This window comes from Triticum aestivum, chromosome 2B, assembly GCF_018294505.1.
Source record: "Triticum aestivum cultivar Chinese Spring chromosome 2B, IWGSC CS RefSeq v2.1, whole genome shotgun sequence".
Taxonomy (NCBI): domain Eukaryota; kingdom Viridiplantae; phylum Streptophyta; class Magnoliopsida; order Poales; family Poaceae; genus Triticum; species Triticum aestivum.
In genome coordinates, this window is record NC_057798.1 from 112384578 (window position 1) to 112456487 (window position 71910).

Consider the following 71910-nt stretch of genomic DNA (forward strand, 5'->3'; position numbering starts at 1 on the left):
CGAGCCACTGGAGCGTTCGGCCGGATACTGGATCGATGAGCTGCCAGCCATCCTCTGGAGACTGCGTACCACTCCAAACAAGTCCACCGGCTTCACTCCTTTCTTCCTTGTATAGGGTGCCGAGGCCGTCATCCCAACTGACATCGAGTTCGACTCACCTCGCGTCACCATGAATGTGGAGGCGAAGGCTAAGGAAGCGCGAGAAGACGGTGTCGATCTGCTGGAAGAGGGCCGGTTGTTAGCACTCAGCCGATCCACCATCTACCAGCAGAGTCTGCACCGCTACCACAGTCAGAAGGTCAAGCCAAGATCCTTCCAAGAGGGAGACCTTGTGCTCTGGCTGATCCAGCGAACAGCCGGCCAGCACAAGCTCTCGGCCCCTTGGGAAGGCCCCTTCGTCATCAGCAAGGCCCTGTTCAACGACTCCTACTACCTGATCGATGCACAGAAGCCCAGGGCGCGCAAGAGGGACAACTCCTGCAAGGAGTCGGAACGTCCATGGAATGCGAAAATACTTCGAAGATTTTATAGTTAATGCATTATGTACCACGCTATCTTTTCTATTAAGTACAAGACATCGGGTCCCCCGAGGAGCACTCAGGGACTACCATCTTTTATCTATATGATAAGTTCTATGCCTATAAATGTGTTATTACATTTTTACCGCCTTGCACCGGGTTCGACCAATCGGCCCGGAGGCTCGCCGCGTTGTATTATGTTAGTGCTACCTGCAGTCGGACAAGTAGTGTACCGGCATCTAAGACCTCTCTTGCCGCAAGCCGCAGCTCACAGAGCGACTGCTCAGCTGGCAAGAGTTAAAGGCAGGAAACGGTGCCCCACACGAAAAATGGATAAGGACCAATGCACCTACATAACATAAGTTGGCTCCTCGCCTTGACGACCGGCTGCTGAGCAGCCGACCGACCGGCTTCCCACTCGCCTTGCTATGTCCCAAGAAAAGCCGAAGTACTTACCCCCCCCCCTCCCCAAGGCAAAGCACTAGTCCCGGCCATAGTCCACAGAGCGGCTGGCCGGTTGGCAAGGTGGCAGCCAAGGGAGGGCGGCAAAGGAAAAAGCCAAGAAGGACCGAAAAGCAAGCAAAGACAGAGTCAAGCACAAGCATAGAACATGCAGAATAATATTTACATATGCAAAGCTTTCCAACAGAATTCAAACAAAGTTTTGAATAACACCCCCAGCGGGTGGAACTACGCGAGTTTAACAAGTATTGTTCAAAAGACCACTAAGCAGGAAGAAGCTAAAGATAAATTGGCCGCCTAGGCCAAGGGAGCAACAGGAGAGCCTGGCAGGTTGTTGGAGTCGGCGGCGCCGGCTGGAGGAGTGGATGGCCGGCGAGTCTCGGCCGTGTCGGCTCCAGCGGCAGTCGGCGTGCTTGCACGCGGCTTGTTGCTTGAGGCACGGTCAAGTGGAGGCTGGCCGTCCGCTTCGCCTTCTGGTGTGACGTATTCATCATCCTCACTCTCCTTGTCTTCGCCTTCGTTGCTCGAGGCGATCTCTTCTGCCGAATCCTCGCCATCCACCGGGTTCAGCCCGAACATGTCCGACGGCAGCTTGGCGCCCTCTTCATTCATTTCAGGGACAAAGATACTGGTGTCGGTGTAGTCGGAGATTGCCGCGGCGCGATGGATAATCGCAGGGCTCACCGCCACCAGCTCTGCATGGGCCTCCTGGGGGAATGTGGCCAACTGGGCTAGATTTAGCCCAGGGTACCACGCCCTAACAAACTCCAAGGCCTGCCTGGCGCCTGCCCGGGCCGAAGAGGCCTTCCATGCCTCGAAGCGGTCGACCGCCGTGTCCAGCCAGTCGGCAGTCCAACTGGGGGTGCATAGAGCCTCGATGCCTGGCCAGAGGGCGAAGACCACCTCGACCCGGATGCGCTGCAGCCGGCGGAGCATTCGGTGTGCTGGCTGGAGACGGGCCAGAATGACGAGGAGCTGCTCGTCGAGCGTCCGGTGGGCGTTCGTCGCGATCTCCACGCCAGCCAGCCTCCACTCTTCGCGACTGGCTTCAATGGCTTGGCTGGCAACGACGGCGTAGCCAGGGAAGTACTCTGCACAAAAAATTTCAACCTGATAAGCTCGAACCCAAATCGAAGAAGTGCGTCTTCATAGGATACCCAAAGGAAATTGTTGGGTACACCTTCTATCACAGATCCGAAAGAAAGATTCGTTGCTACCAATGGATCCTTTCTAGAGAAGAAGTTTATCTCAAAAGAAGTGAGTGGGAGGAAAGTAGAACTTGATGAGGTAATTGTACCTTCTCCCTTATTGGAAAGTAGTTCATCACAGAAATCAGTTCCAGTGATTCCTACACCAATTAGTGAGGAAGTTAATGATGATGATCATGAAACTTCAGATCAAGTTACTACCAAACCTCGTAGGTCTTCCAGAGTAAGATCCGCACCATAGTGGTACGGTAATCTAGTTCTGGAAGTCATGTTACTAGACCATGATGAACCTACGAACTATGAGGAAGCAATGATCAGCCCAGATTCCGCGAAATGGCTTGAGGCCATAAAATCTGAGATAGGATCCATGTATGAGAACAAAGTATGGACTTTGGTTGACTTGCTCAATGATCAGCAAGCCATGTTAAATAAATGGATCTTCAAGAGGAAGACGGACACTGATAGTAGTGTTACTATCTACTAAGCTCGACTTATTGCGAAAGGTTTTCGACAAGTTCAAGGTGTTGAATACGATGAGATTATCTCACTCGCAACGATGCTTAAGTCTGTCAGAATCATGTTAGCAATTGCCACATTTTATGAAATCTAGCAAATGGATGACAAAATTGCATTCCTTAAATGGATATTTCTTAAAGAAGTGTTGTATATGATACAACCAGAAGGTTTTGTAAATCCTAAAGGTGCTAACAAAATGTGCAAGCTCCAGCGATCCAACAATGGACTGGTGCAAGCATCTCGGAGTTGGAATATACGCTTTGATGAGTTGATCAAAGCATATGGTTTTATACAGACTTTTGGAAAGGCCTGTATTTACAAGAAAGTGAGTGGGAGCACTACAGCCTTTCTGATAAGTATATGTGAATGACATATTATTGATCAGAAATGATGTAGAATTTTCTGGAAAGCATAAAGGAGTGTTTAAAAGGAGTTTTTCAAAGAAAGACCTCGATGAAGCTATTTACATATTGAGCATCAAGATCTATAGAGATAGATCAAGACGCCTAATAAGATTTTTCAATGAGTACATACCTTGACAAGATTTCGAAAGAGTTCAAAATAGATCAGTCAAAGAAGGAGTTCTTGCTTGTATTACAAGGTGTAAAGTTGAGTAAGACTCAAAGCCCGACCACGGCAGAAAATAGAAACAGAATGAAAAGGCATTCCCTATGCCTCAGTCATAGGTTCTATAAAGTATGCTATGTTGTGTACCAGACCTATTATATACCTTGCTCTGAGTTTGGCAAGGGAGTACAATTTTGATCTAAGAGTAGATCACTGGACAGCAGTCAAGAATATCCTTAGTGAGGACTAAGGAGATGTTTCTCGATTATGGAAGTGATAAAAGAGTTCGTCGTAAAGAGTTACATTGATACAAGCTTTTACACTAATCCAGATGACTCTAAGTCTCAATCTGGGTACATATTGAAAGTGGGAACAATTAGCTAGAGTAGCTCCGTGCAGAGCATTGTAGACATAGAATATTTGCAAAATACATACGGCTCTGAATGTGATGGACCCGTTGACTAAACTTCTCTCATGAGCAAAACATGATCATAGCTTAGTACTCTTTGGGTGTTAATCACATAGCGATGTGAACTAGATTATTGACTCTAGTAAACCCTATGGGTGTTGATCACATGACGATGTGAACTATGGGTATTAATCACATACAAATGTGAATATTGGTGTCACATCACATGGTGATGTGAACTAGATTATTGACTCTAGTGCAAGTGGGAGACTGAAGGAAATATGCCCTAGAGGCAATAATAAAGTTATTATTTATTTCCTTATTTCATGATAAATGTTTATTATTCATGCTATAATTGTATTAACCGGAAACTTAGTACATGTGTGAATACATAGACAAACATAATGTCACTAGTATGCCTCTACTTGACTAGCCTGTTGAATCAAAGATGGTTAAGTTTCCTAGCCATAGACATGAGTTGTCATTTGATTAACGGGATCACATCATTAGGAGAATGATGTGATTGACTTCACCCATTCCGTTAGCTTAGCACTTGATCGTTTAGCATGTTGCTATTGCTTTCTTCATGACTTATACATGTTCCTACAACTATGAGATTATGCAACTCCCGTTTACCGAAGGAACACTTTGTGTGCTACCAAACATCACAACGTAACTGGGTGATTATAAAGGAGCTCTATAGGTGTCTCCGAAGGTACATGTTGAGTTGGGTATTTCGAGATTAGGATTTGTCACCCCGATCGTCAAAGAGGTATCTCTGGGCCCTCTCGGTAATGTACATCACTATAAGCCTTGCAAGCAATGTAGCTAATGAGTTAGTTGCGGGATGATGCATTACATAACGAGTAAAGAGACTTGCCAGTAACGAGATTGAACTAGGTATTGAGATACCGACGATCGAATCTCGGGAAGTAACATACCGATGACAAAGGGAACAACGTATGTTGTTATGCGGTTTGACCGATAAAGATCTTCGTAGAATATGTAGGAGCCAATATGAGCATCCAGGTTCCGCTATTGGTTATTGACCGGAGACGTGTCTCGGTCATGTCTACATAGTTCTCGAACCTGTAGGGTCCGCACGCTTAAAGTTAGATGACGGTTATATTATGAGTTTATATGTTTTGATGTACCGAAGGTAGTTCGGAGTCCCAGATGTGATCACGGACATGACGAGGAGTCTCGAAATGGTCGAGACATGAAGATTGATATATTGGACGACTATATTCGGACACCAAAATGGTTCCGAGGGTTATCGGATATATACCGGAGTACCAGGGGGTTACCGACCCCCCCCCCCGGAGGTTATTGGGCCTTATGGGCCCAAGTGGTGGAAGAGGAGAGGCGGCCAAGGGGCAGCCGTGCGCCCCTCCCCCCAAGTTCGAATTGGACAAGGAGGGGCGGCGCCCCCCTTTTCCTTTCTCCCTCTCTCTCCTTCCCTCTCCCCTCATACTCCAACATGGAAAGGGGGGAGTCCTACTCCCGATGGGAGTAGGACTCCTCCCTAGCGTGCCCTCTCTTGGCCGGCCGCCCCCTCCCCCTTGATCCTTTATATATGGGGGCAGGGGGGCACCTCTAGACACAACAATTGATCCTTGAGATCTATTAGCCGTGTGCGGTGCCCCCCTCCACCATATTCCACCTCGATAATATCGTAGCGGTGCTTAGGCGAAGCTCTGCATCGGTAGAACATCATCATCGTCACCACGCCGTCGTGCTGACGGAGCTCTCCCTCGAAGCTCGGCTGGATCGGAGTTCGAGGGACGTCATCGAGCTGAACATGTGCTGAACTTGGAGGTGCCGTGCGTTCGGTACTTGATCGGTCGGATCGTGAAGACATACGACTACATCAACCGTGTTGTGCTAACGCTTCCACTTTCGGTCTACGAGGGTACGTGGACAACACTCTCCCCTCTTGTTGCTATGCGTCACCATGATCTTGCGTGTGCGTAGGAAAATTTTGAAGTTACTATGTTCCCCAACATTGCAGGCGCAGCTCCGTCGCGGAGTGTGGTTCGTCTTGATCCAGTGGATGGGCCTTCTAGCAGAGGAGGCTACTTGGGAGCAGCGTGACAACTTCCGCCAACACTACCCAGACTTCCAGCTCGAGGACGAGCTGTTTGCCCAGTAGTTAGGGGCTTGGCCCACAAGTTATCTTAGGCTATTCGTATTGAGGTTATAAATATTAGATGTAAAACACTTTTGAGAACAAGCAATAAGAATATTATTATTCCTGTTGCCCGGCTCCCAGAGGAGCCGGAACCCTATCCGCCTCCAACACTAGTCGCCGCTGCCATCTCCCTCCAACGCGACGGCGCCCAGCCGCCGGCGCGCCCGCTCGTCACCTCACCCCGCTCCATCCTTCCCCTACAACCTCCGGAGCAGGTCCGGTAGGACCCTTGGTTCTACCAAACTGCAATTTTTAGAAACACGAGGTGAATCGCTACATGGTTTGTTGAGTGGGGAGAACAGTGATTAATTTGAAACTATCAATGTATTTTGGATCACCTGAAGAAGCACCACTGATGTAACATGCTACGGCCACATGTTGATGTTCGTGAATATGAGGTATGCACCAACCCTATTTTTAATTTAGACCAGTCTTTTGATTTTCAATTGTCATATGAAGTGTTGTTATGTTGTCTAAATGAGGCATTCATGCTAAGGAGATTATTGAAAAGGGTGAAGGTTTAGTCATTAGTTGTCATGAAGCCTTAACTACAAATTCTACCTTCAACAAAGATATATCCATTATGCTTTTGATAAAAGTTGAGGCTCCTGATGTGCCTATTTGATATCCGAACACACCCGGACGAATGAGGGAGAAATGAGCTTCGACTTTGAAGACAACCTTAATCATTTGTTTAATTCCTTTATACACACTGTAGCCCGTAACATCGCACGGGCATTCTACTAGTCTGGATTTAAAAGCTAACGAGAGGTTATGGGGGCGTGGTGAGATAAGCGGTCTCCTTTGAAAACGGGAGATGGATTTGGAAGCACTCCAGCCGTGAGATTTGCAACGTATCGACGTCCTCGACCAGTCTGGTAGATGTCGGGGAAAACTTGTATAGGATCTGTCCTTAGGTGAGATCAATGAGATCCATTTTTTTGAATATACAAAACATGTGTAAAAATTCTGAAAAAAATTAGAGGCACACATTCATGTGTGATGTACAAGCTCAAAAAGTTGCATCTCCTAATTCGAACTACACTTAGAGGACCAAAAAAGACAAAATCAGATGTGAATAGTGTCAAATACTATTCATGCTAAAGCTGACACTATTCATAGTTGAATTTGTTTTTTTAATCTCTAACTGTAGATCGAGTGAGCTGATTTTTTTTGAAGTGGTAGACATATCCCGTAGGTATGTTATACTTTTTTCAGATTTTTTTTGAATTTTTTAAATATGAAAAGTTCGGGTTGATTCTACAATCTCACCTAAAGGGATGATCCTATACTAGACTCTCCCGGCAAATGCCTCCTATCAGATGATAGGAAGCCTTTTCCATTACTAACTCAGGCCTCGGTCGTAGAATTTCGGACCTTGCGGCGCACGGCCGGTGTACTAATACTGGCGGTTGCCTAGTGAAACCAGAAACACCACTCATCTCTAACTGCCTCGAAAAAAAAAATCACTCGTCTCTGTCGCGGCAGCAAACCACCCACGACATGAACCAGATGCGTTTTTCTTGTCCGAGATGCATTTGGATGATGCTAGGGCAGAGGTTTTGATGAAAAGGTTGCGGATGGACCATAGAATTGTGGTTCCTAGTTTAGATGGAAGGAAGGGTGGCTTGCTTTTAGTGTGGAAGAAGGAGGTGAGGATCTACTCCCGGGCTGCCACCCTTGATTTCATCGATGTTTCTGTGGAAGAGGACAATGGGGATGTGTGGAGGTTAACTGGGATTTATGGCGAACCAAACTGGGATTACAAGACTCGCACATACCAGTTACTTCGAGATCTGCACGCCCAATCCAGATTGCCATGGGTTGTAATCGGTGACTTTAATGAGATCCTTCTCTCCTCAGAGAAGGACGGAGGTGCGCCTCGACAACAATCACGTCTTAAAGTCTTTCAGGATGCATTGTCTGATTGCTCGCTAGAAGACTTGGGGTATGAGGGTGATGTTTTCACGTGGTTCTATGGTGGACTGCGGGAAAGGCTAGACCGTGCAGTATCAAATGCAGAATGGATGAGGCTCCATCCGCTGGCAGGCTTATGTAACTTGGAGCTGGGGAAATCAGATCATAGGCCGATCTGTTTGGACACTAATCACCTTGTTGGAGTGGCAGAACAAACACCATCTTATGGAAGGAAATTTGAGGCAAGGTGGCTAGCTGAGGAGACTGTGGAGGAGATTGTAAAAACAGCGTGGCAAAAGGCTGCCGCTCGTAACATAGGACCGGGCGTGGGCATAAAACTATCTGCAGTACACCAGGATCTGCACGCCTGGGACAGAAAGGTGCTGAAGGAGCCTCACTCGAGACTCATGAAGGCACAGAGAGAGCTAGAATCGCTCTCAAGGGCTACCCCGACTCCTGACGTGCGTATGCAGCAGAAGGAGTTGTCTCTATTTATAGAAAATTTGCTTGAGCAAGATGAAATATATTGGATGCAAAGAGGTAAAGTTAGTTGGCTCCGGCGAGGAGACCGTAACACTGCCTACTTCCATCAATCTGCTTTGTCTCGTCGATGGAAGAATTTAATTAAAAAGTTGAAAAGCAATAGTAATACTTGGGATGAAGGAAACGACAATTTGAAGCCGTTGATCCGGGATTACTTCCAGGGTCTCTTTACATCAGATATGGGGAAGGTAGATCAGGGCTTGTTAAATGCTGTAAAACCTGTGGTGACCAATGATATGAATAATATGCTTTTGGCCGAGTATACCAGGGAGGAGGTTCACAAGGATTTGTTCCAAATAGGTGATCTGAAGGCCCCGGGCCCGGATGGACTTCACGCTATTTTCTTTAAAAGATTCTGGCACATTGTGGGAGAGGAGCTGACAGATGAGGTGTTGAATGCTATACGTCATAGAAAGATCCCTACAGGTTGGAACTCAATGAATGTGACTCTTATACCGAAGGTAAATTCCCCCGAGGTGATAACACAGTACATACCAATAAGCCTATGTAACATAATCTATAAAATCATTTCAAAAATGATTGCAAATAGACTTAAGCGGATTCTCCCTGAAATTATTTCTCCAACACAAAGTGCCTTCGTTCCGGAAAGATTAATCACTGATAACGTGTTGGTAGCTTATGAATGTTTTCATGCAATCAAGAAAAAAACACATGGATCAAATGGGCTCTGTGCGGTGAAATTGGATATGAATAAAGCCTATGACCGTGTTGAATGGGGATTTTTGGAGAAGATAATGTTGCAGATGGGGTTTCATGCACAATGGGTGGAGCTCATCATGGAGTGTGTGTCCTCGGTAACCTACAGAGTCAAATTTAATAACACCGAAACTGATGAGTTTTCTCCTACCAGAGGCTTGAGGCAGGGTGAACCCATATCACCTTATTTATTTTTATTGTGTTCTGAGGGTCTCTCAAGTCTGCTTGCTCATGAACAGGAAATGGGGGGTTTGGATGGTGTGTGAGTTTGCAGGAATGCCCCTTCAATCTCACACCTATTATTTGCAGACGACTCTTTGATTCTTATGAAGGCGGATACTCATAATGCAGATACTTTAAAAAGAGTGCTGGAGACCTACTGCTCTAGTTCGGGACAAATGACCAGTAATGCAAAGTCAAGTATATATTTCAGTCCGAATACTAATGTCCAAACCAGGGAAAATATTTGCAGAGAATTGAATATCATGACAGAAGCTTTATCTGATACATATTTGGGCCTACCGACTATGGTAGGGGTGGACAGAAGCGATTGTTTTCAACACTTGATTGACAGGGTTTGTCAGAGGCTGAAGGGGTGGAAAGAGAAAACACTCTCGATGCAAGGTAAATAGATTTTGGTAAAATCGGTTGCCCAAGCGATTCCTTCCTACGCAATGTCAGTTTTCAAACTGCCAAAAGGAATCTGCAAATCTATTACTGATGAAATTGCTGGCTTTTGGCGGGGAGATGATGAAGAGAAAAAGAAAATGCATTGGTTTTCCTGGTGGAGGTTGTGCATTCCGAAGAAGGAAGGGGGATTGGGGTTTAGAGACTTGCACAATTTTAATCTTGCTTTATTAGCAAAACAGTGCTGGCGCCTACTCCAGAACCCGGACTCTTTATGTGCTCAAGTTCTGAAGGCTAAGTATTACCCATATGGTGACATTTTGAAGGCTGGTCCCAAGAAGGGCTCTTCTTACACTTGGCAGAGCATTGTGGCTGGTATTCAGACTTTCAAGAGAGTCTGCATTTGGCATGTTGGATCTGGAGCTAATATTGATATTTGGAATGACCCTTGGATACCATCTAGTGTTACTAGAAAATTGATTACACATAGAGGTGCAACAATGCTATCAAAGGTCGATGAGTTGGTAAATCCACATATGGGACAATGGGACGAAGAACTAATCCAGGATGTATTTTCACCGGTTGGCGTCCATAGGATACTACAGATCAAGTTAAACCCTCACCTGGTGGAAGATTTTGTAGCATGGAATTATACACGGTCGGGAACATTCTCCGTGCGATCGGCTTACCATAAAGAATTTGAGCATCAATATGGTTCGCTGTGGAGGCGAAGTGACGGGCAAGGTTCGGAAAATATCAACTCTGTGTGGAAGGACATGTGGAATCTGAAGATACCTGGGAAGATAAAACATTTTGGTTGGAAAGTCCTGCATGGTACCTTACCCTGTTTAGGTGTATTGGCAAATCGCCATATCCCATGCACTGGACAATGCCCAGTTTGCTCAGTTGGAGTAGAGGATATACAACACTGTTTGTTTAACTGCTCGCGAGCAATATCGGTTTGGGAACAGCTCGGCTTGGCGCAGAGCGTAGAAGAGGCGATGGCTGAGGACAGATCAGGCTCTATCACAATGGAAATCCTGTCGAAACTTCAGGGTAATGACCATGAATTACCAAGAGCGGAACTTGCACTTGTTGCGGCATGGTACATTTGGTGGCAGCGACGGCAAATCGCCATGGGGGTGGAGGTCCAAGATCCAAAGAATACGGCTCTAGCGATTAGAGTTTTGACAACGAATTACTTGCGATCGGCGTCTTCCAAGGGTCCAACAAGGACAGTTGATCATATTTGGAAGAAGCCAAGCCATGGGATAGTGAAGATTAATGTTGATGCTTCGTTCCAATATGAAACACTCTCGGGTGCGAGTGGTGCAGTGGCCCGGGATGATCGTGGTGATTTTATTGCTGCAGCAAATTGGTACATTCCAGTAGTAACCAGGGTGGACAGCGCTGAACTAATGGCTATCAGGAATGGAATCTACCTTGCAGCCAATATTGGGTGTAACAATGTTGTTCTGGAATGAGACTCTTCATTTGTGGTGGACTCGATGAACCAAATTCAAGATTATATGGGGCCGGATACAGCTATCATCATGGAGTGCAAGCAACTAATGATGGACTTTGCATCAGTATCCTTTAAGCACTGCTATAGAGAAGCTAACTAAGTGGCTGATGAACTAGCAAAGAACTCCTTCATGAATAGGGTTTCTGGGTTTTGGATGTGATCCCTGACTATCTCATTGTAAACGACTTGTCTATTCTTTGAGAAATAAAGTCTTAATTGTGGTAAAAAAAAACACCCGCAATGCCGCTTTCCGGCGCGCGGCGCCGCGAGCTCGCTCCTCCGGATCCATCTCCGGCGCATCGTCCTCCTGTCGATCCATCGCCGGCACGTCGATGAAAGACGATTCCCGGTACTTTCGGGGAGATAGCCATCAGAATAGGTAAGCCGTCATCCCGCGGTCCCCATCATCCTCTATCACAGTCTCACCCAATTTGGTATGGGAGATTGGAAACCGTGGCGAGCAACTTAGATCTGCCAAGAAGATTTTCACGTTCAGGAAAGGATCCGTTCCATTAGATCTGGTCACCGTGCTCCTTTTCCCCGTCGGCGTGTTAGGGCTCGGGGAAGGGTAGAGTGTTGTTACGGGTACGCACTGCTGCGGTGGATCTGTCGGAGGGGAGGGAATTTGCCTCGGATCAGTGCTTCACGCTTTTGATATCTGATAAGCTACGTACGTTTTTTTACAGCTTCCTTAATTCTGGTTGAATCTGTGTTTGTAGGTGATGACTTTGTGAAGAATAATGGGGTTCTGTTGGTGCTGTTAGAGACGCCATCTGGCTTCGCAGTTTTCAATTTTTCTGGGATCCACCTGTACTTACCAGATGCAATAGAAGTAATGTGATCTTCCTTCCTTTGGTTAATGATGTGCTCGCTTCGTCTTGCTATCGATACTAACTATATTTCATCATTGTCTCCAGAATATGTGGGCAAACTTCGGTAATTTTAATAGGGCAAAACGTGTGAGTGGTCCCCTTTTCTTTCCTTCTTTTCTCACTGTCACGGCTTTTCTCTTTGTTTCTTCATATGCTTATTGCCAAATTGATCCAACTAGTGACTTTGCATCGTTTATGATCGACATTCTATTCCAGTTTGTGTTGAGGGAGTCAGGTAAACAGGGTATGTGGGCAAACTTCGGTAATTTTTATAGGGCAAAACGTGCGAGTGGTCCCCCTTTCTTTCCTTCTCTTCTCACTGTCACGGCCTTTCTCTTTGTTTCTTCATATGCTTATTGCCAGATTGATCCAACTAGTGACTTTGCATCGTTTATGATTGACATTTTATTCCAGTTTGTGTTGAGGGAGTCAGGTAACTACCCCCCCCCCCCCCCCCCCCCCCCCCGGGTTCTCAATCCATGGTTTTGGTCACGACACGATGGGTGCAAGGTGATTTGTAAAGAATCGATGTGTGCTCTGGAACCTGGTGGAATGATTGATGCCCAGTTCTTTTGGTGGCTCATTCTTTAAGCTGCCAAAAGAACCAATCCTTCATCTGGTGCTACTACTGAACAAGTGAAAAAAGCCACTGAGTTCTATTTCCAAAATTACATAGCCTCACCTTCGCACATGAAACTTTTCTGAATTGCACTGCAAAGATTTGATAAACAAGGGTATATATTTACAGATGAGATGTACCTACTGAATTAGAATACTTTAGATTCACCTGATTGAAACATTGCACGATATTTGATTAATTGTTTCTTCTCTCCTGAACTTGCTCATCTTTGTTTATTTCATTTACCAGCTTGTTTGGCTGAAGGAATTTCAAACTTTTGATGACAAGTCCAGCGCCATTAATGTTGATACTGGTGTTAACAAACAACTCACTGAGATGATCACGAAGTGGCACCGCCCTGGGCAGAAACTTCTTGTTGGAAAACATGAATATAAATCAATTATTGAAACAAGCTTGGTGAGTGTAAGCTCCTTGTTTCCTTATATTTGACATTTGAGAACAACTTTGAGCGCCATTTTTTATGTTACGCTTTTCAGAGAATACCCTGCTTGCATGATGAAATTGTGATGGAGCTAATGTGGGGCATGAAGCATCACATGCATAGTTTGGTAGAGCTGCCTAAAGAGGATCGCCTCCCTGTGAGTCAAGGACTACAAAAGCTATTGAGTCATTATGGCTTTGACATCAAACAAGAGATGGTGAGTTACCAGCTGCCATGCTTTTGCTTTATTTGGAACTCCCTGTCATTTAGTGTCACATTTTGCAATATCTTGTGCGAATAGACTTGGTATCCTTCATTTCACAGACCAAACCTTTGGACGCAATATTTTGTAGAATAAAATGGCATTGCATTCTTGTTTCAGTGATGGCAACCTCTTTGTATCCAGGTCAATGAGCAGATTGTTGCGACTGCATCTGTCTTGTTTGATTGTGATGCTTTTGAGAAGAAACAGTATGAAAACTTTCAAGCTATTGGTCGCCACCTTAAGAATGTTTCTGGCATTGACTGTGAGAACTGGGACCTTTTGAAACTTGCAACAGCTTTTAAGATCATATGCAGCCATGAAATTGGTGATTCTGATGAGGTAAACCATGCTATGCAAATGAGTTCTTAACTGCTCGCTGTTCATTTCATGTACACTTGTCGCCACCTATGTAATGGGCTGAGTCTTGTCTCTTGCAGATGTTTACAAAAAACCTGCGAACAAAGTTGCTGGATGATGCCGATAAATATGAAAAAAAGATAAATAAGTTGGTTTGCATGTTGAACTATGAAGACCTAATGTCTAACTATCAAATCAAGACTCGTCACAAAGGCCGTTTTGGTAAAGGAAGCTAAGGGTGTGTTTGGTTTCAGTCACGAAGCGGAACGGCACGGGTCGGTTCCATTCCCAGAGCCCGTTCTCGTGTTTAGATCGCCGAAGGAACGGGAACCCACCCATTCCAGGGAACGGCATATTCCATGATTATGCCAAACCTGGGCGTTCCTCCAAATCGGCTGGACCACGCGGAACGCCTCACTCGTGACTCTTCCCTTCCTCCACGACTCACCCACCCCGCGCCCCAGCCACCCACGACCTCTCCTCTCCTCTCTCCCTGGATGGCCATACCGGCGGCCGGCGGCCGTAGCACCTTCCCCTCCTGCGGGGCACCATCTTCTGCCCCTGGTCGGAACTGCAGCCTCGCCGGCGTCCCCTGCCCCTTGTCTCTCCTCCTCGAACCCCAAAGATCTGGTGGAAGGAGGCATGCGGCCTGGTGCGACAGGAAGGCCGGCCGAGCTTTCTACCATGGCTACCGAGCTCAAGTGGCTGGACGGCCTCGGTGCCGAAAAGTAACTGAAGGAGCAAGTGCACTTCACCCATAGATGACTTCACCCCACCGTCGGCTGAAAAAGAACAGGAGGAGTATGGCCGAATTTGGGTGGCTGCTGTTGATCCAGATTTTGGTATCTGGGTAGCTGCTCTTGATATTTTGGTATTTGTAGTAGCTCTACCGGATTTTGGTATTTGGGTAGCTGTTGTTGACCGAATTTGGGTGGCTGCTGTTGATTCAGATTCAGACTTTGGTATTTGGGTGGCTGCTGTTGATCTTGTGTTTCAGTCCGATTCTTTTCTTTCTGTTTCTCTACGATTTGTTTTTGACAGAGTGTGCTCAAGCCTTCGATTCAACAACAATATTTATATGCCTTTGTTTGACTGAAATTCAATCCAGTTCATGGTGACATAATAAATCCATTCCATTCCATATGTCTCAAACTGAACACTAGAATGTAACCATTCCATTCCTTCAAATTGTCACTACCAAACACAAGGACGGAATCAACCCATTCTAGTGGAACGGAACCATGACACTCCATTACACTTCGTTCCCGAACCAAACACACCCTAAGGAAGCCCATGAAGGTGGAACTAGGCGGACGTCCCATGCGGTGACTAAATAAAGCTTAATAGATGGCTGAACCTCCTGCAGCTAAATAATTTTGTTTCTCAACTGGGATCTTTTGGTACAAGCATGTAACCTAGTAATAGTCTGGTGGCGGGTGGAGCATCTAGTACTATTCCTAGTGGTGGACGACCCATCTGGCAATCTATTTGGGGTTCCAAGGTACCTTTGAAAATGCGAATATTGGCCTGGAAGGTCGCATCTGGTGCTTTAGCTACTAACTAGTAGAACGCCCGTGCGTTGCCACGGGCCCTTCAATTTTTCCTTTTCAAGTGCACATATATGAATACAATGCACATCTCCTTGTGTCTACCACCCTCCATCTCTCTCTCCCATTCTCTCTCCTGCCTTCTCTGAGTCACACCCTGTCTCTCTTTTCTTTTCCTTTTCAATTGCACATATATGAATACAATGCACATCTCCTTGTGTCTACCACCCTCCATCTCTCTCTCCCATTCTCTCTCCTACCTTCTCTGAGTCTCACCCTGTCTCTCTTTTCTCTCACACACTAAACCCTTTCCCTCGACTCAAAACTTATTTTTTGGCTCAACTCAATTTTGCTCAGTGCTAACGTTCGGCAGCTACAGTAAACATCCTAGAAGGTTAAACATTAAATTGAAATTTTAACCTTTATACAGGCTAAGATAACTTTTAGAACTTCTGGATCACACAAATTAATGATTATAATCTGTACAACAAACAAAAATGATTTGACATTGTAAACTTTTTAATCCATGGCTAGACTTACATGAGCACCATGGCGTTAGTTCTGATACTTATTCTTGCCTATATTATACTTTTGTTATTTCTAGAGAAGATATCCACAACTAATAAGTAAAGATTTTAAGAAAAATTATCAAAATCACCGCATCATGGAAATGACATACACAGATGGACCATGGGAACAATAGTACTAAAAGACATGTACGCAAGAATTTCTTAGAGGTTGATCATTGCATCGTGACAAGAGCTAACCTTGCCTAGACCAGCAAGATTCAAAGCAACAAGCCATAGATGTTTGGTTCACGCCTGACACTTCCCCTGTTGGTGCCGCCACCTAGCGTCCAAGCTTGCTTTCTTCATCTTTACTTTGTTCATGCCACCCCCAATCCAATTAACAGATGAGTTGATTGCCCATCCGGCCACTTCTCTGTTTCCTGTCAAGAAAGCATGGACGGTGTGTTAGAAAAACATCATAGAACATGTAAGCATCACATCACTGACATAGACCCTACAATTCAAGAGTCCAAAAATAAAATAGATGTTATAAGACTGCTTTCAAGATAAAAACTCTTAAATTCATCATAAAAAGGATTGATTGACTGGTTTTAATACTGCACGCGCAACCATTGGACAAAAAACTTATATAGAACATTCCATAGTACATGACTGATAAAAAGGAACAAACAAACAAACCAGCCCTCCTCTCCTCTACTTTCACTCTCTTCATTCTCATTGCTCTAGCACTTCATATCTGATTTATAAATGAAACGGTTTTCACCCCCTACAAGAGATGATGACATATTAAATTTCCTATTTACAAGTTGCATTCAGTGCAATGATAATGTTTGTCTCTCATTCTTTGACAGCAGCAAATATAAAGTTTTTGTGCCTGCAAGAAACATAAGATCATCAAACTGCTGTAAACCTCACTCACAGAATTCGGTGCTCATATGCAGAATTACACATGTTGCACAAATGAGGAAATTAATGCAAAAATTCTCTAACAACCGCATGGAAATCAGGGGGTAATTGGACCTCACTGGTCTGTTTGCGTCAATTGATTTGAGCACCGAACTGTCAGAGGCCCTCGCAGAGATAATGGGAGCGGGCGCGAGGCCAACTTTCTTCATCTCGGCGAACTGGTGCGGGAACGCGTGCGCCTCCATCGCTTACAGCGAGGTCAACTCGTCGTTGGCACCGTCGGTAAACGGAAATGCGAATGCTCTGTTCCTGCACGTACAACAATTTTAGAGCAATCCGTCAGTCCACCTGAAACCTGTTGAGCTCAGCAAAGGCCGTCAGGAGCTCACCTGAAGTCAGTGTTCTTGCGCCTGCATTCAGTTTTTGCGCCTGCAAGAAACATAAGATCATCAAACTGCTTTAAACCTCGCTCACAGAATTCGGTGCTCATATGCAGAATTGCACATGTTGCACAAATGAGGAAATTAATGCAAAAAATTCTCTAACAACCGCATACAGATCAGGGGGTAATTGGACCTCACTGGTCTGTTGGCATCAATTGATTTGAGCACCGAACTGTCAGAGGCCTTTGCAGAGATAATGGCAGCGGGCGCGAGGTCAACTTTCTTCTTCATCTCGGCAAACAGGTGCGGGAACGTGTGCGCCTCCACCGCCTACAGCAAGCTCAGCTCGTCGTTGGCCCCGTCGGCAAACAGGAACGCGAATGCTCTGTTCTTGCATGTACAACAATTTTAGAGCAATCCGCCAGTCCACCTGCGTCAGACAGGAGCTCACCTGAAGTCAGCGTTCTTGCATTGTGTGCATTCACAAACCAGATTGAAATGTTCTCTTTTAGCAATATACAACTGTGCTCAACCAAAAGGAAAAAAATATGTAGCCATGCCCATCGTTGAAATATTATACTGTTGCCTAATTGTTCGTACTTGCTGTACAGGAGGGTTTACCTTGTGGTGGCCTCGCGCTCGCCTTTTGAACAGAAATCTCGTCAGCAAACTCGACATGTGTAACAGTTGCCTGCAATCACGCTCGCCTTGTCGGACCATCTGCTCTTTGCTGCTCAAGATCGCGTCCACCTAGAGGGCCTAGTTGCTAGCCGCGCTCCCTTGAATGGAGCCTTGCCTTCACATTCTTCATGAATGACAGAGTGGTTGCAGCGAAGTGGCACTTGCAGAGGAACAAACGGCATGCGCCAGCAAAACACGAGAGCTTTGTTAAATACATAATTACCAAAAATAATCAGCATAAAGGATGTTTTGTTGCAATCAGGGGGTCTAGTGGTGAACCTTCCCTGATGCACTACTTTCCCATGGTTTTAAAATTTTATAAACAATGTAAACTTTTTAAAGAAACTCACCTCCCTTTAATATTAAGAAAGGAAATAAAGGAAAAGAGGTTGTAAGTTGCAACAGGGGACATATATATATTTTTGGGGTTCAAAAACAACTTATGTATGGCATGTTTATTGATTTGCCAGAAATTGTAGAATAATGAAGCCTAAATAACAAAATATATTTTGCGGTAAGTTATTGTATATGCCCAAACAACTTATATATTTTGTAGAATAATAACAAAATATAAGCCTAAACAACTTATATATTTTGTGGTAATCTGAGTAATCAAAGTAATAAATATATTTTGTAGAATAATGAAGCCTAAATAACAAAACAGGGGACACACACACACACTATATGCGGACCACCCTAGAACTACATCCTTCTCTTGCATTTTTGTTCACATCCTTCCTACTATATGCGGACCACCCTAGAACTACATCCTTCTCTTGCATTTCTTCTAAAACTTCTCCAACATCAATGGGTGCTTCTACCTAAACCAAAAGGCGGTTCAATCTTCCTTCTGCAAAGGACAACTTTATTACAACAAATTTAAGAGGGAAAGAAATATAGGCAATCACTACCTACATGACACATCACAAAAGCCATATGCTTAATTACACCAGGAGCTCGATCGCATAAAGTTTCACAGCTCAAACTTCAACACTCACCGGTCCATCCATCATCCATGGCGGATCCACCACATGCTTGGCTTCAAGTTTGGATGGTTTGCCACCTTCATCTCACACGACATGTCACACTGCATCCATGAATCAATCCAGTTAATGTTCCAGGACAGGAAAAAATTCAGAGTAAATCCATTGCTGCATGCATGGGTCGATCAGAGATGGTCAATCAATTGTTCAATCAGATGGATTACAAGTGAGAAGCAGTTGACTCAGATGGCGCACGACACATAGCTCGACCTTTGGATGTCTAATGGTCGCAAAACATAAAGGTGGGATGATTCCGTAACTATACTGAAGGTTTATGCGATTAAGACCACTGAAATATATACCTGATTGCGAGTATTTCTTCACGCCTTTGCTGGCGTTCCTCGGTGATGCCCAACAAATATCTCAGTAGACTGAAAACAGCAAAGTCTGTTTGTTGTTGCTTGCCTGAAATCAGCAAACTCATGTACATATAATACTGAATTTGACACTGCTTTGTAGTGCTTCCAACTACTGATAGATATATAGAGTTCACCGAGTAGTACATGGTTATGAGTAAGATGATAGTTTAAGAATCGAGGATCAATCATGCAACTTTGTTTCAAGCACAATACCAATTAAAAACCTCACGTTGCTGTCACAAAAATACATAGAACAGTCTTTACAATTATGCCAAGAAAATTCAGTATGGATGTATGTTAACTTGGAGCTGTCGCAAGGTTCCGTCTTGACCTCATGAACAAATTCGATCTCAAATTGACTTGAGTCGCATGATTTATGGACGAAAAAAATTCAAAAACAGTGGCATAGAAATATATCAAAACAGAGATATTTTATCTTCCATGCGCTGCTGTGAAGAAACCAATCAAATATGAACCTGTTATTCGATATGGGATATAAAGAACACAATATGGAGCGTAGCTTGCTTTCTGTTTGAATTTTTGTCTGCTATCCTCAAGTTCAGATGCTATGATCTACATGCATGTATGGAAGTAGCTTATAATGATGTATTTCCCTTCTGGATATGCTAAGTTTTACCTGTCAATGTTCAGTACCAGTAGCAATTCGTACCATTCCATTGGGGGTGCAGATACTCCAGTGCCTAGCTAGAGAGCAGTTGCATTGGCCTTCTTCTTCACCGGATTGATTCTTTCCAAATCAGACACGGGTCTCGCGCGCGAGCACAACGCCGTTCACGGCAGCCCCTGAAGCAAGCTGTTGACGCCCGCATCGTCAAGCTGCAGCCGCCGTTGCTGGCTCTAGGATAGCACCTCCTCCTCGTCGCCCGTCAAACCACCGCCCTGGCCCTGGCGCCATCGGCAACGGCCCAACGCCGTGCTGCCGTGCCCGAGCCCCAGCGAGGCAGCCTCCATCCTCCCAAGCAAGCACGCCGACCGCCGTCGCCCTCGCCAATCCCCCGCCGGAGCCCCACCGGCCGGCGTCCTCCTGCGCCTCCTCCATCCCGCCTCCTCGCGTCCGCGCGCCGCCACCTTGGCCTCGCCTCACCGGCGACAAGCCCCCGCCAGAGCTCCCTGAGCTCGCTCGCCTCCTCGCCGGAAGCCGCCGCCTCTGGGAAAGTGGGAATGGATTCGCCAACGCCAGCCGCGACGCCGCGGCGGTGGCGGTGCAGGCGGCGGCATCCTGGTGATCCACGACGGCGGCAACGGTCATCGGCGTCTCCCTGGTTCGGCGGCGGCGGCGGCGGCGGTGTAGAACCCTAGAGTTCTAGACAAAGATCGAGGCCGATATAGGGCGGCGGCGGCGAGGAGAGGACCCTAGATTACGAGGATAGGATGGCGGCGCGAGGACAGGATGGCGTCGGGAGGATCAAGAGGCACTGGCGGCGGCGGCGTCCAAGACCACGCCCTAGGATTTCCTAGATCGAGGAAGCAACTGGATCGAGAGGAAAAAATACGGGCTCAAAACCGGGTTTTTTAGTGTGTGGGTAGGGGTGTGGTGGGGGAGGGAACGAAAAAAATCTACGAAGGTTAACCTACGGAAAAAAATCCAGACGAAAGTGGTGGGACGAAAATTGACCGGCGGAGACTACCAACTACTGCATTATCAGATCGGTTGGCTTTGTATAGTCGTATTGAGAATACGACTGCTGTATGGCTAGATAGCTAGATTGTGGACCACCGTGTATAGAGGAACTTTTACCTCTCGATTGTAACCCTATTCTTATGGAATAAAACTCTTTACCCTTGCAAAAAAAGTTAATTTCGAAGGGAAGGAGTATTTGATAATACGGAGGCAGAAGATACATGTGGACAAAAAAAAGTGGACAAAATGTTCCATCTTCAAAAATTTGGGCATGGATTTTGATGTGGCCCCAAAATGAAAATCATCCGGGCTTAAAATACCTGCCCTAACGAACCACCGCATATCACGGCGTGCAGGAGCGGCGCGCTGGCGATCGCCTCCCCTCTGCTTCCCCGCGACGACCACTCTCGAGTCTCCAGCGACTTAGTAAGACTGGCGTCTTCTCCGCACGCCCGATCGCCCTGGAGATGGAGGAGACGAAGGCGGCTGCGTCCCCGCACCCGGTCCTGAAGGCTGCTCTGGAGGGCAATCTCCGTCTCCTCAAAGGTACCACAACCATTACCAACCCTCTCCTCCAGCTCCCGACCTTAGTTTCTTCTCCATCGATCGATGCTAATGAGGATAGATCCTCGATCGTATGCTCAGAGCTGGCTCCCGTCGTGGCGGACGAGTGCATCTGGATCCGCGTGCTGTGCGTGGCGGTCATGGAGGGCCGGCTGGACATCTGCGCCTACCTCGTCGAGGACCTCCGCGTCGACGTCAACCAGCCCAACGACCTAGGTTGGATTGTGTCTCTTCCCTTCCCGTCAATTTTGCGCCTTCTATATGAATTGTTTCTCCTTTTGCAGGTGAAGCCGCGCTGTTCATCTCTGCAACTTCCATGGCATATTTGTTTTGCCAAATGTCTATACATAACTCTGTCTTCGATACATTTGGATGATGGCGCGACTTTGAAGATTGAATGTAAAGTAATCCGGATCTAATTCTATATTACAGTAGTTGTTAGCTGTAATATTTTTTGCTCATAACCTGAACATTTTCATTAAAACTGGAGCCAAAATGCCCTTAGTTTACAACACTTTACAAAAGGATGGAAAACACAAAGAGAGCAAAATAGTGTCATGTCATGCCCCAAGGGTAACGACCCTCTTCTTATCCGGTGCCTTCTCAACGGAATGCGCCATGAGATTTGGGGGACCAGTTATGCGAATATGCAAAAGGTTTATAGAGAAGGAGAAGCTATACAGAGGAGAGCAGCCAATTGATTTGTGAATCATCTTCAGCCTTTCACCCTTGCTTTTGTTCCTCATCTCTTGCTGTTGTGTCCCTCCCCTGCCTTGCTGATTTCTCACCACAAACCTTTATATCCCCAAGGACCCTAATTGTTGGCGATCCACCTGGGAGCCACTTCCATCGAATGATTCGTTCGCCAGGGAGAGCAGCTCCCAGTGATCGTTTCTGATCGTTCACTGGGGGCGGGCCAGGGCGAACCCGATTGACTCAAACGACCCAGTTAATTGTTTTTTATTTTAAAAATGTCATGAACAAAAAAACATTTTCTTATAATAAAGCAGAGATAAACCTAAATTTTTAAATGCCATGCTCTGAATTATGAAAAATGGCATGCTACTTTATAAAACTGCCATTTCTCTAATTTATAAATTTACAATGAGTATGATCAAAACAGAAAAAGAAGGTCATGTGATCTAGAAAAAAAATGGCATGCTAAACTTTAAAACTGCCATCCTCTAGATAAAAAATGCCATGAACCAAAAAAAGTACACATTTTCTTATGCAAACAGAGAAAAACATAAATTTATAAGTGTTATGCTCCCAAAAACATGAAAATTGACATGCTACTTTATAAAACTGTCATTTATCTATTTTGTAAATTTAATATTAATATGATAATTAAAATGACATGCCAATAAAAATGAAATTGCCATCCTCTTAATAGTAAAACTGTCATGCCAACAACAATAAAAATGCCATGCTCTCAATAATAAAATTGCCAACCTGTTATCAATAAAATTGCCATCCTCCTAATAATAAAAATAACATGCTCCCATCCCCTTGACAAATAAAAAAATGCCATTTTAATAATATAAAAATAACACGCTCTTAATGATTAAACTTGGATACTCTTAATAATAACAATGTCATGTTATTAGTAATAAGATTGCCATGTACAAAACAAACTTGACTTGTGAACATTAGAAACAATAATTAAATTTGCCACGTGACAAAGTTCAAAAATTTATAAAACTACCATCTTAATTCTTTTTAGTAAAATTGCCATGTACCTAAGAAAATAACATTATTTTGTCATCTAGAAAAAAGGGATGGACTGGGATTGGAGCCCAGTCTCCCAAGTGGAGGCTCGTGTTGCTAGCCAGTTTGGTGGGCGGTGGTGCTTCGAATAGGATATTGTTCGCTGAGTTTTCTATCATAGTGAACCGTTTAAAAAAATTTGACATGTCTCCATTCCCTGCCCTGGGATTTGGTTTTGTGCAATATACCCAAGGGGAGAGAACGCATTTGCTGGAATTGGCCCCCGACGAACGGTCACCAGTTAACATTTTTTATCCCCAATTGCATCCATATATTGGTACTGATCCGCTAGTTTGTCCCATCTGTGTGCTTGGGTCGTGACCAGTGGCGGCGTCAGCCCAGGCTGCTGCCTGGGGCGTGAGCCTCCTTGCATTGCTTGAATGCAGTAACTCTGTAGCACTGTAGCTACAGTGGTCCTAGATCAATCCTGTCGCCGCTACTGGTCGTGACCGGTGCAAAATGGTGAAAAATTAGCCAATGCCTCTCGCTGGGTTGTACATAGCTCCGCCGGTAGTCGTGAAAAATATCCAAAGCGAGGGGGGGGGGGGGGGGGGCAGGCCCCCAGAGTTGTACATAGCTCCGCCGGTAGTCGTGAAAATTAGCCAATGCCTCTCGCTGCGAAGCTGCAAAGTTCACGGGAGGCCTTGCAGTCAACATCGTCGCATCGATTGTCCCATAAGTCAATATCAGCAGCAATTCTTCTATGGAAAGATGCAGAAGGCATCACAAGCTTTTGCAGATGTTGCAAAGGGCAGCAGCATGAAGAGTACCTTTGGCTGCAAGTTTGGATTTCATCCAGCCCAGCAGGAAGAGTGCCTTTGACTGACAAGGAGCCTATCCAGCTTCACGAGCATAGTGACGTCCGCACCCGCCAAGAAAGAAAAAACATAAATTCAAAATATTTTCAATGCTACCAACATTGTACAAACTTGGTCTTCAACGGGAATAGCAGGATCACTAGTAACCTGTGGCCACTAGGCCGTTAATGGGAGAAGCCCTGATCTGTAACTTTCTAAACTAGTTTCATCCATGCATGCTTTGCTGATTTTTGGCTTCTTGTGAAAAACTTCTCTTCCAGGAAATTGTGAAATAGTAGAATTGCTACTTTCAAGGGGAACTGATGTGGATGTTTTCGATTCTAAGCACGGGACCCCCTTGCATGCCGCCACTAATCTTGGTGAAGTTGGCCCGATGAAGGTTTTGTTGGAGCACCATGCAGATGTAAGACACCAGTTTTTCTATTTCTCTTTTTCGTTAAGCAAAAGAAAGAACCTGTTTTATTTAAGGGCCTTCATCTCCCATTTGGGGCTACCATTCACTGAAATAGAGAAATCTTGGTATATGCAGAACTTTTGCTTGATCTAAACCAAAAAATTACGTTGGTACATTGTAAAACCATGTATTCAACATTTGACCATAGTACTTCTCTTTAAGTGAAACATGCTCACTTTTCCACAGGTGTTGTAAATTTTATGTCTAACTTCCATTAAAAAAATCCATGCGTTTCCATGAGAAATATCAATGTATGTAAACATATAATGGCCTCATGTTATTTCTCTATTGTACCTTTGTTTTTCAAGTATAAGAAAATGATTTCTTTTTTCACTTTCCACAGCCTAATAAGGTTTTGGACCTTGATAGTACCCCACTGAGTATGGCCATACAGAAAGAATCGTTGGAATGCGTTAAGCTACTCATTGAGGTCAGTAATATTTCTTCTTATCAAGATTCTTAAGAGTAATCTGTAGATGCTGCTTCACTTAATTTTGGGTGGATGTGTCTTCTGAGGATGACATCTCAAGCACCTACTCAAATAATCAGATAGTAATTCTGTTTACACAGGCTGGTGCTGATGTGAATAAGACTGACTATATCGGTGTTACTCAATTGATGGTGGCTGCAAACAACGGCTTACCTGATATCATGAGGTGCTTACTAGATGCTGGTGCTAACCCCAACACTGGAGATGCAGTGAGTCTTACCGTTTCCTCTTTTCTGTTCTTATCATATATTACTCCCTCCGTTCCATATTAATTGTTGCTAAAGCTGTTCTTACTGTTACCGTGTAATAATAACAATTTTCTATGCAATGTCTATACAGCCATTTTTGGTATAACTTTTTTGAAATTCTAAATTAACTACTAGTGTCTGAATTATCTGCAAGCACAACTGACATATACATTGGTGATGACTACTCGCCAAATCTCTTTCTCAAATGTACGCCATTTTGTATTAGTGATTAATTCTGAAATCAGCTATCGCTAATTTGACTTGCAGTTCGGTACGACTCCAATTGAGATTGCTGCACTAAAAGGCAGAAGGAATATGGTTGAAATGTTGTTTCCTCTAACTTCTCCTATTTCAACATTGCCGGATTGGAGTACTGATGGTATCATGTCTCATGTGAAATCCTTTGGTTTGAACCCAAGGGTATGTATTTCACTATTTCCTTCTATGCACAATTGCAGTTCCATTATATATTACTACTATTTACCATTAATAGGTGTCATCAAATTCTTGTACAGTTCTGACTATGCTCTCTAATGATATCCGTATATAATAACAGAAAATGTTATGCACATGTTATGAAGTCATTGCTAATGTCTAAATGCAACTTCTTGCCTCTTTTTTGTAAATGTTTTTTTCTGACCAACAATATTTTGTGATCAGGATAAAAATAAGTGTGAAAAGAGAAGAGCTGAGCTGAAATTACAAGCTACAGAGGCTTTTAATAGGAAGGAATATCTGATAGCAGGAGAACTATATACTTGTGTAAGTCACTCAGCTGCTTGCTGCAACACCATAGCTCTGTCAACACCTTACAGAAGTTACTTTTGATGCTACCTTAATTTGGTATTTATTTTCATGAGAGTTTCCTACCCCATATTCATTGAACTTGGAAAAAATATTATGTACAGATAAGCAAAAGCAAAATGCGAAAAACATTGAAAGATTATAGAACAAAAAACTTCTGACTTGTGACCAAGTTTTCCTGCACTGTTTATGGTGGGAAGTTAGGTTAGCTAGATTGGCTAGGCCTTCTTTTTCTCTCTGAATGTTATTTTAATGTTGTGCTTTCTCCTTAATAAAAAATGGTGTGCTTTCGAAAGTGTTACTAAAATGTGAACTTTTCAGTATTTAGTTTAGCCCCACTCACATACAAATGTTTCAAAAAAAATTAAGTTAGAATTTTTCAGATGTTTTCTCTCTCTGAGTTTGTAGCTAGCAATGCTTAGTAGTTTAAATCTCATGGGTGATTTTTTTTAATATTGGTGTATGCATCACTACCATGTTACATCAACCACCTCTGCGGTTGGTATCCAGGCAATGAAATTCGAGCCTAGTCCTAAAGATCTTGCAATCCTGCTAGCAAATAGGAGCTTCTGCTTGTTGCGCCTCGGAAGAGGAAAAGATGCTCTCTCTGATGCTGATGCGTGCACAATGGTGAGACCTCGTTGGCCCAAAGGCTACTACCGAAAAGGCGCGGCTTTAATGTTGCAGGAGGTAACAAAAATTAGGAACACAATAGTAATACCGAATCTTTCGTAGCCATGGTCGGAATTGATCATCTGCTTGGTGTCTATTTACAGGACTATGAAAAGGCATCCGAGGCTTTTGAAGATGGCTTGAAGCTGGATCCTACAAATGTTGATATTGCAAATGCTTTAAGGCAACCGTTCCATGTTTTGATTTTGCGTAGTATTATGCGTTAGTGGTGGGCAGGGTCTTCCGTAACTAATTCGGGCATTAGATCTGAATGACCGAGTTGTTTCGGGCAATGAATCCTGGCACCCAAAAAGACAGCATTGACAGAATTTGCGAGTTCTGAATGTTGAACGTTGGTCATGATCGTAATTTGCTATTGCTTATGAGTTATCATGCTTAATGTTGTGTTTCTTGCTGCCATTTGACGTGAATCTATGCAGTGTAATACTGTCGAGAAGCCTACAGAAATGGTACTGTAGTAAAAATTTGCACTGAAATCCCATCCAAATTTGCTGCTGTCTGCCACTTTCATATTGTTCAGTCACGACCGAAAGACTGACAGAATTTCTGGGTACCAGAATTACCAATATGACCAAGGCAGTTAGTTTGTTCATCTAATCTGGATGGCCGAGTTATTAAAAGGTCGAAATAACAATACTGGATTTTCTGTCATGACGAATGCCCAGCCCTTCATATTACACGCGGTCCCGCCTGCTTGATTGGTTTGAGAATCACGTGGATTCAGTCCCTTATTTCTAAAAAAAAAAACTTGGATTCAGTCATTTTTGCGTATATCGGAATTCAGAGTTACAATTGCGGCCGTGTTTCTGAAAATTCTAGATAAATCTACATAGGGAAGAGGGTCCAATTATTCATGTTGCTATGTGCATGCTTTTGTTACACTATTTGCTCTCCGGGAAACGTAGTAGTGCAGAAATCTCACGCATGAAAATGTTGTTGTTGTTGCAGGGAAGCCCGGGAGGCACTGAAGAACAACGATTGTGCTGAGAAGTAACAAGGGCTTCGTTCTTATGCAGTCTGTCGTGCCTGGAGAAGTTCAGGACCTGTTTTGAACTAGCTTTTCGTCGGTCTTGGCGTTCGGTAATGTCCGAAAATTCAGTCTTTTCATTTCGGTCTCCTATATGATTCGGCCATAGATTTGATGCCCGGGTTGTCTCTGTCATTTTGAATGACTGATAATTCGGGTTCCTGGAAATTCCGTCAGTTTTTCAGTCAGGAACAAACAGTATGGCAGTGGCTGTATTTCAGCAGAATTTTTTACTTGCATCTCGGTAGGCATCTCGACAGTGTTACGTTGCGTATATTCACATCAGGTGGCATGGCATCACAATAACGTTTGTTTAAGCATGTGATAACCCAAAAGGCAATAGCAATTTGCGATCATGATCAACATTCAGAGCAGACAAAAATCAGGCAATTCGTTTAGCGGAATCTGGTCAACGGTGTACTGCCCATCCCTGTATGTATAGCTCCGCGTATGCCAGTTATTGTACTCCCTCCGTCCGGAAATACTTGTCATCAAAATGGATAAAAAGGGATGTATCTAGAACTAATATACATCTAGATACATCCCCTGTATCTAGAACTAATATACATCTATGGGTTGAGATCCTCTACAGTATTGCACCCTGTTGTAGTGCAGATAACTAGTGGGGTCGGATCCACATGGCAGCGACCGTACTGCACCATATGCTACTGCAGAGGATCCTAACCCTATATCTAGATACATTCCCTTTTATCCATTTTGATGACAAGTATTTTTGGACGGAGGAAGTATTTGTCTGGTGCTCAACAGTCGCAAGAATTCAAACTAAATACAGTATGCTTTTTGTAGGCCTTCCGTGTAATAACACAATTGTCGGTGCAGCTATATATCCTGATGATACTAGTACTCTGTATATGTGCCAGACGACCTCGTATGCGATGCATTGGTTTCGCACGGTTCAATTTAACCATACACTAAAACCCGGGTTCGTCAGTTAAAAAAACCCGGGTTCTTAGCAAACCCGTCACGAGTAGCAGTACATATCATCGCGAGACTGGTTCACCGCAATCTGTATCGTCCCCGGTTCACTCAAATGAAATCGCGCGCCCTGTTCAGTGCCGTGCACGCACGCAAGAAATACGACGTGCATGCGTGAGGTGTGTCGTCCAGGTACGGCCACGCACGCACGCGTCGGCCATCTCATCATCGCCTCCCCGTGCCATCGGCTACATGCCGCCGTCGGCGCCGTGCGACCAGGGATGCAATTGCTACGTGTGAGGAGCGGATGAACGCGCCGGGCGCGCGACCGAGAGCGGCGGCGACACGCTTGCTAGCTGCCATTGCCGTCCGCTCCATGCGACCCCGATCGATCACCGGATGGCTGGCTCGCATATATCCTATCATGATGCGACCCTAATAGCTGGCGATCGATCGCCTCGGAGCTGAACGATTCGTTCACCACGGGGGCAGCTCCTATCGATCGTTTGTGATCGTTTGCTGGGGCGGGCCAGGTGGCGACCCTGATTGACCCAAAATGCCTAGTTAATTGTGTTTTCAGTTTAAAAAATGTCATGAACAAAAAAACTTTTCTTATAAAAACAGAGAAAAGGACCAAAAATTTTAAATGTCATGCTCTGAATTTATGAAAAATGCCGTCCTCTAATATCAGAAATTAATCATGGATATTAAAAATATATTTAAACTTGCCATGGTCCAATAATTTAAGGCGCCATGTCAAAAAATAAGAAGAAAAAAATGCCATCACTTAATAATAATAAATAATAAATGACATATCATAATAATAAAAATGTCATGTACAAAAACAAGCTTGACTTGTGAACCATTTGGAATGAATGGTGGGCTATATCAGAAAACAATGAACTTGACCTGTGAAACACAAAAAAGAAAATGTATAAATTGCCATGTGACATAGCTTGAAAATTGGCGTGTGATATAGTTCGAAAAAATGCCATATCATAATAATAAGAATGTCATGTACAAAAGCAAACTTGGCTTGTGAAACAAGAAGAAAAGAAAATGTTTAAATTTCCCCTCAAAAAAAAGAAAAAAAGAAAATGTTTAAATTGCCATGTGACATAGTTCAAATATTTATAAACTGTCATGATAATATTTTCTAGATCATTGCCATCCGGTGAGAAAAGAAGAAACTGGGATCCAATCCCAGGTCTCATAGGTGGAGGGGCGCGGCACTAGCCAATGCGGTGGATGTAATGTTTTGAATGGTAACGTGTTCACCTGCTTTTATCTTATAGCGAACTAGTTTAAAAATCCAACGTGGCTACAACAATCCTACGCCAAGATTCGTGCAAACAAATCCTGCAGGAGAGAGCGCGTTCGCTGGAATTGGCCCCCTGGCGAACGGTCGCCAGATAGCACTTCCGTCGAGAAAAAGATTATGTAAATTCAAAAGAAAATATGGAACCATACATATGAATTAAATGTTGGAGTTTAAATATATTTTTGACATGTGCAATAGCAGAATTTTGAGTAAACTTGGCTCAGCATTTCAGCCACACAATTGGAACCGGTTGCTCAAGGCCCGAGCTTCTGTAATTCTACGTATATTCTCCGTTCTCCACGCAGAGAAAAATGCCGTATCCCCTCGCGGACAAAATGAAAATCGACTGTATTATTGCCATATCCAGAACCATCTGTACCGTACTGTATTTCTCTGGCTAGGCTAGCTACCCCATCCGCGTGGCATGTTCAGGCGGCAATATTGAAAGCATAATCATGCATGGCGACGTGATTACAGCGGGCTGGCTGGCTTAAATAAACCTGCGAGACAGGCAAATGGGCGCACACGAGCCAACCAGCCAGACAGATCGATGTAAGCTAGAGTACAACCGAATAATGCAGCTGGTCAGGTGACGACCGACGAGCTAGATAGTCAAACGGGACGGAACGGGTGGACGCGCCTCACTGGGCGTGCCATTTCCCGATGGCGACAGACGCGTATGTATAAAATCTCTTGCCTATTCACCGTTTGGCACCATGCGGACAAATGGATTTTGGTTAATGACCATGTAAAAATGCACGACCGTGTCATCTAGTATCAAATGATAATATTTCTTATCTATCCAACGCGTCGCTCGCTCTCCCTCAAAAAAAAGCTCGCTCGGATCGCCTCGTAGCCAGCCGCCGCCTCCCCAAAACTAGGGTTCTTTGCCTCCCACCGGCGCCGGTGCCGGTCCGTCCCGTCTCCGGTGGCCTTAGGGCCATGGAGGCGGAGTGGATCTCGGCCCATGCCGGTGGGAGGGTTCCGCTTTCATTTTTTTTTCGAGCTTTGTTAGGGTTTATGTCCTGTTTAGGAAGGCGAGACGGCGGCGGCTCCCTGAAGATGGAATCCCCGTTCCGGTGATGTGTGTAGCATCATCGGTGGGCGTGTGGAGGTGTATCTCCGGCGGATCTGTCTTTGGTGGATTTGCTCGGATCTGTTCGTCGTTCGTCTTCGTTCGTGTGTCTTCAGGTTGGATCATTTTGATCTACACTCTTCATCTGCGGCGGTTGCTGTTCTGGTGCGTTGGTTCCATGGGGCCTTAGCACGACGACTTCCCGACTGTCTACTACAACAATGTTTGCCCGGCTCTGTCGAGGGAGGGGCGATGACAGCGGCGCGCCTTCGGCTCGCTTCAGTGCTTGTAGTCGTCGCTAGGTGGACTACGGTTCTGGATGTAATTTTTGTTATTTCTAGTGTCCGTTGTACTACCATGATTGAAGATGAATAGATTGAAAGTTTTTCCGCAAAAAAAAAATGATAATATTTCTTCCGGTTGGTTTACAAGTTGGGCATGGATTATTTAGGTCTTCAATTTGACTAATAAAATATGTGTAATATGTCACAAGAATATGTGTTTAGAAACTTCATTCGACAAGGAATCTAAATATATATTTTTATGACATATAACACAACGTTTCGCTAGTCAAACAAAAGAAATGAAAACTCGCGTGCAACTTATAAACCCAACCCAAAGGAGTATCCAATGTGTGTTCGATCTTGTAAAACCGAGAAAAAAGTAGTAGTATTTGCCCCATCGGTACGCCTCCAAACCCTCAAAAAAAGGGTGAATAGGTTACTCTGAAGGGCTTTTGCCGCCGTCGGTTCTCCTCCCCTCCGGGTGCCTTCCAATGCGCGTGGGGTGGGAGGGGGGGGGGTGCGGGCCGGGGTGGTTTTGTGGTCTCCCTTCGTCCTACCCATAGCTATGGTTAAGTCTAGGTGTCTAGCCAGTGATGATGCCATCAGTGACAAGGAATAAGACCTCTTTGTTATGCCTCATTTTGGCGATGTTGTTTGGTACTGGCGGATGGTATGTGGAGCTTCAGTTAGGTTAGAGCTTGGGCCTCGTTTTTGTCTTTGTTTTTCTTCTAGGTGACTGGCAGCGTCCTGCCGAGGGGGTGATGCGGTGGCATGAATTTGTTTTTTGTTCCCTTCTCCTTCTGATGAAGGTCAGTCAGATGTGGCTCTGCCTTGTGAGGTTTGAGCCCCCCTTCTCTGTTAGACTGAATTTGTGATTATCTTCTAGCCCACCTCGGTGCCAACTTCTCCGAGACGACGATCTGGCTAGATTATGCTCAACTTGGTCTTCTGGTCTACACCGATGACTTTCCAATCGCTATGTTTTCAAGCTCTTGAGTTTCAACAAGGTTGCTCCAATAAGACAAAGCTTAACCTATAGATGCAAAAGGAAGACGGTGTTGTTTTCATCGAGAATTTGCCATAATGTTTTATTCTTTCAAGAGCGTTCTTACAAGAACCGGTTTTATCTAATATATATGGCTTGAGTGCTTATGTAAAATAACAATGGAAATAATAATAGTAATAGTAATAATAATAATCAATATACATATTGTTTTTAGCAGGAGGTGACGTTCCAATGGACATCGAGACGCCCCTTATGATTTCACTGATCTCAATCTAGTTTTCAATAGCCCATACGTGAGAGCGGACTCATGACAATGTGCATCTATAGAAATAAAAATAAAATGTATGGGCTACGCTGGTTCAAATCCAGCTCGGCCCAAACCAAAAATACTAGTTATGAGAGAGATATGAATATGAACTCTTTTGTTTTGGTTTGGACTCATGACATTTTATTCCATTTTATGAGAGAGATATGAATATGAACTCTTTTGTTTTTCTTCCATAAAATAAAATGTCTGATCTATAGAAATAAAAGATAAAGAAAAAAGGGATTTTTTTTTCTAATCCATATCTCTCTCATTCCTTTCTTACAAACAAAAGAGTTTTTCTTATTGAAGGCTGGATTATTATCCATTTTTAGTGATAAAAAATCACGACATACTAGTTATATCACTCTCACTATACCCACGTATAATATGTGGGTATGTAGAATACTCTCTTCATTCAATACAATATGTTTTGTACATCTTAATATGGACTATATACAGTCTGAAATAAGCGAACAAACACATTGAAACTTGTCTATATACATTTGACTCAAAAAAAGTAAAAGATCTTATATTTGTGAACCAGGGAGTATTTATTTAGTGTTTCTACATAAGACTATTTGTTAAGTACTACTCCCTCCGTCCAGAAATACTTATCGAGGAAATAGATTAAAAAAATATATCTAGAACTTAAATACGTCTAGATACATCCATCTTTTTGACAAGTATTTCTGGACGGAGGGAGTATTTTATTATACATATGAACTAATGCGTTTGACCTTTGCAAATGAGCATATACACTGTACCGAAGGATTCAAAAGATACCAGGTGAGATGGCATTCAAATCCAGCCTTGTGTCATGTCAAACCCTATATCGAATACTGGTATACTCCTACCTTATACTACGAGCAATCCCAATCAGAATAGTTTTAAATTTCTTGTTGAAACCATAAAAGGCGCCCCTTTTCTGTAACCATCCCCCCCTTTAGCTCGACAAAATGACAGCGCAACTACCTCAGCTCGGCTCAACTGGCCACCAGCAAACTGCCTCGCCAAGAACACTTCAACAGCCATTATAATATTCACGAAATTTGCCCTCCCGAGCTGCCCTTTTGCTCCACGCCTCTCCGCTCTCCGGTTTTGACTCGCCATCCATCCCCTCTCCCCGTCTGCCCCCCAAAGATTTTTACTTTCCACGCCGGGGAGATCAGCACGGTGGGCGGTCCAAAGATCGAGCCGTCGCGCCGGGGTTTCTTGGCTGGCATTTTCTGACAGCCGCGGGGGATGAGCTGCTTCCCGTGCTCGGGGTCCTCGGGGAAGGCCGGGGAGGACGCGGCGGCGTTCTCGCCGTCGCCCCGGCCGTCGGCGGCGAAGCCGGCGCCAGGTAACGTCCGCATCTTGACTTGACTTGACCTGCCCAGCTTCTGCGCAGACCGGAAGGACTGAATCCTTTGGTCATTCTGATTCCTGTCTCGTCCGTTCAGATGTCTGATGATTTTTAGTGATTTCTGAGCATTGATTCAGGCATAAAAAGGTTATTGTTCTTTGATGGTACAAGAGGCCTAGCTGATCCCTAATTGCCATTTTTTTAGAACGCCTAATTGCCAATTGGTTGGGGCGGTTGAGTCGTTGAAGTGGACATGGATCATGTGCTCACCTGTAGCATCTTGATTTATCGGGCCCAGAAACGGGGACTAAGCGAATTAGTTTTGTATATTTTGATTCCTTGCATGTAGAAGAGTATATTCGATCGCGGTAGATGATTCATTCATTTATTCAGATGTTAGTCTGAATTCTTGCTGAGGTAGTGGTGGTGAAGGGGACACACAAAAGAACTATTTCTTGTCAAAAGAATTGTATCTGTTTTTTTCTTTCTGAACTTAAGTTGCGTGAAAGGGAGAGAAATGTCTGATGTGAAGTTTGCGGTTGCAGTGATTTTGCTACCAAACTTTCTGTCTGAAGCAACTGAAGAAACAAATATTTGATGTGTTGTTTACACTTGTGGTCTCTGACTTACTCTTCGGGGTGGCTATTCGGTTGCTTCAAGCTTGCTTGAATTAGATTTCACCCTTTGCTCGGTTGTTGGGGCCGATGAAGAGTTTGAAGCGAGCGCCACAGTATAGTTTTTAGCTGCTGCCTGCTTGAACATGCAAGTCTGATCCCTGATTAGAAGTACACATGATCCTGTATATTTGCTTGTCCTTCTGGCTGCTACAGTTTCTCATCTACCTGCAGCCAGAAGTATTTTACATCACATAATAATTATCTAAAACCGATTTAGATGTTGTTTGCTCACTGACAGGGTGGTGGTACAAGAGATTTATGTTTGATTAATTCTTTTCTTCAGTGCACAGTGGTACTGTTATGCAGAAATAACAGATATGTTTCTCTAATGCTAGTTAAATTTCTCATGAGGTGATACGATACGAGTTTTCATTGTACATATCTGCTTGGTGTTTAAACTTGAAATTAATTAACTATAAGATCCATAAAGTGTCGGTGGTACCTTTTTTATATCATTATAAAAATGGTCTGCTTTTAATGGGATGCTCGTGATCGTGAAGGTATTTATATTGGAGCTACCTAGGATAGCTGTTCTGTACTGACTGTACATCACTTCAACAACTCAAAAGTGTAGTATCTTGCACTTCAATTCAACTTATGCCACCAACTAGATGTTATTAAGTGTAAATGGCAGTTCTGAACAAGTTAGGGCAGTAGAGTATTCGACAACAGATGTGAATGCACCAACAGGTCTTCAGGTCATCGAATGTTAGATATGTATTATAGCTGTTTATGCGTCATGGTCCATTTCTTTAGGTCCTTGCCTTTTATATTTCCTGGACTATATGATATTTGCATTCAAGAAAGCTTATAATTGAGGAACTATATGCTAATGTTTTTCTGGTGGGTGGGTCCAGATCGATCCAATTCTCGTAGTTCAAGCTCTGTTCGCAGAGGAGGAAGCATTCCACATGGCCCGGCAAAGATTTTCACTTTCCGAGAGCTAGCTATTGCTACCAAGAATTTCAGAAAAGATTGTTTGTTGGGTGAAGGTGGTTTTGGTCGTGTCTATAAAGGGCACATGGAGAATGGACAGGTTTGTTATCTCTAGCCTTGTTAACTTTTATTTCCCTTTTCTGTTAAAAAGAGCAATGGGTGTTATCTTTCATGTACTGCAACTTAGGAGATAGATTTATTGGTAATTTCCATGACGTTTCTTACCCATTTTGCCTGTGTCATTTAGCAGGTTATTGCTGTGAAGCAACTCGACAGAAACGGTTTCCAAGGAAATCGTGAATTTCTTGTGGAGGTTCTCATGCTAAGCCTCTTGCACCATCCCAATCTTGTCAGATTAATTGGTTATTGCGCAGATGGTGATCAGCGCCTCCTTGTTTATGAGTATATGTTATTGGGATCGTTAGAAAATCATCTGCATGGTACGCTTCTCATTGTATGGTTTCCTGTCCTATAAAAATAATTCTCAGTGGTTGATTGCAATTGGTATTTACATATTACCAGTATCTTGATATTTAGTTGGCTTGCCTTCATAAAGAACATGTAAGAGCAATAACTTCTATACATGTATAGGTGTGGTAAATATGCAGAAAACCCCTTATACAATGGGGATATCCCATGGCTAACATATACAACTCTAAAAAAACAGATAGTGGTCCTATTATTTCAGCTTCCTTAAGGGTCAAATCACAAACAATTTCAGCTTCAGTTTCAGCATTTTCAAATTGATTTATTACCTGTTACATTTGACATCTTAGTTATCCGCCATCCGAAACCTTTTCTAGAACTCTTAAGAAAAAATATACACGTTGTTCATCCCCTCAACAAGAGCTTGCCATCCATATTTCTTCTTTTGTACTAACTCATGGATCACTCTCTGGAAAGACCGCCCACCAGACAGGGAACCCCTTGATTGGAATGCAAGGATGAGGATTGCTGTTGGTGCAGCGAAGGGTTTGGAGTACCTGCATGATAAGGCAAATCCACCGGTCATATATAGAGATTTCAAACCATCAAATATTCTTCTGAGTGAAGATTATTACCCGAAGCTGTCTGACTTTGGGCTTGCTAAACTTGGCCCTGTTGGTGAAAACACTCATGTATCAACAAGAGTTATGGGAACGTATGGCTATTGCGCTCCTGAATATGCGATGACAGGGCAGTTGACAGTAAAGTCTGATGTTTACAGTTTTGGTGTTGTGTTCCTTGAACTTGTTACAGGTCGGAGAGCCATTGATCACACCAAGCCTGATGGGGAGTCAAATCTTGTTGCATGGGTACGTTCAACCGCACTAAGTTACCTCCCATCAGTTTTGGTGTAGAGGAGATGAACATTTTTCTCATTTCTTCATAGGTGCCAAGTGTCTGATCCATATAAATTGCAGGCTCGCCCGATGTTCAGGGACCGTCGAAAGTTCTGCCAGATGGCCGACCCATTGCTGCAAGGCCGGTATCCCAAGAGGGGTTTGTACCAGGCTTTAGCCGTTGCAGCAATGTGTTTGCAGGAGAAAGCGGCGTCACGGCCCCTCATAGGGGACATTGTCACTGCACTTTCTTATCTAGCTTCCCAGCATTATGATCCGAAAAGCTGTAGGACCTGCCCGTCTACCCCAAGGGCGAAAGCACACCGACGGACAACCAGTTGTGTTCCTGATGCTCAACGTGCAGCTGACACGCTTAACTGGGACGCCGTGGACTTGAGAAGAAAGGAGGCTAGAGGAGGGGAGTTTGAAGAGGACCTCAGTGAAGGCTGCTGCAGTGGCAGTAGCTCTGGGAGGAATGATGGCTTGGATGTGCCAGTACTGCTTGCCTTGCACAGTGGGAAGTCTTACGGTGAAGCTGATAGAGATCGCAAGTCTGCTGTCAAGGTCGATGCCCATGAGAAACCGAGAGCAGATCCTGGCAAATATAACAGGCAGGTTTGAATTTGATGGCCTTTACGAACGGGCAGCGCTGCCAGGCTTGTGTTTACAGACCAGCCCTCTGCTCTCAGCCAGGCTTGTGTTTCCCCACTCCTGTTGACCATACATTACACTCCATGGGTTTTTGTTGTTTCTACTGAGCACTTATCACATACCGTATTGCGAAAGGAAGACGATGTTCAACTGCTGGGAATCTGTCTCCCAGGATGCCTGCTTCGATCAATAACAGCGTCACTCGACGTATAGAAGATCACCCCCTTTGTATTTATCGTCTAGGATAAGGTTTTCTTTGGTTTTTGGTATTGCCATATATGTTTTGTGCATCGAAAAAGAGTTGTCTTGTAAGTAATCCTGCTATTAGAGGATTTTTCCTTTTGTCCATACCTTGTAAGAATGTATAAAAGGAATGATGATCTGTAGAGGATATATCACAATCAGGCATGGTTGTACAGACTAAAGTAAATGATATACAAGTTTTTTGGAGTGTGAATATGAATGTTTTCGTTCTAACTGCTGTGAAAGGTAGCCAAATACTGGAATCTGAATAAACAACTATTCAGAACAGAATTTGCCTCTTTTTCTCAAGTGTGGGTCAGATTTCAGTTTAGAATTCTATGAAACATCTAGTGATTTCAGTTTAGAATTCTATGAAACATCTAGTAGATACATTTCATGGCAATGTTCTCAATTTATTCTGCTTTATTTCCCAGATTGGAGACATCTGTATAGATATCTGCATGGGTATTGTATTTTTTACAAGATGCAAACACAGAGACGGATCTTTCGTGCATCCGACAAGAGTTTACACTCTAGAGCCTATAATTCGTGTCTACATTCCTACATATTCACAGGCTATGAAAGAACAATGTACAACCCAATCTGAATGAAATTCCCCAACTGAAGCCCCCCTTCTTCAAGAGAAAGAAAAGGCGCCATCTTCTGCACTAAATTGGTGTTAACAATGCTGTATGCTATCTGGAACTGCTCCAGTCTGTCTGCATGCTATTCTCGACAATGGAGACCTCGACGCCGTGCTTTGTCATGATGATGTTGCTGCCGAGATCCTTACGTAATCGCTCAACGCTTTGTGCTGTGATGATTCTGCAGGTGCTCCAGTCATCTGATTCCATGTCTACTCCCAGGTATGTGAAATGGTCCTGAATGCTCAGGCTCAATATGGAGAGGCACCTAGTAAAACGATCGATGGGGATAATGTCAGAACTAGGAGCTAAAGAGACAAGCAGTTGAGCCGCAAGGAAGGTCTGTGCTCTGTAAAAACCTGCAGCAGTTTGGGTCTTCGCCGCTGGCATCACATATCTGTTCCGTTGTGTTGCCATCAGATTCGTTGATCCATACCTAAAATATGAGCAAGCACTAAGCATAACACAGCGATAAAGGCTTCCTAGGAGTTGGAAAGCATATTTATAAGTTTGTGCCCAAGGTATACCTCTCTTGGGAAGTGGTGGTACGTCAGTTTGGAAAGAAAGGAGAAATAAGGTGGCAAATGCGGCACAATATCATGTCCGTGTACCAGTCGAATTGTGTTTGGTACATATTTGGCAAAGTAGGAGGCGAAAACAGCATTGCCGACACGAGGCTGTCCGAAAGTCATGAGTTGAACATTGTCGCTTCCGAGCTTGATCTGTGGATAGGGTTTGAAGAGAAAAATCAACAGCTTACATAATAACAAGCCTCAAATATTAGAGTGCTGGTGTTAGGAATTTGATACAAGACCGCAATTTATAACCTGGGAGGAATTAAGAGTCTGGACATTGAATGTATTTGTGAAACATTGGATCTTGTGTACTTACAGCAAGATCGAGTGCACAGAAGGCAGCCATGGCTCCTCCCATTGAGTGCCCTGTGACTATGATGCCGATATCCCCATATTTCTTTCTTGCCTTGTGCACAGCACTTGTGATAGCTAGACGCAAAATTGTATTATTATAGGAGGAGAAAAATCCACTGTGCACCTTTAACCAGAGTAGTAGAAAGTCTTTTAGCAAAAAGGTGCATCTGCCTTTCCTTTTCTCTTTTAAGAAAGTATAAACAGTTTATTGGCAATAACCTTTGCATTTGGCATGTCTGGATAGCTTAGATCAAGCTGCTTCCATACCAAGTCCTTGATCCAATTCTGCACACTGAGCAAGCAAATCTAAAACATAAATGACATGTAACTCAAGAAATCAGAATAGTAACACATAAAGCATACCGAACTGGGAATACTAGAAGCACATGCAATTTGATTAGTACCTGTTCTCTTGAGTCCCTCTGATTGCAACTATTATGGCATTTAGATTGTGAGCTACACCGACAAATGCCTGTCACATTGTTCACCCGTAGAATGGCAGGTGAAAGGAAGGCCATATCATGAAAAGTTCAGTACACTTGATAATAAATATGCCCCAAATTTATGACAACTTAAAATGGAGTGTGTTAAGATAGGAACCTGCAAGCAGTTCTCCACATCAACAATTAGAGACCTCATCTCGAAGTCCTATTTCAGAAGTAGGTGAATGTATAAATAAGAAATGACAGATTCTATAAGCTGTATAGTTGACGGGCTGCTGCATATGACACCTAACCAACCATTGGCGAGCATCTTGATAGATCCCTTACTGTTTGAACAGTTATAATTTCAGGAAAACAAATAAGCACCCCTAGATACTCCCTCCGTCCCAAAATTCTTGTCTTAGATTTGTCTAAATACGGATGTATCAAGTCACGTTTTAGTATTAGGTACATCCGTATCTAGACAAATTTAAGACAATAATTTTGGGACGGAGGGAGTAGATATGAATGGAAGAGAACAGTTGGACGGTTTCTTACTTGAGTCAAGTCATTGCATCTTGAGCATGTCCATGTATACAAAGCTGTTAAATCTGTCATATACACCTGCAGACAGTATTTAGTTAATTTGACTTAACAAGATTCAAGACAAAGACAAACTAAAGCTCTATTTAGAAAGCATGACATGCATTTAATGCAATAATGAGCATAAGTTAAACTTACAGCCGAAGCATACTCCACGATGGTCTTAGCAAGAGTATGATCATATATAAGACTCTGACCGTGATTCTTGACAGAGAACTCTGCGATAATGAAAACAGTTAGTTTATTAGCATATTAAATGATGCAATAACACAAGTGCAGAAGATCAATTTCAGATATAAGAAGATGCCAAAGCAGATGGACAAACATTTATGCCAAGAAAAACAAATTGAACAAACTGAAAGCAAACAGAATAAATGACCCCAATTGATTTTTGCCTGTCATATCTGTGGCAGCTTTTAGCACAAGTTCACTTTGATTAAGTTTGTGTATAGAACAAAAGTAAGTTCTAATTACCAGGAGAGGTTAAGCATGAACGGGTGACAGCCAAGTTAAAAGGGCATAGATGATTCAATTTCACCTATTCTCATGTCCTGAAGGCTGAAACCACTTATATTCACAAATCACAGAATCCACCTAGAGCAAGTGGATAACTGAAAATATTGCAATGATATGAGTATATGACAGACAGAAATCAGTTGGGGGCCTTATCAAATAGGAGTATTAGGTTAAGTGCCATATGTTGTAAACGCACTAGATCTGTCAAGCCAAGCTCCAAAAGAAGTTATGATGGTCTTTTGCTGTGAATCACTGAAAATAATGCTTAGATATGGCAGCTAAAGATCAATTGGGGGCATCATGGATGATGCTAGTAGAATCCCCAGAGCAAGTCAAGCTCCACAACAGTATAATGGCTGTTTGCCTGCCACGGTTCATCGACTCGTTCTTCTTAATTCAACACTTCTATTTTCTGGAGGTGACCAACCATATGCAACCAGAACTTCGTTATGTTAACAAGGCACCAGGTATGTTCCAACTGTCAGCCACCTAATTTCCTTTTCTGTCCACACAAAGATAGTACAACTTTTTCCAGATGTTTGGATACAACCCCCAAGGCCCCAGCCACAACAACAAGAAGCGCATTCAATTAGTTGAGTTGTTGGCCAGTGCGCGGCTAACAGGCAATCAGAACTTGGCGAAATTTACAGGGAGCAGGGCAATTTCGTCAGTCTGCCACAGCTGCCCCCTTCCTCTCCCTGCATGATTACACCTTTTGAAAAGCCTGCGTATGCACTGACATTCATCTTATGCTTTCTCTAATTATGGCAGTCAGAATGAATTCAGTAAACAGCCCGATCGCTACTGAATTAGCTAACACGTTCTTGGAAATTCATTTGAGGAAAACTTAGAACAGTCACCCAACAAGCAAGCATCAAAATTGGTAACCGAAGCACGTTTGTGATATGTTCTACTTACTATGTTTCGCAAAGAAAAAGGAAAGAAAAGGTAACCAAGACCATACCTCGTCTTCCATGGCAAGCGGAGAGCAGCAGGAGCACCAGAGCCAGCACGCCGGCCCGCCTCCACCTCCCCATGAACGAACCTGCAGGGCACATCCTCCAAACTGTCACCACACAGACAAGGGGGAACAAGAAGCGGCTGAGTATGGAGCCCTCGGCGGCATGAAAATGCGGAGGGGGAAATGAGCGGCGTCCAGAACCAAATTGACGGAAACCGAGCTTGGATTTGGCGAGTCGTGGGCAGAACAAGAGACGGGGAGAAGGAGGGAGTTTAGGGGAGGGCGATTTGGTACCTCGGCGGCGGCGGCGGCGGCGGCTGGAAATGGGTGGGAAGAAGGTGAGGTGAGATTGGATTGGAGCTGGAGGGGGAGGGGGGAGGCAAGAAGCGGATGGCGGTCGCTGAGCTCTATTAATGCGGCGCGGAAGGGAAGATGGAAAAGCAGAATCGAAAACGAAAATGCTATTGGAGCCTGAGCTCATCTGCTCCCCTGTAAATGCGGAGTAGTAAATTCGAAAAAATAATATAAATTACTACTATTTGGACATCGAATATGCTCGGGTGCTCGTGTGGAATTTCATTCCAGGACGACATCCGTGGTGCTTTGAAAATTAAAATGATTGCTTAGAAATGCCTATTTTCAAAGCTTTCTTCGGACCCAAATTGTGTCTTCATTTTCGGAGCATCCCAGTATCATCCTGCCATGAAATTCCGTGTGCATCCAGTACACTTTGCATTTTCAGTGCTATTTAAAAAAAATAAACGTTCTAACCATTTCCTTTTTAGTTGACTATTTACTACTCCCTCCGTCCACAAATATAAGATGTTTTAACCTTTTTCTAAACCAGATGCATATAGACATGCTTCGATTTGTTTGTTTACTCATTTTGGTCAGCATATAGTTTAGATTGAAATATTTATGAACTACACTGCATAAACATTTTTTTTAGTTTATTTGTTTACTCAACATCTTATAGCATTTGTGAACGGAGGGATTATAGATGAGCTCGAGCCCCGAAACGCAGTCGTCAAAATGAGCGTGCTGCTTGTTGGCGAGAAAAGAGGACAGAGAATATGCTCCGGCCCCCATCCGCAGCTCCCCTCTCTGATGCCGATCCTCCGGTTATGCTGTTAAGGTCCGGTAATGGCACGGCACGGTAGGCCCCAAACCGAAATCTTTTATCCTGGTTGCAGGCTGCTGATATGAAACGGAAGAAAAGAAATGGTTTAGCGTCCTGCGGAGGAATCCAGCGGCTTCACGCAAATGATGAGCTCGACAGCGACCTCTTTGGCTTCTCGGGTGCAAAGATGATCGAGCGAGCCGAGTGGTTGTCATATTTTTATCCTTTTCTTTCTTCGTGAACGCGTTTTTTATCCTGCGGCTGGAGCAGTGGTTGCTGACACACAAAGGTTATGGAGGCAGCAGCATCGGTCCGTCACGGAAGCGATTACGTGCGGCGAAGTCTCGACTGCGGAGAGGTGAATTTTTTGCCAGCGGCGTCGTGTTATGTATGTAGAGGAACCACGCCGGAGTACGTACGGCCGCGATCGTCACGAGAGAGAGAGAGAGAGAAGATTGGGAGAGGCCGTGCGTTGACTGGACTGGAGGAGGCGAGGCGGCGGTCCAGGGGCGTCCGCGGTACGTGCTGCCGTCGGTGCACATGGACCGCCCACGTGACGGCCGCGTGGCGCGGAGGAGAAGCGCCGCCGGCGACGGGTGCGGGCGCCACCGCCACGCGTGAAGAGAAAGAAATGCGACTGAAAACTGGTTGCACCAAGATTCGGCCACTCGGGACCGGTGCCCGCAGTGACATGGCTTTGGATCGGGAGCATCTACGACCACAACTCGCAAAATCCGTCCCCAAAAATCCGCACACGCGCTCGGACAGACCACAACCACAAAAAATCATTCCACAACAAGATACACGATTTGCAGATCATCAAATCCATATGATTACTAAAACTACTTCAAATTTTCGTCGGTGACTGTCCTTGTTGTTACGGCCGTGTTCATGTCCAGTGCCCGGCCGCGCCCCTTGAAGTGTTGTTGCGGTCCCCGGTGAGGTAGAATAGGACATGAGACACGCGCCGGCTCACGGAACTCGAGGAGTTGTTGTTTCCCATGCCCTACTCTTCCTCCTCGGAGCCCGTGCCTCGCACGTCGTCGGTGAATGTGAGGTCAATGATGAATCCGCCATGTCGGAGCCAGCCACGTCCACCACGCCGTGGTGCGGTGACAAGGGGTTGTTGGGCACCATACGCGGTACCGGAGAGTGCGACTCGACCTTGCCGGCGTCTGCCACGACCTCCCACGCCCGCTGCCTCGCACGACAGGCACGCCATGACATATTTTGCTTCAGAAGTGAAAGTGACTATGCACCTACAACTTGGCTCGCCAACGGAGGGGCTGCGCATCCGCCATGCCATTCGGACGCCAAACGGACTGCACCGCCTCTAGTGAGGCAGCGATGACTGCCCTGAGGCCGAATCCATGCACCATTTGGTCGGACGCAATAGATTCAGAGTCCCAGCATTGTCGTCGAGCAAACCCTCCCCCAGCGACGGAACACAAGGCGAACAGTCATCTCCTCAGGGCTGTGTGGACGAGCTCCGGGGGAGCTTGTGGGTGGAAGGTGGTGGACTGGAGGGGACTGCAGTGGGGTGAAATGTGGCTAGGGTTTCGTCGGAGTGATGTAGTTTGGGTGAGCCACCGTAGGCTGGATCCTACATGGCGGGCGTGTACGGGCGTCCCATATCTGTTTCAGAGATGGCCTGGATATAGGGAATGTCGATCAATCCAGGCGTTTGGCCTGAATTTGGCAGGGGTGCCCATTTTCCGTCCGGTCCATGACCAAACAGCCCGTCCAGACGTTTGGGCCAGATACGAGGCGTCCGCTTGCAATTGCTCTGACCCATCTCATCTGAATGATCTTTCGTAAAAACCCTATTTGCCATTCACTTCGGCAAGTAGTCGGCAAAACACACAGGGATGACGGAGTGGGCTAGCCCACTTGTCGTGTGAGGCCATCCACTTTTTTTGTTTTTTTTGGTTTCTTTCTTATTCCTATCCTTCTCATTTTCCTGTTTCTTTTTGTTTTTCATACATACGAAAAATGTTTAGAATTTCAGTTTTCCTATGAATTTCAATTTTCTTCACTTTTTTTATAATTTATTCTTTTTTCAAAAAATTGGAATCTCAAATTTTGTTCAGAATTTCCTATTATAGTTTGAAAATACAAAAAAATGATTTTTTTCCAATATTTTCCAAAAATGTTTCAATTTGGAAAAAAAAATCATGTTTCAGTTTTTTTTTTTGCATTTCCAAAAAGTGTTCGCCATTTTCAAAAAATACTTCGTGTTTTTTTAGAAAGGAAACTTCGGAATTTTCAAGGAATGTATGCACTTTAAAAATGTACATGGATTTCAAAATTGTTTACATTTTCAAAAATTATTCTGTTTTTCAAAAAATGTTTGAAATTCCAAAATAAATCGAATTTTGAAAGTTGTTCATGTTTTAAAAATATTTGGCATTTCAAATTGTTCATAGTTTTCAAAAAACATCTTCAAATCTACACGTTGTTGTGTGTTTTTAAACACTTTGCACTTTCCATTAATCACCAACAGTCATCTATTCTAGCTGCTAGATACCAGAGTTTAGAACCGGTCTCAGATCAAGTTAGCATGAGCAACATATCCCGACGACTATATCTCTACGAAGTCACTAGTTAAGGAGTACTCATTGCAAAGATCACCCCACTTTCCCAGGTTGCGACAAGTGGAGCGCTGCATGTGCGCCACTTGTCGCAACCTGGAAGTTTCTCTTTTTTTGTAGACTCGTTTATTCAAAACATTTTATCTCTTAAACCGTGCGTCCAAATCTCGAACCATTTTCACCCTTGGATTCCTCGAGTCGAGATCTTAAAAATTAGATTCAATGTTGATAGGTTTTGATGAACTTTTTTCACGAAAGAAACTGGACGAAAAAACCGAACCGGGAGCATGGGGTTTTTCCCTTTCCGAAAGAGGCACGCCCGTGCCTCTGGTACGGCCGTGCCTCACGAAATGAAAAAAAAGAAAACATATTTTTTTCCGTTTCCGAGGAGGCACGGTCGTGCCTCTGGCAAAAGAACAACCATGCCTCGCGCGGAAGCAAAACCATGTCTCTCGCGAAAGAAAAAAACAGAAAACGTGTTTTTTTCGTTTTCGAGAGGCACGGCCGTACCACCCGTGAATATTCGAGTGCTGGTGTTAGGAATATGATACAAGACCGGACTTTATAACCTGGAAGGAATTAAGAGTCTGGACATTGAATGTATTTGTGAAACATTGGATCTTGTGTACTTACAGCAAGATCGAGTGCACAGAAGGCAGCCATGGCTCCTCCCATTGAGTGCCCTGTGACTATGACACCAATATCCCCATATGTCTTTCTTGCGTTGTGCACATCACTTGTGATAGCTAGACGCAAAATTGTATTATTATAGGAGGAGAAAAATCCACTGTGCACCTTTAACCAGAGTAGTAGAAAGTCTTTTAGCAAAAAGGTGCATCTGCCTTTCCTTTTCTCTTTTAAGAAAGTATAAACAGTTTATTGGCAATAACCTTTGCATTTGGCATGTCTGGATAGCTTAGATCAAGCTGCTTCCATACCAAGTCCTTGATCCAATTCTGCACACTGAGCAAGCAAATCTAAAACATAAATGACATGTGACTCAAGAAATCGGAATAGTAACACATAAAGCATACCGGTTTAACTGGGAATACTAGAAGCACATGCAATTTGATTAGTACCTGTTCTCTTGAGTTCCTCTGATTGCAACTATTATGGAATTTAGATTGTGAGCTACACCGACAAATGCCTGTCACATTGTTCACCCGTAGAATGGCAGGTAAAAGGAAGGCCATATCATGAGATGTTCAGTACACTTGATAAGAAATATGCCGGAAATTTATGACAACTTAAAATGGAGTGTGTTAAGATAGGAACCTGCAAGCAGTTCTCCACATCAACAATTAGAGACCTCATCTCGAAGTCCTATTTCAGAAGTAGGTGAATATATAAATAAGAAAGGACAGATTCTATAAGCTGTATAGTTGACGGGCTGCTGCATATGGATTTTTTTTCAAAACTATCTCGTTATTTGAAGCAAATTCGAAAACTACAGCATGCTTTGGAGAAATATCAAGTCTAGCACCCTGTCGGCCAGGTGTTGGCCGAAAAGGGTGTTTTCGGCCACCTCTAGGCCGAAATAGGGTTTTCGGCCATGCCTTGGCCGAAAAGATGCAAAGCTGGCCGAAGAGGGGTGTTTTCGGCCACCCTTTGGCCGAAAAGGACTTTTTGGCCTAGTGTAGGCCGAAAAGTACTTGTTGGTCAATCGTAGGCCGAAAAGTACTTTTTGGTCAAGTTTAGGCCGAAAAGTCCCTTGGGCCACCTTTTTCCGTTAATTGTTGGCCAATGTATTTTCCCGCCAACCCCTTCGTTGATGCAGCCCTCTTGCCCTTCGACGATGTGGTCCTTTTGCCATCCGTCGATGCAGAATTATTGCCCTTCGAGGATGGAGAACTCTTGCCCTTGGACGATGAAGAACTCTTGCCCTTCGACGATGAAGAACTCTTGCCCTTCGACGATGCAGAACCCGGAAGCGGGGCATGAAGATATCATCTTCGTCCTGGCTCTCCTCAATCCATAAAGATGGATTATTTGCTGAAAGCCTTCTGAAAGTTTCACTCTTCGGCACCACCACCTTCTTCCACCTTTTATGCAACCTAAGAAATTCTTTACGTACCTCCTCATAGGTCCTTTCAGGCCACCCAAACCTACGTAATTGGTAATATATATTTGGAAACAAAATTTGTAATGTGTTTTATTGTAATATATATTTGGAAGCATAAAAAAATAAAAGAAAGAAAGCAAAAAAAAACATGAAAAAAAGGGTTTTGGCCTCCAGCGCTAGGCCGTCCCAATCTCACGCGCGTCCAGGCAAGGTTGCCCTATGCCTCACTCTAAGGGAGACAAAGGCGTGCCGGAACAACATAAGGGTTTTGTCAATCCACACGGGGCACCCTCAGGCCTTGTTCGGTTAGGCAGGGTTTGGAGAGGTTTGAAAGGGATTGGAGGGGATTAAATTCTTTGCAAGTCAAAATCCTCGTCAAACCTCCTCAATCCCTGTGGCGAGGGGATTAAACGAACAGGACCTCAAAGAGAATTTTATCACTCGGCTCAGATTGAGAAGGACATATCCTTACTCGGATGGACTTCACTCGGTGCACAACAGTCCAACGGCCGGAAATATTAGTTGAGGCGTTTCCAAGTCTTAAGTCTTGAAGCGTGGCGTTATTACTAGCAATTAGAACATCTATACCCTATAGTAGTGCGTTATTATTTCCCTTTTAACTCTACTGTAACGCACCACATTTTTATGTAATGATACCAATACATTTTTATGGAAGTATAACCATTAGCGCCACATTTTCAGAAATCCCTCCTTGGAAAAACAGGCAACAAGCAGTGCGCGAATGGATGACACAACAAAACTCACAAACAAGGCCCAAAATTCAAGACTGCACGTTAATGTGTGATGTAGGTACGCCCACAGACAACCCGGCACTTGATGCTTTTGCCGCCATGTATGGATGTGACACTCTTAGCACGAAACGCCTCCATGGCGTCTATTCGCACCCATAGTTTAGCCTGACCACCCACACCCACGCGATGGGCACCACGATTGTTGATACGTGCAGGGGCCCACCATGCAACCTTCCTTCCCTCTCCCGTCTCTCTCTGTCACCAGTGGGCCAACCCTTATCTCTTTTCGTAGATTGTTTACTCATGTATAAAGGTCCAAAAAATTGGAAGGTCAATTTTTTTGGAAGTTCAAAATTGAAAGTTTTTTTTTCAAATGTTCAAAGTTTTGAAAGTTGAGATTTTGGAATATTTAAATTATGAATGCTGGCCCAATATTTTTTTAATCCCATACTATAACTTCTGAAAGTGCCAAAAGAACTTTCATTTTTTTGCCAAAGATGGAAACTTGAAAAAATAAAAATAATAATATCATATTAGTATTTGTCTACACTATGACAAGGGCATGGCTACCCCGCCAAGTTGCACCATATTAACAATATGAAATGGCACTAATACTTTTATAGAGGTAAGACCATCAACGCCATATTTTGGGAACTTCCTCTATGGAGAAATACAAGCGACAAGCCCCTGCATGAATATACAACGCTAAGGAACCCACAACCAAGGCCTTGAAATATGAGGTCGCATACGTAAATATGTGATGTGAGCATGCCTACATACAACCCGCCACCACCGCCTTTTGTTGTCGCGTCTTGATGGGACACTCTTAACACAAAACGCCTCCCCGACATCTATCAATGCTTGTAGTTGACACTAACCATGGGCGCTCTTACGGCCGTGGTTCTTGGTACTTGCAGGGGGCACCACATGGCTTTCGCTACCCCCCCTTTCTCTCTCTTTCTCTCTCTCTCTCTCTCTCTCTCTCTCTCTCTCTCTCTCTCTCTCTCTGTTGGACCTGCCTGCATGTATATTCTCAACTCTTTTCTCATGTATGGAGGTTTAAAAAAAAGTTTGACTTTTTTGGAAGTTCAAATTTTCTAAAGGTTTAAATTTTAGAAGTTGTTTTCCGAAAGTTCAAAGTTTTGAAATTTGAAATTTTAGAAAGTTTCAAAAATTGCTATCCGCATAAATTTTTGAAAGTTGGTAATATAAAGAATTGGCAAAAATTGAAAAACTAAAATTTCCAATTATGGAAAGTTGCGGTAAATGAAAAATAATTCTTGTCAGGATTTGGTCGCGCCAGGGCAGCAGATGCCCTCCAATTAGCTGTGCCTGACTCTGTGCATTTTAAAACCGAATCAAACAACCATACCAAGAAAAACCAAACCGAGTCTTATGGTATGGTATGAAATCTAAAAACATTACAGGGATTGATTTTTTGGGTATAAAACCGAGAACTTCAGATAAAACAGAAATTACTGAGGCCCAACCCAGCCCAGCCCTCTAAAAATAGAGCACAGAGTTATGTTGTATCTGAAATTTAGCAGCCCAATAGCCCACGCCGTGTGTGTTCTTGTTCAGATGTACAGTAGTTTTTTCATAGTATTTCGTACGGTTCCATTTCTTAGGATTTTTTAAATAAGGAATTGCCTTTGGATTCCTATGGACTGGATTCCTACGCCCCCACACGTATGTGAACATCCACCTCGACATCTTTCTACGATCCAATCAATCACATAAGACAAGACACGTTTCCCGTGATCCACCCAAGCGACTACTGCTGCGTGTTTCGCGATCCTCTAATCCATGCTGGCAAACCTATCAGGTCAGGTCTCAATGCTCGTCCTATTTCCGAGCTTCTCAATCCAGACGAATTCTGTTATGTGCCCGCAAATACCAAGCGGTTTAGTGGAGATCACACGTTGGGTTAGTTGGCTTTAACCAGGGATCGATGACCCGCACTGCACTGCACCGCATCGCACCGCGCGCTCAGAAGGCCGCGGGAAGGGATGCACGGACGGACGAGGGAGCTGATGGGTTTTGTCCTGATGCCGAACCGAAAGGCAAGAGACTCCACTACCATTACACTGGTACACGCAGGCTCGTGCCCGTCCTAAGCGTACGGCAGGGAAACCACGCTCGCGTGGACGCGATCGCTATGTGAGGAAGGAGGAGGAGGAGGAGGAGGCTGATCGACCACTTGTCCCACAAACGGTCGCCCCTGCCACGCAAGCTTGCTTGAGAGGGACGTATGCAGAATTGCAGATTAGTTGCAAGGATGTCCATTAGCGCTTTAATAAAAGTGGGTAGGCTGCATTGTTGGATAAGCAGGGTTCGCTTGGATTTTGGCTTGAGGGAGTCGGTTGGTAGGTTAGGTAGGTATGGATCGTTGATGATCGATTGTGGAGTGCATGTTTGTGGTTCACTCTTCTCAATGCAATTGCATAACACCTAATTTTTTGCAAGGGAAGGGAATTGCATAGCACTTATTAGCATCTATACACATACAAAAAATGGTATTTATTTGCCGACGGGTCAATCCGTAGTAAAATATTTTATTTTTAATTAGTACTATATAAGATAGATTTGTGTTTGCAATGCAAATATTATTCAAAATTTCATCATAAAGAACGAACCCTAATACGTATGGAGCGTGTCCTCTCTAATGTCCCTCGAGAGAACGAGTGTGCGCTTTGGGTGGTTCTCGTGGATCGTTTCCTATGAAAAACCGTTCCCAACAAACGCTCGAAGGGCTCTCCCCCTGCACACCAATAATTCCTCTCCCCTCAACACCCTCTTTTCACATACTATCCAAGAGAAATTATCATGCTTTGACACTGTTATTAGTAGAAAAAATTGCCACGTTGCCATGTGTGCAAAGATTGCCATGGCCCGACATGGAAGAATTACTGTGCTACCTATTCAGTAATTGCCATGCTAGAATGACAAAGGATTGCCATACTACATACAAAAAGAATAATCATCATCCTACAAAGAAAGTTGCCACAAAATCTTCATGGTTTTTCATGCTACAACACGGAGAATTATCATATTGCAACAGAGAAATTGACATGTTGCATCAGAATAAGGTGCGATGCTACACATAGAATTGCCATGCTTATACAAAAAGAATGTCACTGTTAAAAAAAAGTGCATCGTTCACTGGGTGGGTGGGGGGGGGGTGGCTGGAACGAATATTTTCATAATTTTGGTTCATTCGCTCAGGGAGGGTGGTGGACTGAACATGTGACCCATGCGAATCGCCAGCTATCATGTGCCGTGTGAAGAGACCGGACGTGTCACAAGGTGTTCCCCCAAAAAACCGCTCCCAGAGAACGTCAGTTCATAAGTTCCATAAAAAATAGTCAAGTTTTAACAACAATATGGAAATATATAACACCCCATAATGAGGAGTTGTGTAGTCCAGTAACCATGTTGTGGAAAACCCTAGCCGCCTCCCGACAATCTCAGGCGACTTCATAGACACCACTACCCCAAAAAACTCGACCCCGCCGTCGATGGAGGAGGACAAATTTTAGCGGACGACGATGACATATATTTTACAGCTGACCTGTTGTCACCTCCCTTCGCCTCTCCTCAACCTGTCACCTCTCTGCCGCTCCCTTGCCTTATTTCTCCGGCCAACATTAATTTTGGTGTTCGGCTTACGCGGCTCCTCGTGCCTAGCTAGTTCTTCCTATTGGCGCTTGGTGTCTACCTTAAGTGGCATGTGCCAGCTCACCCACCTACATCCGACACGCAAAGGTGTCATCTTCATCCTTATAGGCGGTGGGGACTCATCAGGATTCATGTCTACCCTGTCCTGGTTGGTGTGGCGCTCTGTGGGTGCAATTATCACTAGACTCATGTGTTGCTCTTGCTGTGGCTATTCGTTTGTGGTTTCAGGTATGTTTTGAGAGAAATCCCACCTCATATCAAGTGTCCGAGCTGACCGCGGAAACGTCAATGCATCATTTACCTCGATGGAGGCATGATCCTAGAGTTGAACATATGTTCCTAGCGTCTGGGTAACCAACTCCGTATTGCTGCTTCCTACGGCTAGTGGGAAACCTTGCTCTCTTCATGGTGTGATGGGTGTGGCTCGTGGCGAAATCCTTGCCATGGTGGCACCCTTGGGCATCACTGCCCTTTCTGAAGGCGTCCTGATGGAACATTCCCCCTTACCATTGACATGGGTATTCTCACTCTACTGGCCATGACAATATTGGTGTCGTCTTAGGCATCACCGAGCTGCCATTCATCTACTCCGTGCACTTTGTGGTACCATCAATGTCAACTCTTTGTTGTTGTGCATGCTCAAGTTCCTTCCATGATAGTCCATGTGTTGAAATGACGTCGTGCTCTTGGTGCGATCTTAGTAGATCTTTGATCTTTGATGGTGCAAACTGCCCAATCGAATTTGCAAATTGCTCCGGTTGTCCTCATGGTGGATCTTGCAATCAAGGATGTGTTCGTCGATGGCCTCACGACTCGTGCCTCTTGTGCAGAGTTTTGTGATCCATGATGATGAAATTCATTGATTGTGTTTGTTATAGTATCACATGATCACGTCATGTGTATAAATGACAAGTATGCGGATGTTGTTGTGGTATAAACCGCTAGGTCTCGATACACTGATGCCCTTTGACTGCGTGAGTGTCACTCCATGGTGATGGTTGATGTGTACGCTAACTAGGTAGTGTTTTCATGTGCACTCACTCCCCTCTTTCCTTTTTCTTCTCTATTGTAATCATTCAATGCTTGAATTGTATCATCAGAATGTATGTTACCTAACCAATGACTTCCTATACAGGATGCCATTACCTTGGTCTTGTAACATTCCTTTTTTGGAGGATATTTTGGTGTCGAGTCTTTCCCCGCAGGTGGCAGCTTAAAAGAAAAGGAAAATTAGCATGACCATACTAGAAGGTGCTACATACATTTATGAGTTTTAGATTGATGTTCTTATGTTTTGTTTAGAAAGTGGATTTTCTCGAATTCCCCAAAAATCTAGATCTATGGCTAACTTGTAGCCCTAGCTGCCCCCGACAGGGTCATCAGTAGCTCGGTGTTGCCAGCAGGCTGACTCCTGTCATGGTGTTGTTATGATGGTGTGACCGACATATCATGGATCGGAGGTGGGGAAGACATCGCCAGGCGAAAAGCATGCAGATGGTGGTGTCCGCCAGTGTAGTGCTCTTCCTTTGAGCTGCCCTCTTGGTACTATCTTTCTTCTGCCTCCCACAGTGTGTGCTCCTAAAGAAATCTTAGATACGGGGTTCTCTGGATCTGGCGATGGTGATGCATCTGTTTTGTTTTTCCTCCTTAGAGATATCCCTAAAATCTTGGCCTATGTTGGGCGTTTTTTCTTCTCGCCTTCTGGCCAACCCTTTGGCTCGAGCCTATGTAAGGCTACTTGTAGTCATGGTGGCCTGCTCGGGATCTACCTGGGCGTCACAGGGTACTATTGATTGTGTGTTTCCCTTCCTCCTTAGTGGCGACATGCCAATGCTACTTATCTCACTAGCTTTTCTTCTCGCCTTCTGGCTAACCCTTTGGCTCGAGCCTATGTAAGGCTACTTGTAGTCATGGTGGCCCGCTCGGGGTCTACCTGGGCGTCATGGGGTACTATTGATTGTGTGTTTCCCTTCCTCCTTAGTGGCGACATGCCAATGTTACTTATCTCACTAGCTCACCATATTTTGGCTTCGTGGGAAACATGTCTATATCACCATAGTTTCTCACTATCTAATGCATTTCGAATGCGCTCGTCATGATCCGTGGGTGTCCTTGCTTGGTGTCTATGTATTTTGCACTGATCCTTCAAATGGTCTTCCCGCCTTCGATGTTCTAAAGTTCTTAGCATAGCTGCACGTATGAGTTTGACTAGGTTCTCATAATGGCATATGAGTTGTGCCTTTAGTTTGTTTGTACTTATGTCTTGGCTCTACTATGGGTGCCTTATAGGAAGCATACACATGTTTATGTCGTGGTATAGACTCATTAGGTCTTCCTTCATCACTGTCGAATCACCTTTCCAAACCATGGTGGTCGTCTCATGGGGTGTCGGCTTCTGGGAGGGTTCGATTGGCTCAGGTTTCCTGCCTCTTTTTTCAGTTGTATTCTATCTCTTTGTGTGCATTCTTTTGCTACGATATCCACCCTTTGAATTCTTTCTATTTTCACTATGACTTTTGTGCATTTACTTTGTAGTTTATTCCCCTTCGGTCTTGGTGTGCAACAATGAAAATGTTTAGGTGGGCTTAAGCCCCTCGTAGACCTTTGACCCCACCTAATGGGTAGTACCATAACCAACCTTCTAATTAAAGAAAGTACAACATTTCCTCGACGAGATCAAAACTAAATTGCATTATCAAATTTAGCAAAACACTCTTCTTTCAAATGTAGCTTCTCATTTGTCGACCGGTTGAACTAAAATGTCAACATAACATACCATTTGGGGTGTTGGCCCCGATGGCTGGGGAGGGTTATGAGTGGAAGAATGCACAAAAGTATCGGTGGTATTGTCCATTGCTATCGGAAGTTTCTCTACATCACTTGATACAAAGTTTGGGGTTCCACTATTGGATGGATGTGAAAGAAAACTGAGTGAGAAAGTGGCGGTATTTTGTGTGATAAGTTATGATTAACATGAACCGACATCTATATTTTCCTCTATGGATTGATGTTGGCATCGGAGACAGAAATGAGAAAAACAGATGACAAATAAATCCCACTTGGCTGATGGAGAGAATGGGGGATTTCTTCATCCCGATCGCACAAAGCATGCCATCTTACATTTTGTAATACTTGAGTCTACGCAATACAAGACCACCTCTCTTAGAATTGTGTGAGTGTTTCTCTCGAGCCTAACCAAAAGGTGTTCTCTATGGCGTTAGACCAAAGAATCATGTATAAACCTGAATGCACCCTCACTCAAGGTCATCCACCATACCTACATGTGCATGTTACATTATTTGCACATGTAATATTATCACATTAGTACCAAAAAATTGCTCTCCTCTAGCCACCACATAATAATATGGATATCCAGCCTCGAGAAAATCATTTTAACCATGCACGCCATGTGCTAGCAAAGTATATATCATTGTGTTTGCTTTGAGATTTGATCATAAATTTTCAGCCTAGTATGTATCTATATATTCACTCATTTTTGGACACTTTAAAATTAAATTTTACTAGACCCTAAATTAATAGTTGAAGTTTCAGATCATTGAAAAATTACAAAGTTTTTGTTTAAGGTAGTAGAATTTTTTCCAAATGTTTGAAGCAAATATTTAGAAGGTATATATTTCAATTAATTTCAAAATACATGTCATTTTAATTATATAATGATTTGGTAGTAATCATTCCATCTCAGAAAACATCAAATGCATTTTCAACATTTCAAGTGCATTTCGGTCATCATTTAATAAGATTTCAATAAATTTTACAAAAGTTTCAAATGCATGTATAATGGATTCAATCAATATTTAGTTCATTTCATTCATGAGCCATTACATTGAAATGCATTTTAGGAAAGATACAAATGCATTTCTAACATTTGAACATTTCAAATGCATTCCAAATACGATATCAGCTCAAGTTCATTCAATCACAAGTTATTTTCTCCGGCTTCCACAAATGTCACGAACTTGTACTCAAATTCAAATTGAAGCAACTTTAAATTGTTATACAGTCATGATTCCAGAATAATTTCGAGAGGCATTTTCACTGGATTTCATATGTCATAATTCATAAGTTTGCACCCAAATGACTAGTAATCATGATTAACATGCAACTGAAATTTCAGATTTCGGATGCCTTTCAGCTCAACTCCTAATATCCATTCTAGAATGGTTTTAGAGATATTTAGAGCATTTAATATAAATTTTAGATCAATTCAATGATGTTTTAATACATTCCCCATGCATTTCCAGAATAGTTTTTGATAGAATTCATGAATCAATTATTTCATTCATATTTCATAATTTTAGATATGTTCTACAAAAACTATGCCATTTCATACATCTACTAAACTAGTCCACATACATGCATCTCCACATACGTCCCTCCCCATCATCCAAAACTAGAAATATTGTACAATCATTTCATTTCGTTTACCATAAATTGAGAGACAACATGTGAACTTCACAAACAAAATAAATATTATGTTTGGTAAATTTGCCTGTGTATATTTCTCAAAAAGTTCACTCGACTAATATAAGTTTCAAGATATTTCTCTCAAAAATTTGAAGCAACAAAGATACTATCAGATTATCAACAAATTCAACAAATTTGGATTATGTTTTATTTTGTCTCCAGACCAATGCATATTGATTAGCTTAACTCTCCTCTACATGAAGAAAGCAAACAAAAAAACACAATGCCACACACTACTACTTTGCATGGTATCCCACACTTTGGCTTCTTTAGTCCATGCTAAATCCAGCAAAAAATTGGATCCAAGGAAACAATCCATATCGCTTGGATAACCACAAACCCATCTTTCGCAGAATCCTCGGCAAGAAATGTTATTGTCGGCATCAGGGACACTATGGATGCAGGGGTTGGATACTATGATTGGGTCATCGAGGAGCTTCCCATGCCCAACCCATCCTTCTTCCTCATGCAACACTTTGCTTTGCCGTGTGTTACTACACCCCCGAGCATGCAAATAAACACGGTGGGAGTTGCAGAGCAAAGAGCTACATCTACCACCATGTCCTTCAGTTCCACTGCCCCAAACCAAGCTTACTCCATTATCTGTTCTCCTGTTTACGGACGTAGAAAATGAGGGGGTGTCGGGGAAATTAAGTTGCCGGGTATATATATTTTATATTTGGAAGGTACCACACATTGTGTATTCCTCTTAACCAATTTCTTTGTTTCGTCACAATTTTTTATGCAATAGTCTCACCCATGCATCTCGACAAAGCAACCTACTATGGATTCTTGTTAGCATACACATTAGAAAAATAATTCTGAAAAGAGGTAGTACTGATAAGCAACCTTCTAATTGAGAAACTATAGCATACCACATATGAGGTCAAACCAACATTGCATTGATCATATTAACACAACACTCTTCATTCAAATGTACTCCATTTCATGTGTTAGTTAATAGTTCAACATTACATAATGTGTTCTTGGGGGGTTGGCGTTGATGTCCAGGGAGGATTCCAAGTGAGAGCATGCGAGAAGGTAGTAGGGGTAGTGTCCATGGTGTCGGTTCAATATCCGGCGTATCTTGTAGTAGGGGTCCTAAGCTAGGCGTCTTGGAGCGATGGTAACATGGACACGGGATTTTACCCAGGTTCGGGCCTTCTTGATGGAGGTAAAACCCTACGTCCTGCTTTTGATTGTATTCATATGGGGTATAGTATAGAGTACATGTATCTACCACGAGATGATAGTAATGAATATGAGATTGTCTATTGACTAGCCTGGCCTCGGTTTATATAAGACACCGGAGGCCTAGGGTTTAGAAGAGTCCTTGTCTTGGGCGCCAAGTCTTGTGGAGTCTTCCTTGTATGCGGCAGGGGTTGTCCGAACTAGCCCATGAGTGTACGGCCATGGGGGTCCTCGGCCCAATCTAACTGATCGGGAGACGACATGGTGAGTACGCCCTAGTCCAGGACACCGTCAGTAGCCCCCTGAACCGGTCTTCAAGTTGGGGACGCTCCTCGATTCTTCCGGACTGTTCTTCATCTTCGGTCGTCGGTCTTGAAAACTAGTTCAATAAATCTTCTCATCTTCGATCTTGAGGATTTCCGAAGTGGATCCGAAGAGTTTATACGTCGGGTATCCGAGGAGCCCCTTTAAGTTATCGGCCTTTATCAATGCCTTGTTATTTTTCACGCCACACCTTGGGTTTGAAGTTGTTCCCGTGGGGTGGTATCCTCTTGCATCCGAGCTCCAACGCCGGACTGCATTCGAGATATCTTTTGCAGCCGAGCACCAACGCCGGACCGCTTCCGAGCTCCAACGCCGGACTGTATCCTAGCTCAAACGCCGAACTATGTGAAGCTCCAACGCCGGACTATGTCCGAGCTCCAACGCCGGACTGTATCCGAGGTGTCATAGATCACCTTGGTTCAAAAAAGTTGCAGGAGTCTAGCCGAGCTTAATGCCAGAAATGCCCTCTATGGAGCCAGCCACTGGCACCCGAGCTTTATGCCGGAGTACTTCCGAGGTGGTGCACCACCTTGGCCATGGGCTGATTTTTATGAATTTAATTCCGAACCGTGTAATGTAATCTCTGACAAGATGTATTAGCCAGTAGCCCTCAAGGTGCGTGTTGGCCTAATATCCGCGATGCACCTGAAGGAAAAAATCAAACCGCTGAGCCTAGTAGCCCCTGAGACTCAGGTCGATTCATAAAATCGGCCTTAGGATCAATTCCCAGCTCAGCAGCATACTTAGGAATAGAAACGCGGTGTGCAAAGTCCTCGAGACTCAGGTTGGGTGCGGCCGACCAACCTGAGGATAATAATCTCCTCGAAAACTATATTGCGCTTTAAATTTTCTGCATTGGATTGTCAATGCAGTAGTCCCCGAGACACTAGTCGGGTGGCAACACCAGATCAGGGGATCGATGTGCCCCTTTAATATTTGTAAATAATGAGCACGAAGCCCAGTAGCCCCCGAGCCTTAATATGGGCATGGGTGGCCGAATTAAGGATCGTTATCCAGAGTAAAATCAAAAATTATGTGTAATGATTCTATGTATCCAAGTACTTTACATCATTATTTTGACTTCATTGCGACCGTTTATCATTTGAAAGTTGCCCATCGTCGGCTTCTACCCCTTGGTAGATACTACGCAGGGTGTTTCCATACTAACAAAATAACCCTTAGCCGACGTCTCGGTACCCGAAGACGGTTGTGTTGGCGGAAACGAGGCAATCAGATATGCGGGCTTTATAACTTTCACTTAGTCATAGAAGCTTAAAGTTGGGAGGTCAGCAAGTAGCCCCCCGGTTAGTGTTCGGCGACAGCCGAGGTCAAGCCGTAAACACTTCGGCCAATGTTATGAATGGCCCGTCATTTAATACAGTCATCGGACCGCTGACCAGTTTACGCTTATTGTGACAGTCAGTTTTCGGCTTTCTCCACTGAGGTGATTAACCATGCGAGATGGAAGCACAATCGCAGTGGTTCTCCTTTTGCACACCTAGCCGAACAAAGCGGAACGTAGGAGGCAAGCACAGGAGCCGGGCAACCCAACTATTGACCAAAGACATAATTCTAAACTGATGCATATATAGCAATGTCCGAGAATTTTTGCCGAATCTCTAAAGGTGTCCGGCATTGCACGGCGAGACTTATGCGGAAAACACACAAATAGCTGAAAAGTGTCGCAGGATTGGAAAACCAAAAAACGCCAGTAAAAACTCGACGTCCGAACTAGATCAATTGTTCTGTGCCATTCAGAAAATTGGTCTTAGAAAAAAAAAGTCCTTCTGTCGTGCTTTAACATGACACACCCTATCTCAAGACTTCAAGCGGGTCAGCCTACAGCTTCAACCTCCTATCCCGAAGGCGGAGTACTTCTCGTTAGGCCAGTTTAACCTTTGAGAGAGAAATTAGGCTCCGTGGCTATTGACCACACACTCGCGTCGAAAAAGAGAGTGATAGAAAAAAGACTTTGCAACGACTAAGAAGAAGAACACTTATTATAAAACAGCTCACATAAATTTAAGAGCCCCCAAGTGACTTGGGTAAAAGAATTTTATGTATAATGAATCTATGTACCGAAGTACTTATATCATATTTGTGTTCACCCGAACTTTATATGCGTCTTAACCGACCGTCGGCTTCTCCCTCTTCGGTCAAGGACCGAAAAGTGTTATGTACTCCACCTGTCGAGAATATCGACGGTGTTTCCGATAACCAGACAATCAGGCCATAAGGCTGTAACAGACAAAGCGCGCTCAGGGAACTTATGCTATATTATCGACAAGGTGTAAGAAGCATCTTCGAAGAAAATAGTACCCCCACCGATACCTTTCTTAGGTTGCTCACTATGAGACTTGTGCAATAGATTTTTTGTACTCATGAGTTCCGTTGTGTGCTGACCGTTATTGAAAACAGTAAGAGCGCTAGATTTCGGCTTCACCCAGTCTGAGGTCCGGCTCGGGTGACCCGATCGTGACAATCACAGAGGTGCTCCCTTTACTCCCTAGCCGAACAATCGGGAACGTAGGGGTAAACATAGGAGCGAGGCAATCAAGCTTGCAAATCACTTAGGTCAATATGGTGCATATTGTGGCATAATACACGAACAAGGAACGAAGCCGTACACGTATAATCATATGCAAGAGGAAAAGCTCCAGCAAGGGAGCCCCCAAGTAAACGGGGTATTTTAATTTGTGTGTTACAAACAAAGTTTGGACAAGGAAGTTTTTCACAAACAACTTTTTGCTAAAAAAGTATAATGCTTGGTCGAACCAAACACAAGTTATTTTTTTTAAACTGTGAGCATGAAGGCAAATTAGCTGGTTGACGTGTTCGGCATTGATGACGCGGTTCGAGCCTGGTGCGGGAGGAGGTCTCAGCCCCCAAGCCTGTTGTGGCCGAGCGAAGAGCTCGGCACTCCGAAGAGGTGAAGCCCCCAGTCTAGCCGAGGTGACATGGTATGTCGGTACGCCGAGGTGACAGCACTACCGGATCCGGATCATTTATCTGTGCACGGAAAATAGTGCAAACCGGAGATAAAACAATTAGTTGCATAATTAATAATTCATGCCAAGTGAGTAATAAAAGAAATATGGCCCGTGTGCCGAACACTCGATGAGGTAGAGCTTTCTCAACGATGCCGAAGTGACCGTGTGATGCAGTCGAAGTCGATTACCTACACATGTAAAATAGTGTAGTCCGAAAATAAAAAATCTTCCACTTAATTAACATAAGTGAAGTAAAAAAATTGAATATATATAGCCTGGGCGACAAGGTCAGCCCGGCGGAGCGGCAATGTGGATAAGTTGACACAGGGACACGCACTGACGTGACGTAATGACTTGGTCAACGCAGGCGGGGCGACGATATCGGCCTGCCGAGGTGTTGGTGCGGCCCAACCTAAATAGATTGCCTGCACGCACAACATAGTGCAACCAAGAAATAATAATAATGAAAAAAGGTGCATAATTAATTTATGCGAAGTAAAAAAAGTTTGGTAAATATGACCTGAGCGTTGAGGCTAGCTCGATGGTATGAGGGCGTTGTGGCGCGGCGGTGTCGACACAGGTCGGCCGACCTCAGTGATGGCGAGACACCGGCTAGACCGACGCCGTGCCCAAGTGTCGACAAAGTACCCCTGCCAAAATAATGCATTGCAAAACAACAGAAAAATATTCTGTGTGCAATAATTTTGGGAGCTAACCGAATAGTTAGGAAAAGTAAAACCTGTTCGACGGTGATGACAGGGCTAAATCGAATTACTAACATTCGCTGACCAAAATCGAGGTACCGTCCTGATATGTGTTCGGGGGTCCTCATCTCCATGTGGTCGCTCGGGACGTGCTGCCGCCACTTCATGTATGCGTTGCCGCGTGTGCGCCCCTGGGAAGCTAATCAAGCCAGAGCTTGCTAGCTTGCGCGTGGATCGTCTCCTCATGTGTCTTTATGTCCGGCTGCGGCCACCGCTTCGACAAACCAAATTTTAGATCGGTCGCCAAAGGTCTACACAGAAAAAATTATGCAAACCAGCAGAACAATATCCAGTGCGTATTTAATATATACTGCGTAGGTAACTGGAAAAATAGAACCTGATATTTCTGTTTGAGTAGCGATGACCATAGCACACCGAAGCGAATAAGAGGAAACTGTCCGTACAGACTAGTATCAACCAGTATTAAAGGTATACTGATCCTTTAAGTGGAATAGTAGTACTCAGATTACTAGAATCCACGTACCAAACCTAAGATACAGTGCTGCAAAACTAGTAATCAATTAAGTTAGTAGTAGTTTACGTGCATGCACTTGTCAGAGAACATTGCGGAGGGCCAGCGGCCGAGTAAGAGATGAATTAAAAAGGAGGGAAAGAGAATCCCCCTGATGCGTTCTCCACAAAGACAAACTCTGATCGGACCACGTGCACTGCTTCATGTCTCATCTGGATCGCCGCCGGCCGGACTAATTTTTGTTGCTTTAGCTTTTTCCGCTGACTCACGCAGCAAACCCTCAACCCAATCAAAGTGTTTGTTACTGAAGGGCGCATCAACCCGGCGCAGTACCTGAGAGCTCGGGTCTTTATGAAGCTTGATACTCCCTTGGTACGGTTTGTGCCATTGACCTTGAAGGAGTTGAGAAGGTACCCAGTAGAATATGAAAAACTCCCGAAATTCTGCAACTTTTGTGGTTTAATTGGGCATGAGGTCACAGAGTGTGGTGATGGAATTCATAGCCCAGAAACTTGTGAATGGGGAGATTGGCTGTTAGTGCAGTTTGACAATGGAGGTGGGCAGGGGAACCCTAATATACCCAGGGGTGGAGGAAGCATGGGAAGAGGAGGGGGCCAAGGAGTAGGAAGAGGCAACCCGGGCGACCCAAATGATCAGGCTGTTGACATGGACCTGGGAGATGTCTCCATCCCTACAGCTCGGAAAAGACTGATTGGTCAGGATGGGGTCCCGGTCGGCACACCTAGTTTGGGGCATGTTAATGAGAAAGTTCTGTTAATTGAGAATGGGAGCAAGGGAGTTGTTGACAAAAGCCAGCTCAGCACCCCACAGAAGATTCACGATAACAAGAGGCTTAGGGAAGGAACAGAGATGGAGAGCAGTTCATCGGCGACCTCCTTCGAGGAGGATCACCGAAACCAATGAAAATTATAAGCTGGAACTGTCGGGGTCTCCTCGGTGCCCCGACAGTTCGTTCGCTTCTGGAGATCCAGAGGCAACATAAACCGGATGCGTTTTTCTGTCTGAAACGCATTTGGATGATGAAAAGGCAGAAAAGGTGATGAGAAAGTTGGGCATGGATGAGAGGATTGTGGAGTCGTGCTTAGATGGTAGAACGGGCGGTTTGCTAATGGTCTGGAAGAAGGAGGTTAGGATCTACTCGCAGACCACCGCACGATGGGGGATTGACATTCATGTGCATGAGACAAATGGTGATATTTGGAGAATGACGGGCATATATGGAGAACCAAGCTGGGAGCATAAAGACCGTACATATCAATACATGCGAGACTTGCACGCCCAGTCCAGATTACCTTGGGTTATTATTGGTGATTTCAATGAGATCTTGTTGTCATCATAAAAGGAGGGAGGGGCGCCAAGACAGTGAGCTCGTTTGCAAGCTTTCCAGGAGGCACTTTCAGATTGTGATCTTGAGGACCTGGGATACGTGGGAGATAAATTCACGTGGTTCCGAGGTGGGCTGAAAGAGCGACTTGATCGTGCTGTGATGAATGGCGGGTGGATGAATATGCACCCATATGCAGGCCTGTGTAACTTGGAGTTGGGCAAATCAGACCACAGTCCTATTTTGCTAGATACAGAGTATCTCGCGGGCGTGGCAGAGGTAAAGCCACAGTATAAAAGGAGATTTGAAGCAAGGTGGTTAGAAGAAGAAACTGTCGGGGATATACGCCGCGGTATAAACCGCCGGATGTATGACCCGGCTAGAGTTTGGTGATTCACTGGCAACCCACCTGGACATGGCGATTTACGGTTCATTGGTAATCCGGCAGGCGAGTCAGAGGAGCGACAAGACCCGGTGGCCCAACGGGCGGTTTATGGAAGGCCGGATCATGCTATGGTGGGCCGGTTTAAGAGAAAAGGCGTGAGGAATATTTACTTTACAAGGAAGACCCGGACTTGTATCCGGTTTGTATTAGAAGGGAGACTAGTCCTAATCCTAATAGGACTCCACATGTAACCCGCCCCTTCAACATATATAAGGAGGGGTAGGGCTCCCCAAAGAGGGACAAGCTACAAGCAAGAAACAATCTCTAGGGCTAGACACAACTAGAGGAGAGCCGGTTTACGGCGACTCCCTCATGAGCATAATGAGATCTAGCCTCAAACAACATGCAGGGTTGTTACCGGATGATGTTTCCCGGGGCCCGAAGCTGTCTAAACCCTTGTCTTGTGTTGCGCCTCTCGATTCCGCTCAACCCCTCTCAAGCTACCACATAGATGCGTTGGCCTCGCGACTAAGTCCTGACACTAAGGACATCTGACGTGTTAATTCCACGACAGTTGGCGCCCACCGTGGGGCAGCGCACGATGGTGATGAGTTCTTGGAGGGATCTCTCACAGGGATCGAGGAGCTTGCAATTTTCTGGATGAAAGAGCCGGTTTGAAAGGATCTGTATCAGTTTCAAGTTCGTTGGTCCAGAATCCTAGTTTGGAAGGTTTAATAAGGGTAGTTAAAGTTGCGATTTGATGGTTGCTGTAAACCGCTAGTATGACCGGTATGTCAAGTTCCGTCGTTGGCTCGCCAAAATCTGTATGATCAGAGTCACCATGACCGTTCAACCGTCAACAACAAGGAAAAGTCAAGAAAAGAAAATAAAGTGCTGAGTTATGTCATCGTAGCCCCCATTGAAAGCAGTACAACCTGCTTCAAAGCAGCACACTGAATCAGCAAAGCCTGCAGACACCTACTATTGCTCCTACAAAAAGTTATCTACAGTCCACGTGAAGGCCGAAGCCAACCCAATAATCAAAAACTTCCAATTAGCACTCCTACTCATCACTTGGAGGCTACAGGGATAGGTAAAAAATCCCATGCAGAGTAAAAGGAATACTACACAATACCAGTACTTTTGCTCTGATTCAAAAAATGAGGTCAGCGGAAGCAGTATTACTGTCAGCAAGACGGCTATGAGCATATAAAAAAAAGGGGCCACGTGGATGTTATGCTATAGCACATCAGCGGAACTCAACGTTCATATACTATTCAGTATTATATGGCGCTAGCATCTACGTTCTCCAACAAAAACAAATCAGGTGATATTTATCCTGTATATTGTTTGTTAAGTGCATGTTGATCTCTTTTCACAAACAACTACTATGCCTTGCTGTATTTTTTATACGCAGGACAATTCTATTTATACTGCCGGTATGGAGCATGAGCTGGCAACGTTCTACAATGGTGTTTTTCTCCGTGTCATATTACCTGATGAACGGACGATCGGTTCACGCATCCGCACCCGTTTACAACACCGGTGCCGATTTTCCCCATCCACACCGGTTTACAATGTTGCGGCCATCCGAGTCACCTCTGATGTTGCGGTCGTTTTTGTCGTCCATCTCTCGCGGCCTGGTCTACACCAACATACCGGGCCGCACCTGTCTGCATGAACTGTTTGAGCAAATCATAGCTTGGGTAGTCTGGTTTTCTTTCCACAAATTGGAGGCAAACTTATCATTCAGTGGAACTTTGCGCTGGATGGCTAAATAGACATGCGCACAAGTTGCCGTCACTACAGTTTGGTCAACTTCAAACAACCAGTTGGAAGGAACCATTGCCCGAGTTGCTGACACGGCTCATACGAGATCATTTATAACCCGCCACAGTCACCTCAACCTTCGGTGGATTCACATGGCGTTATCAACACTGATGATATATACCTTCTGCTATGGTCAAGTACGGAGAATCTCAAGACAACTCCTTGAGTCATCTTAAGACTCGGGGGCTATGATGACATAACTCAGCAAATCTTGCCAGTTTCAGCAAAGTTAAAAACCCAAGACGATGGAGGGAAAGATAACCCGGTCCCGGAGGCTACTGTTATGAAAATTTAAAGGCTGTCGGAAAATTTCCGTCTTAGAAAGTATATAACAGTTACAAAATCCCGGCTCAGTGAAGAAGTTCCGGATCATCAGAAAGGATTCCGGTTTAAAATCCGGCTCAAGGGAAGTCAGTCTCACTGAAGCTCTCAAGTATCCAGTTTACAATCCGGTTCAAGAGAAATATATTCTCCCACAAAGCTCTCAAACTCTCAAATCCGGTTTAAAAATGTCCGGTTCAAAAAGGAATTAACTTCTCGCAAGTTCGAGTTGAAAGGCCATCAGAAAATTTCTGGCTGAAAATGAAGATTCCGGTTTACAATCCGGTTCAAGGGAAAGATGTCTCCCACAAATCCTTGAAGCTCTCAATATCCGGTTCAAAATCCCGGTTCAAGAAGGATTTATCTCTTGCAAAAAGTTAAAGGGTGCCAAAGAAGACTTGCTGCCATGATGCACGGTCCAAACATGGGTATCATGCCTTATTGGCTTATCATATTATTGGTCACTTGGGGGCTTGGTCGTATCCAAACCATAGCCACGCCTCTTGATCGGCCTAGTGCCATAACATCACTGGGGGCCTTGGTCGTGTCCGAACCAACGCGACACCTTTTGATAGGCGACAGCCACCAGATCACTTGGGGACATGGTCAAGTCTGAACCAGTCACGCCTCTTGGTCGGCCTAAGGCCACAAAATCACTTGGGGGCTTGGTCGAACCCGAACCATTGCCACGCCTCTTGATCTGGCATATATGCCACGAATCATTTGGGGACCTGGCTGACTTGAACCATAGCTACACCTTATTGGGAGCTTGGTCGTGTCCGACCATGGTAACACCATCTGATCGGCTCAGTAAAGCCTCTTTTTGCAAATGGTCTTATCATTGCCTTTGCTTCCATATTTTTTTCATAACTGTTATTTGATTTTTGTTGCATTTTTTAAACCGACAACGTTTTAATCCGGTTCAACTGTCAATTACAAATTGACGGAACACGGTCAAATCTTAATCCGGAGGCCATCTGCCCGGTTTGATTTTCTGTTACCATCCTATTATGGAGTAAACCGGTGTTTATCAACCCGGCTTGACTTTCAATTACAAGTTGTCAATACAGGATCAAGTTATAATCCGGAGACTATCAGCCCGGTCTGGTTTGACTACGAGTCGCCAGTATTATATATGATTAAACCGGTGTTTATCACAACCCGGTACGGTTTATCATCAACCGGCACAGTATGAAAGGAGTTATCATTACTCAAGATTGGGGTTATCACTCTTACTACAAAAAATTGGTAAACCAATGATGTGATTCAATATCACAGGTATGATATATTTCATTGATTATTCTTAAGTGCAGCCTTGTTTATAAACCTGGGTTATATGTTGGGCATTATGACCCGTCCGGCGGTAAGCCGCCAGGACACTTTAAACTTGTTGTATGCAGAGATAGGTTGAATAAAGCATGATGATAAATTATCCGGTGTTTATTAAACCGGCCTGGCTTTAAGATGATAAGTCGCCAGTATATGATGGGAAATTATTCGGAGTTTATTAAACCGGCCTGGCTTTGGACTATACGTCGCCAGTATATATTTGGATTGCGCCATTGGAATCATGCGCTTATAAATGATTGGGTTATATTATTCAAATAGCCAAATTTGGCTGAATTTTCATTATGATATTGGATGAATTTTTCATACCGGATTATATTATCTTGAATAGCCAACATGGCTGGATTTTTATGGTTATTAGTAACCCGTATTATTGAGTTATCAAAGTCGCTTTAGCGCAACAGTTATTATTTTATCAAAGGATATGATTTATTCTACAATGGAAGGAATGGTCCCGAGTCGCTGCAGGCTCACGACCCGGCACTTGGGGGCTAATGCAAAGTAATTTTCTGCTCATATTATTGAAGACCCGACTCATCACATTATAATGAGTCGGCCCTTGGGGGCTACCAATTGCTCCTGTCAACAGTTGAAGGTACAAAGCTTTTTATTCATTATATTGAAGAGTCCACTGCTCAGTTGGTAAAGCACAAGGCTCTTAACCTTGTGGACGTGGATTCAAGTCCCATGATGAGGGTTACATCATATGATGTTATTTTCATTGAAGTATATATTACAGTCCCAGCTCAATATTGTCTTACTGAGCCGGCCCTTGGGGGCTACACATCATTGCTCAAATCTACAGATTATACCTACAAAGTCCCTGCTCATTATTGCATAATGACCCGGCTCTTGGGGGCTACACTGGTTAAAGTTTTTATGAGTATAAGACAATTGTAAGTCCCAGGTTGCTGTAAGCATGATAACCCGGCACTTGGGGGCTACATAGTATGGAGTATTCAGTTTTTACTAGTCACTGGGATGAACAACATGGATTTCTTCTTAAATGGCAGTATTTATATTGAAGCAAGTCTTAAGCCATCACTTTGTTCTGCTCAAGACTTGGGGGCTACAGGTATTATATTATTATCGAAGAACTATTTTCAAATTCTCTGTTTTGAGCAAACTGGATTAACCCGGCGTCACCAATCATTATGACCCTGTGTCTGTAACCCGGCGTCATCAATAATCATGAACCGGCATTATCAACAATCATGAACCGGTGTTGGCAACAATCATGATCCGGAATTATTAGTTTTTATAACCAGACAATGGTGGTTATCATAAACCGGCAAGTTTTACATCTTCAAGCCGGCTGGATATCAGTTGAATATTTCAGAGACTAATATTTTTGTCAAGTCAAAGCATTGAAGGCCGATTCAAATAGGTTCTTGATTTACAAATATCTTCTGCAAGCAAATTGATTATGAAGATGGTTATTAACTTGGAAGGAAGAAATGACAATGATTTAAGGATGATCAAGTGCCGGCTTACAAGTATATTTAAACCGGAGCATAACCCGACAAATTTGTTCTTGTTGCAGATCAGTTTAACATGGATGAATCCAAATTAAACCGGGGGCTAATGTCGGGGATATACCCCGCGGTATAAACCGCCGGATGTATGACCCGGCTAGAGTTTGGCGATTCACTGGCAACCCACTTGGACATGGCGGTTTACGGTTCATTGGTAATCCGGCAGGCGAGTCAGAGGAGCGACAAGACCCGGTGGCCCAACGGGCGGTTTATGGAAGGCCGGATCATGCTATGGTGGGCCGGTTTAAGAGAAAAGGCGTGAGGAATATTTACTTTACAAGGAAGACCCGGACTTGTATCCGGTTTGTATTAGAAGGGAGACTAGTCCTAATCCTAATAGGACTCCACATGTAACCCGCCCCTTCAACATATATAAGGAGGGGTAGGGCTCCCCAAAGAGGGACAAGCTACAAGCAAGAAACAATCTCTAGGGCTAGACACAACTAGAGGAGAGCCGGTTTACGGCGACTCCCTCATGAGCATAATGAGATCTAGCCTCAAACAACATGCAGGGTTGTTACCGGATGATGTTTCCCGGGGCCCGAAGCTGTCTAAACCCTTGTCTTGTGTTGCGCCTCTCGATTCCGCTCAACCCCTCTCAAGCTACCACATAGATGCGTTGGCCTCGCGACTAAGTCCTGACACTAAGGACATCTGATGTGTTAATTCCACGACAGAAACAATGGAGGAAATCGTCAAAACAGCATGGCTAAAGGCGCATCACCGAGGCCTCTATGGTAAATTACATGAGAAAGTGGATGCTGTTCACCGTGATCTGCATGAATGGGATAGGAAAGTTCTCAAAGGCCCTCGGGTGTGCCTGAACAAAGCCCAAAAGGAATTGGAAAAGCTGATGCAAGCTCCATTCACAAATGAGGTTCGCTCGAGGCAGAAGGATTTATCAGTATTGATAGAAAACTTGCTTAATCAAGAGGAATTTTTCTGGGCCCAGAGAGGCAATGTTAGATGGCTTTGTAGAGGTGATCGTAATAGTCAGTATTTTCATAATTTTGCCTCTGCTAGGAAGAGGAGGAATCTGATTAAGAAACTGAAGGATAATAATAATGGCTGGGTGGAGGGAAATGATAACCTCAACCCGCTCATTTCAAATTATTTTTCTGGGTTGTTTTCCTCTGAGGTTACAGATTATGATCAAAACCTATTAAGTACGATGAAACAAAAAGTTACTACTGAGATGAACACAAAGCTGATGGAGCCCTACACGCGGGAGGAGGTAAAGAAGGCTCTTTTCCAGATTGGGGATATGAAGGCACCCGGTCCGGATGGTCTGCATGCAATCTTTTTCAAACGTTTCTGGCACATTCTAGGTGATGAACTTACTGATGAGGTGCTAGAGGCAGTACACAATAGATCAGTACCGACCGGTTGGAACCAAACAAATATAGTGCTAATCCCTAAGGTCGACAGTCCGGAAGTAATAACACAATATCGACCTATCAGCTTGTGTAACGTTGTGTACAAAATCATATCAAAAATGATTGCAAACAGACTCAAGAAGGTACTTCCAGAGGTAATATCTCCAACACAGAGTGCTTTTGTTCCTGGAAGACTTATAACTGATAATGTGTTAGTTGCTTATGAATGCTTTCATGCAATAAAGAAAAAGACCCATGGCTCGAATGGATTTTGTGCGGTAAAATTGGACATGATGAAGGCTTATGATAGAGTCGAGTGGGGCTTTCTAGAACAAATGATGCTGGGGATGGGATTTCATTCGGATTGGGTGAAAATGATAATGAACTGTGTCTCCTCAATAATATATAGAATAAGGTTTAATGGAGTGGAGTCAGATGAGATCATACCATCAAGAGGCCTAAGACAGGGAGACCCTCTCTCTCCATACTTGTTTTTGATCTATTCGGAAGGGCTCTCTAGCCTGTTAGCTCATGAAGAAGAAATAGGTGGTATTTAAGGAATTCGGGTTTGCAGAGATGCACCATCTATATCACATTTGCTTTTTGCAGACGACTCGCTGATCCTTATGAAAGCAAATGCCCACAATGCTAATACACTGAAAAGAGTTCTAGATGTTTATTGTGGGAGCAGTGGCCAGTGTGTAAGTACTCCAAAATCGAGCATTTTTTCCAGCCCAAATACAAGTGTGTTGGTTAGAGAAGAGGTATGTACAAATCTGAATATTTTAACTGAGGCATTAACAGACAAATACCTGGGTCTACCCACTATGGTGCGAGTGGATAGAAGTGATTGTTTTCAACACCTTATTGACAGAATTTGCCAGAGAATTAAGGGTTGGAAAGAGAAAGTGCTCTCAATAAAGGGGAAAGAGATTTTGTTGAAAGCAGTAGGCCAAGCAATTCCCTCGTATGCTATGTCAGTTTTTAAACTACCAAAAAGCATTTGCAACACAATTACGGATGAGCTTGCAGGTTTTTGGTGGGGTGATAGCGAGGAGAATAAGAAGATGCATTGGTTTGCATGGTGGAAGTTATGCATCCCGAAGAATGAGGGAGGATTGGGGTTTAGGGACTTACACAGTTTCAACCTTGCTTTATTAGCAAAACAGTGTTGGCGCCTACTCCAGAATCCCGAATCTTTGTGTGCATGAGTTCTGGGTGCAAAGTACTACCCTGATGGAAACATACTTATGGCGGGACCAAAGAAGGGTTCCTCCTTCACTTGGCAAAGTATTGTAGCGGGTATACAAACTTTTAAGAGAGGATGCATCTGGCGTGTGGGTACGGGTTCACAAATAAATATCTAGAATGATCCCTGGATACCCATTAGTGAGAATAGGAAAATTATAACCCCAAGGGGAGCAACCATGTTGAGCAAGGTGGAGGAATTAAT

General features: G+C 44.0%; 2 protein-coding genes, 2 long non-coding RNA genes and 1 pseudogene across 15 annotated transcripts; 3 read left to right on the top strand and 2 right to left on the bottom strand.

The window, feature by feature from the left end:
- The first annotated feature begins 11315 nt into the window (after positions 1–11315).
- Positions 11316–13329, top strand: LOC123043786 (uncharacterized). Its single transcript, XR_006419571.1, has 5 exons — positions 11316–11579; positions 11920–12032; positions 12118–12159; positions 12941–13108; positions 13189–13329. It is a non-coding gene; the product is annotated as an uncharacterized lncRNA (long non-coding RNA).
- Positions 13110–20719, bottom strand: LOC123043784 (uncharacterized). Of its 9 annotated transcripts, none has more exons than XR_006419570.1 (9): positions 19842–20718; positions 19148–19250; positions 18801–18889; positions 17743–17962; positions 17315–17551; positions 17128–17167; positions 16853–17047; positions 16070–16251; positions 13110–13850 (listed from the first exon to the last, which is right to left on the bottom strand). It is a non-coding gene; the product is annotated as an uncharacterized lncRNA (long non-coding RNA). The 9 variants fall into 9 exon arrangements; XR_006419563.1 differs by having other exon boundaries at positions 17743–18652; XR_006419569.1 differs by having other exon boundaries at positions 17320–17551; positions 17743–18889; positions 19842–20719.
- A 594-nt stretch (positions 20720–21313) lies between these two features.
- Positions 21314–27678, top strand: LOC123039057 (protein fem-1 homolog C-like). Its single transcript, XM_044462364.1, has 10 exons — positions 21314–21626; positions 21695–21729; positions 24249–24398; positions 24793–24879; positions 25020–25148; positions 25455–25607; positions 25848–25949; positions 26502–26681; positions 26768–26847; positions 27633–27678. Exons 1-10 carry the CDS (start codon positions 21314–21316, stop codon positions 27676–27678), a joined length of 1275 nt encoding a protein of 424 aa, XP_044318299.1.
- Positions 27679–33635: 5957 nt separating this feature from the next.
- Positions 33636–38028, top strand: LOC123043787 (probable serine/threonine-protein kinase PBL7). 4 transcript variants are annotated; one of them, XM_044466365.1, is made up of 5 exons: positions 33636–33982; positions 35520–35698; positions 35846–36038; positions 36514–36893; positions 37002–38028. In XM_044466365.1, exons 1-5 carry the CDS (start codon positions 33883–33885, stop codon positions 37539–37541), a joined length of 1392 nt encoding a protein of 463 aa, XP_044322300.1. In that variant the 5' UTR covers positions 33636–33882; the 3' UTR covers positions 37542–38028. The 4 variants fall into 4 exon arrangements, with proteins under 4 accessions (XP_044322300.1, XP_044322301.1, XP_044322298.1 ...); XM_044466366.1 differs by having other exon boundaries at positions 33637–33982; positions 35849–36038; XM_044466363.1 differs by having other exon boundaries at positions 33642–33982; positions 36502–36893.
- A 178-nt stretch (positions 38029–38206) lies between these two features.
- On the bottom strand, positions 38207–42385 carry LOC123043788 (lipase ZK262.3-like; annotated as a pseudogene).
- Positions 42386–71910: the final 29525 nt, after the last annotated feature.

Bases quoted from the DNA above. Each gene is read 5' to 3' on its own strand.
- LOC123039057 (XM_044462364.1), top strand. From the start codon at position 21,314: ATGGAGGAGACGAAGGCGGCTGCGTCCCCGCACCCGGTCCTGAAGGCT. The intron at 21,730-24,248 runs GCATATTTGTTT...TGAAAAACTTCT, and splicing joins TCATCTCTGCAACTTCCATG to CTTCCAGGAAATTGTGAAAT. The intron at 26,848-27,632 runs GCAACCGTTCCA...TTGTTGTTGCAG, and splicing joins GATATTGCAAATGCTTTAAG to GGAAGCCCGGGAGGCACTGA.
- LOC123043787 (XM_044466363.1), top strand. From the start codon at position 33,883: ATGAGCTGCTTCCCGTGCTCGGGGTCCTCGGGGAAGGCCGGGGAGGAC. The intron at 33,983-35,519 runs GTAACGTCCGCA...GGGTGGGTCCAG, and splicing joins GGCGGCGAAGCCGGCGCCAG to ATCGATCCAATTCTCGTAGT. The intron at 36,039-36,501 runs GTACGCTTCTCA...CTCTCTGGAAAG, and splicing joins GTTAGAAAATCATCTGCATG to ACCGCCCACCAGACAGGGAA.